Genomic DNA, 72,089 nt, shown 5'->3' with positions numbered 1-72,089 from the left:
TCCCCCTCTCTCTGCCCCCTCTCTCTCTCTGTCCCAACCTCTCTCTCCCCCACACTCTGTCCCCTCTCTCTGTCCTCCTCTCTCTCTCCTCCTCTCTCTCTGTCCCACTCTCTCTGTCCCCCTCTCTCTGTTCACCTCATTCTGACCCCCTCTATCTCATCTACTCTCTGTCCCGGCTCTCTGTTCCCCACTCTCTGTCCTTGTCAATCTGTTCCCCTCGCTTTCCCCCCGCCCCCTCTGTCCACACTCTCTGTCCATCTCTCTGTCCCCCCCTCTCTCTGTCCCCACTCTCTGCCACCCCCCTCTGTCCCCATCTCTCTCGGTCCCCCTCTCTCTGTCCCCATCTCTCTGTCCCCCTCTCTCTGATCACCCTCCCTCTGTCCCCCTCTATATTCCCCTCTCTCTCTGTCCCTCTCTCTCTGACCCCCTCTATCTCTCCCACTCTCTGTCCCCTCTCTTTGTCTCCCTCTCTCTCTGTCCCCCTCAATCACTGTTCCGCCTGTCACTGTCATCCTCTCTCTGTCCTCTCTCTCTGTCTCCCTCCCTCTGTCCCCCTCTCTCTGTCCCCACTCACTGCCACCCCCCTCTGTTTCCATCTCTCTCGGTCCCCCACTCTCTGTCCCCCTCTGTCTGTTCACCATCCGTCTGACCCCTTCTATATCCGCGTCTCTCTTTGTCCCTCTCTTTCTGACCCCCTCTATCTCTCCCACTCTCTCTCTGGCCCCTCTCGATCTGTCCCCCCTCTCTGTCCTGCCTCTATCTGTCCACCCTCCCTGTCCCACTCTCTCTGTCGCCCTCTCTCTGCCCCCTTCTCTGTCCCCTCCGTCTTTCCCCCTCTCTCTGACTCCCTCTATCTCCACCACTCTCTGTCACCCTCTCTCTGTCCCTCTCTCTGACCCCCTCTATCTACCTCACTCTCTGCCCCTCCCTCTGTCCCCCTCGCTCTTTGTCCCCCTCTCTCTGTCCCCCCTCTCTCTGTCCCATCTCTGTCTCCCCCACTCTCTGTCCCCTCTGGATAGAGGGTGTCAGAGAGAGAGGGACAGAGAGAGGAGGACAGAGAGAGAGGGGGGCAGAGAGAGAGGGGAGCAGAGACCCCCTCTCTGCCCCCCGCTCTCTGTTCCCCCTTTCGGACGCCCTCTATCTCACACACTCTCTGTCCCCGCTCCCTGTCCTCCACTCTCTGTCCATCTCTCTCTGTCCCCCTCTCTCTGTCCGCCCCACTCACTGTCCCCACTCTCTGTTCCCCCCTCGCTGACACAGTCTCTCTCCCCCACTCTGTACCACTCTCTCTGCCCCCCACTCTCCGTTAAACCTGCCTCTTACCCCATCTATATCCCCCTCTCTCTGTCCCCCTCTCTCTGTCCCTCTCTCTCTGACCCCCTCTATCTCTCCCACTCTCTGTCCCCTCTCTCTGTCTCCCTCTCTATGCCCCCCCTTCCTCCTCTCTCTGTCCCCCTTTCGCTATGTCCCCCTCTCGCTCTGTCCCCCCCTCTGTCCCCCTCTCTTTCCGTCCCCCTCACTCTCTGCCCCTCTCTCTCTGTCCACGTCTCTCTCTGTCCCCCCTCTCTGTCCCCCGCTCTCTCTGTCACCCTCTCTCTGCTCTCCTTTCCCTGTCCCCCTCTCTCTCCTGCCACTATCTGTCCACCATCTCTGTCCCGCTCGCTCTGTCGCCCTCTCTCTATCCCCTCTCTCTCTGTCCCAACCTCTCTCACCCCCACTCTCTGTCCCCTCTCTCTGTCCTCCTCTCTCTGTCCTCCTCTCTCTCTGTCCCACTCTCTCTGTCCCCCTCTCTCTGTTCCCATCATTCTGACCCCCTCTATCTCACCCACTCTCTGTCCTGGCTCTCTGTTCCCACTCTCTGTCCTTGTCTATCTGTTCCCCTCGCTTCCCCCTCCCCTCTCTGTCCACACTCTCTGTCATTCTCTCTGTCCTCCCCTCTCTCTGTCCCCACTCTCTGCCACCCCCCTCTGTCCCCATCTCTCTCGGTCCCCCTCTCTCTGTCCCCATCTCTCTGACCCCCTCTCTCTCCCCAACTCTGTACCCCTCTCTCTGTGCCCCTCTCTCTGTTCACCCTCCCTCTGACCCCCTCTATATGCCCCTCTCTCTCCGTCCCTCTCTCTCTGACCCCCTCTATCTCTCCCACTCTCTGTCCCCTCTCTTTGTCTCCCTCTCTCTCTGTCCCCCTCAATCACTGTTCTGCCTGTCACTGTCCCCATCTCTCTGTCCTCTCTCTCTCTCTCTGTCTTCCTCCCTCTGTCCCCCTCTCTCTGTCCCCACTCTCTGCCACCCCCTCTGTCCCCAGTCTCTCGGTCCCCCTCTCTCTGTCCCCATCTCTCTGACCCCCTCGCTCTCCTCAACTCTGTACCCCTCTCTCTGTCCCTCTCTCTCTGATCCCCTCTATCTCTCCCACTCTCTGTCCCCTCTCCCTGTCTCCCTCTCTTTGCACCCCCGTCCTCCTCTCTTTCTGTCCCCCTCTCTCTCTGTCCCCCTCTCTCTGACCCCATCTCTCTCCCCCACTCTTTACCCCCCTCACTGTCCCCCACTCTCTGTTCACCCTCTCTCCTACCCCCTCTATATCCCCCTCACTCTCTCTGTCGCCCTCTCGCTGACCCTCTCTCTCTGACCCCCTATCTCTGCCCCCCCTCTCTCTGTCCCGGTCTTTCTCTCCCTCTCTCTGTCCCGCTCTCTCTGACCTCCTCTATCTCCCCCACCCTCTGCCTCCCTCTCTCTGCCACACTCTCCCTGTGCCCTCTTTCTCTGCCACCATCTATCTGCCCCACTGTCTCTGTCCACCCCCTCTCTCTGTCCCCCTGTCTCTGTGCCCCCCCTCCCTCTGACCCCTCTAGCTCCCCCGCTCTCTGCCCCCTCTCTCTGTCCCCTTATCTCTCTGCCCACTTTCCCTGTCCCCCTCTCTCTGTCGCCCTCTATCTGCCCACGCTCTCTCTGTCCGACTCTCTCTCTGTCCCCGTCTCTCTGTTCCCCTCGCTCTGATCCCCTCTATCTCGCCCATGCTCTTTTCCCCACTCTCTGTCCTTCTCTCTCTGTCCCCCACTCTCTGTCCATCTCTCTCTGCTCCCTCTCTCTGACCCCGTCTCTCGGACCCCACACTCTCAATGCACCCTCTCTCTCCAATTCTGTACCACTCTCTCTGTCCCCCACTCTCTGTCCCCCCTCCCTCTGATCCCCACTATCTCCCCCTCTGTCTGTCCTGCTCTCTCTGATCTTCTCTCTCTCCCTCACTCTCTGTGCCCCTCTCTCTGTCGCCCTCTCTCTGTCCCCGCTATTCCTCCCACCCGATTCTCTATGTCCCCTTTCTCTCTCTGTCCCCCTCTATCTCTGTCCCCCCCCTGTCCCTCTCTCTCTGTCCCCCTCTCTTTGTCCCCCTCACTCTGACCCCCTCTGACTGACCCCCTCTGTCTTCCCCCCTCTCTGTCACCCTCTCTCTTCCTTCCTCACTCTTTCCCCCCTCTCTGTCCTGCCTGTATCTGTTCACCCTCTCTGTCCCCCTCTTTCTGTCCCCCTCTCTGTGTAACCCTCTCTCTGTCCCGCTCTCCCTGTCCCCCACTCTCTGTCCATCTCTCTGTGTCCTCCTTTCTCTGTCCCCTCTCTCTCTCCCCACTCTGTACCCCTCTCTCTGTCCCCCACTCTCTGTTAACCCTCCCTCTGACCCCTTCTATATCCCCCTCTCTCTCTGTCCCTCTCACTCAGACCCCCTCTATCTCTCCCACTCTCTGTCCCCCTCTCTGTTTCCCTCTCTCTCTGTTCATCCTGTCTCTGTCCCCCCTCTCTCTGTCCCTCCCTCTCTGTCCCCCACTATCTCCCCCTCTCTCTGTCCCGCTCTCTCTGACCACCTCTACCTCCCCCTCTTTCCGTCCCCCTCTCACTGACACCCTCTATCTCCCTCACTCTCTGTGCCCCTCTCTCTGTCACCCTCTCTCGGTCTCCCGTCTCCCTCCCACCCGCCTCTCTCTGTCCCCCTCTCTCTCTCTTTCCCCCTCTCTCTATGTCCCTCTATCTCTGACCCCCTTTATCTCCCCCACTCCCTGTCACCCTCTCTCTGCCCTCCTCTCTCTGTCCCCCTCTCTCTCTCATTCCCCCTCTCTCTCTGTCCCTCTATCTCTGACCCCCTCTATCTCCCCCACACTCTGTCACCCTCTCTCTGCACTCCTCTCTCTGTCCCCCACCTCTGTCCTGCCTCTATCTTTCCACCCTCTATGTACCATCTCTATCTGTCTCCCCTCTCTGTCCTGCCTCTATCTGTCCCCCCTCTCTGTCCCCCTCTCTCTGTCCCCTCTCTTTCTGTCCACTTCTCTCTGTCGCCCTCTCTCTGACCCCCTCTACCTTCCCCACTCTCTGTCACCCTCACTCTGCCGTCCTCTGTGTACTGCCTCTATCTGTCCCCCTCTCTCTGACCCCCTCTCTCTGACCCACTCTATCTCCCCCACTCTCTGCCCCTCTCTCTGTCCCCCTCTCACTTTGTCCCCTCTCTCTCCCCCACTCTATGTCCCCTCTCTCTGTCCCCGCCCCTCTGTCCCCCACATTCTGACCGCCTCTATCGCTCCCACTCTCTATCCCCTCTCTCTGTCCACCTCACTCTCTGTCCCCTTCTCTCTCTGTTCCCCCTGTCTCAGTCCCCCTCTCTCAGTCCCCCTCTCTCTGTCCCTCTCGCTCTGTCCCCCTTCCTCTGTCCCCCCTCTCTCTCCCCTGCTCGCTGCCCACTCTCTCTGACCACCTCTATCTGACCCCCTACATCTCCCCCCTGACCCCTCTCTCTGACCCCCTCCATCTCCCCCACTCTCTGTCCCCGTCTCTCTGTCACCCTCTTTCTGCCCCACTCTCTCTCCCACCCGCCTCTATCTCTCCCCCACTCTCTGCCCCCCTCTCTCTGTCATTCTCTCCCTGTCCCCCTCTCACTGTCTCCTCTCTCTCTGTAGCACCTCTCTCTGTCCCCCTCTCTCTGTCCCCCCCTCTCTCTCTCTGACCCTCTATCTCCCCCTCTCTCTCTTTGGTCTCTCTGAAACCTCTATCCCCGCTCTCTCTGTCCCCCTCTCTCTGCCACCCTCTGTCTGCCACTCTCTCTATCCCCCTCTCTCTGACCCCCTCTACCTCCCCCTCTAAACATCCACCTCTCTCTGACCCTCTGTATCTGCCTCACTCGAGTGCCCCTCTCTCTGTCCCCCCCTCTCCGTCCCACCCGCCTCTCTCTGTCCCCCCTCTCTCTCTGTCCCCCTCTCTCTCAGTCCCCCTCTCTCTCTGTCCCCCCTCTCTCTAGGGCCCCCTCTCTCTCTGCCCCCGTCTCTCTCAGTCACCCTCTCTCTCTGCCGCCCTCTCCTCAGTCCCCCTTTATCTCTGTGCCCCTCTCTCTGTCCCCCCTCTCTGACCCCCTCTATCTTCCCCAATCTCTGCCACCCTCTCTCTGCCCTCCTCTCTCTGTCCCCCCTCTCTGTCCTGCCTCTATCTGTCTACCCTCTCTGTCCCCTCTCTGTCTATACCCCCTCTCTGTCCTGCCTCTATCTGTCCACCCTCTCTGTCCCACTCTCTCTGTCGCCTCTCTCTGTCCCCTTCTCTGTCCCCTCCCTCTTTCCCCATCTCTCTGACACCCTCTATCACCCCCACTCTCTGTCACCCTCTCTCTGTCCCTCTCTCTGACCCCCTCTATCAAACTCACTCTCTGCCCCTCTCTCTGTCCCCCTCTCTCTCTGTCCCACTCTCTCTGACCGCCCGACTCTCTGTCCCCACTCTCTGGCTCCCCCTCTCTGACACACTCTGTCTCCCCCACTCTGTACCACTCTCTCTGTCCCCCACTCTCCGTTAAACCTCCCTCTTACCCCATCTATATCCCCCTCTCTCTCTGTCCCTCTCTCTCTGACCCCCTCTATCTCTCCCACTCTCTGTTCCCTCTCTCTGTCTCTCTCTCTCTGCCCCCCCCGTCGTCCTCTCTCTCTGTCCCCCTCTCTCTATGTCCCCCTCTCTCTCTGTCCACCCCTCTGATCCCCCTCTCTTTCTGTCCCCCTCACTCTCTGCCCCTCTCTCTCTGTCCCCGTCTCTCTCTGTTCCACCCCCTGCTCCCCGCTCTCTCTGTCCCCCTCTCTCTGTCACCCTCTCTCTGTCACCCTCTCTCTGCTCTCCTTTCCCTGTCCCCTCTCTCTCCTGCCACTATCTGTCCACCATCTCTGCCCCCCTCTCTCTGTCGCCCGCTCTCTGTGCCCCTCTCTCTGTCCCCTCTCTCTGCCCTCCTCTCTCTGTCCTCCTCTCTCTCTGTCCCACTCTCTCTGTCCCCCTCTCTCTGTTCCCCTCATTCTGACCCCCTCTATCTCATCCACTCTCTGCCCGGGCTCTCTGTTCCCCACTCTCTGTCCTTGTCAATCTGTTCTCCTCGCTTTCCCCCCCCCCCCCCCTCTCTGTCCACACACTCTGTCCATCTCTCTGTCCCCCCCTCTCTCTGTCCCCACTCTCTGCCACCCCCCTCTGTCCCCATCTCTCTCGGTCCCCCTCTCTCTGTCCCCATCTCTCTGTCCCACTCTCTCTGTTCACCCTCCCTCTGACCCCCTCTATATCCCCCTCTCTCTCTGTCCGCCTCTCTCTGACCCCCTCTATCTCTCCCACTCTCTGTCCCCCTGTCCCCTCTCTTTGTCTCCCTCTCTCTCTGTCCCCCTAAATCACTGTTCCGCCTGTCACTGTCATCCTCTCTCTGTCCTTTTCTCTCTATCTCCCTCCCTCTGTCCCCCTCTCTCTGTCCCCACTCTCTGCCACCCCCCTCTGTTTCCATCTCTCTCGGTCCCCCCTCTCTCTGTCCCCATCTCTCTGACTCCCTCTCTGTCCCCAACTCTGTACCCCTCTCTCTGTCCCCCTCTCTCTGTTCACCCTCCCTCTGACCCCTTCTATATCCGCCTCTCTCTTTGTCCCTCTCTCTCTGACCCCCTCTATCTCTCCCACTTTCTACCACCCTCTCTCTGTCCCCTCTCGATCTGTCCCCCCTCTCTGTCCTGCCTCTATCTGTCCACCCTCTCTGTCCCACTCTCTCTGTCGCCCTCTTTCTGCCCCTTCTCTGCCCCCTCCGTCTTTCCCCCTCTCTCTTACTCCCTCTATCTCCACGACTCTCTGTCACCCTCTCTCTGTCCCTCTCTCTGACCCCCTCTATCTACCTCACTCTCTGCCCCTCTCTCTGTCCCCCTCTCTCTTTGTCCCCCCTCTCTCTGTCCCCCCTCTCTCTGTCCCACCTCTCTCTCCCCCCACTCTCTGTCCCCTCTGGATAGAGGGTGTCAAAGAGAGAGGGACAGAGAGAGGAGGACAGAGAGAGAGGGGGGGCAGAGAGAGAGGGGGGCAGAGACCCCCTCTCTGCCCCCCGCTCTCTGTTCCCCCTTTCGGACGCCCTCTATCTCACCCACTCTCTGTCCCCGCTCCCTGTCCTCCACTCTCTCTGTCCCACTCTCTCTGTCCCCCTCTCTCTGTCCGCCCACTCTCTGTCCCCACTCTCTGTACCCCCCTCGCTGTCACAGTCTCTCTCCCCCCACTCTGTACCACTCTCTCTGTCCCCCACTCTCCGTTAAACCTCCCTCTTACCCATTCTATATCCCCCTGTCTCTGTCCCTCTCTCTCAGACCCCCTCTATCTCTCCCACTCTCTGTCCTCTCTATCTTTCTTCCTCTCTATGCCCCCCGTCCTCCTCTCTCTCTGTCCCCCTTTCTCTATGTCCCCCTCTCTCTCTGTCCCCCCCTCTGTCCCCCTCTCTTTCTGTCCCCCTCACTCTCTGCCCCTCTCTCTCTGTCCCCGTCTCTCTCTGTCCCCCCCCCTCAGTCCCCCGCTCTCTCTGTGCCTCTCTCTCTGTCACCCTTTCTCTGCTCTCCTTTCCCTGTCCCCCCTCTCTCTCCTGCCACTACCTGTCCACCATCTCTGTCCCCCTCGCTCTGTCGCCCTCTCTCTGTCCCCCTCCCTCTCTGTCCCCCCTCAATGTCCCCCTCTCTCTCTGTCCCCCTCTCTTTGTCCCCCTCTCTCTGACCCCCTCTATCTTCCCCACTCTCTGTCACCCTCTCTCTTCCTTCCTCTCTCTGTCCCCCCTCTCTGTCCTGCCTCTATCTGTTCACCCTGTCTGTCCCCCCCTCTCTCTGTCCCCTCTCTCTGTCCTCCTCTCTCTCTGTCCCTCTCTCCTCTGTCCCCCTCTCTCTGTTCCATCATTCTGACCCCCTCTATCTCACCCACTCTCTGTCCCGGCTCTCTGTTCCCCACTTTCTGTCCTTGTCTCTCTGTTCCCCTTGCTTTCCACCCCCCCTCTCTGACCACACTCTCTGTCCCTCTCTCTGTCCCGCACTCTCTGTCCCCTGTCCCTCTGATCCCCACTATCTCCCCCTCTGTCTGTCCCATCTCTCGGACCCCCTCTAATTCCCCCACTCTCTGTGCCCCTCTCTCTGTCGCCCTCTCTCTGTCCCCGCTCTCCCTCCCCACCCGCCTCTCTCTGTCCCCCTCTCTCTCACTGTCCCCCCTCTCTCTGTACCCCCTCCCTGTCCCCCTCTCTCTCTGTCCCCCTCTCTTTGTCCCCTCTCTCTCTGACCCCCTCTATCTCTCCCACTCTCTGTTCCCTCTCTCTGTCTCTCTCTCTCTGCCCCCCCGTCGTCCTCTCTCTCTGTCCCCCTCTCTCTATGTCCCCCTCTCTCTCTGTCCACCCCTCTGATCCCCCTCTCTTTCTGTCCCCCCTCACTCTCTGCCCCTCTCTCTCTGTCCCCGTCTCTCTCTGTTCCACCCCCTGCTCCCCCGCTCTCTCTGTCCCCCTCTCTCTGTCACCCTCTCTCTGTCACCCTCTCTCTGCTCTCCTTTCCCTGTCCCCTCTCTCTCCTGCCACTATCTGTCCACCATCTCTGCCCCCCTCTCTCTGTCGCCCGCTCTCCTGTGCCCCTCTCTCTGTCCCCTCTCTCTGCCCTCCTCTCTCTGTCCTCCTCTCTCTCTGTCCCACTCTCTCTGTCCCCCTCTCTCTGTTCCCCTCATTCTGACCCCCTCTATCTCATCCACTCTCTGCCCGGGCTCTCTGTTCCCCACTCTCTGTCCTTGTCAATCTGTTCTCCTCGCTTTCCCCCCCCCCCCCTCTCTGTCCACACACTCTGTCCATCTCTCTGTCCCCCCTCTCTCTGTCCCCACTCTCTGCCACCCCCCTCTGTCCCCATCTCTCTCGGTCCCCCTCTCTCTGTCCCCATCTCTCTGTCCCACTCTCTCTGTTCACCCTCCCTCTGACCCCCTCTATATCCCCCTCTCTCTCTGTCCGCCTCTCTCTGACCCCCTCTATCTCTCCCACTCTCTGTCCCCCTGTCCCCTCTCTTTGTCTCCCTCTCTCTGTCCCCCTAAATCACTGTTCCGCCTGTCACTGTCATCCTCTCTCTGTCCTTTTCTCTCTATCTCCCTCCCTCTGTCCCCCTCTCTCTGTCCCCACTCTCTGCCACCCCCCTCTGTTTCCATCTCTCTCGGTCCCCCTCTCTCTGTCCCCATCTCTCTGACTCCCTCTCTGTCCCCAACTCTGTACCCCTCTCTCTGTCCCCCTCTCTCTGTTCACCCTCCCTCTGACCCCTTCTATATCCGCCTCTCTCTTTGTCCCTCTCTCTCTGACCCCCTCTATCTCTCCCACTTTCTACCACCCTCTCTCTGTCCCCTCTCGATCTGTCCCCCCTCTCTGTCCTGCCTCTATCTGTCCACCCTCTCTGTCCCACTCTCTCTGTCGCCCTCTTTCTGCCCCCTTCTCTGCCCCCTCCGTCTTTCCCCCTCTCTCTGACTCCCTCTATCTCCACGACTCTCTGTCACCCTCTCTCTGTCCCTCTCTCTGACCCCCTCTATCTACCTCACTCTCTGCCCCTCTCTCTGTCCCCCTCTCTCTTTGTCCCCCTCTCTCTGTCCCCCCTCTCTCTGTCCCACCTCTCTCTCCCCCACTCTCTGTCCCCTCTGGATAGAGGGTGTCAAAGAGAGAGGGACAGAGAGAGGAGGACAGAGAGAGAGGGGGGGCAGAGAGAGAGGGGGGCAGAGACCCCCTCTCTGCCCCCCGCTCTCTGTTCCCCCTTTCGGACGCCCTCTATCTCACCCACTCTCTGTCCCCGCTCCCTGTCCTCCACTCTCTCTGTCCCACTCTCTCTGTCCCCCTCTCTCTGTCCGCCCCACTCTCTGTCCCCACTCTCTGTACCCCCCTCGCTGTCACAGTCTCTCTCCCCCACTCTGTACCACTCTCTCTGTCCCCCACTCTCCGTTAAACCTCCCTCTTACCCATTCTATATCCCCCTGTCTCTGTCCCTCTCTCTCAGACCCCCTCTATCTCTCCCACTCTCTGTCCTCTCTATCTTTCTTCCTCTCTATGCCCCCCGTCCTCCTCTCTCTCTGTCCCCCTTTCTCTATGTCCCCCTCTCTCTCTGTCCCCCCCTCTGTCCCCCTCTCTTTCTGTCCCCCTCACTCTCTGCCCCTCTCTCTCTGTCCCCGTCTCTCTCTGTCCCCCCCCCCTCAGTCCCCCGCTCTCTCTGTGCCTCTCTCTCTGTCACCCTTTCTCTGCTCTCCTTTCCCTGTCCCCCCTCTCTCTCCTGCCACTACCTGTCCACCATCTCTGTCCCCCTCGCTCTGTCGCCCTCTCTCTGTCCCCCTCCCTCTCTGTCCCCCCTCAATGTCCCCCTCTCTCTCTGTCCCCCTCTCTTTGTCCCCCTCTCTCTGACCCCCTCTATCTTCCCCACTCTCTGTCACCCTCTCTCTTCCTTCCTCTCTCTGTCCCCCCTCTCTGTCCTGCCTCTATCTGTTCACCCTGTCTGTCCCCCTCTCTCTGTCCCCTCTCTCTGTCCTCCTCTCTCTCTGTCCCTCTCTCTCTGTCCCCCTCTCTCTGTTCCCATCATTCTGACCCCCTCTATCTCACCCACTCTCTGTCCCGGCTCTCTGTTCCCCACTTTCTGTCCTTGTCTCTCTGTTCCCCTTGCTTTCCACCCCCCCTCTCTGACCACACTCTCTGTCCCTCTCTCTGTCCCGCACTCTCTGTCCCCTGTCCCTCTGATCCCCACTATCTCCCCCTCTGTCTGTCCCCATCTCTCGGACCCCCTCTAATTCCCCCACTCTCTGTGCCCCTCTCTCTGTCGCCCTCTCTCTGTCCCCGCTCTCCCTCCCACCCGCCTCTCTCTGTCCCCCTCTCTCTCACTGTCCCCCCTCTCTCTGTACCCCCTCCCTGTCCCCCTCTCTCTCTGTCCCCCTCTCTTTGTCCCGCTCTCTCTGACCCCCTCTGTCTTCCCCACTCTCTGTCACCCTCTCTCTTCCTTCCTCTCTCTGTCCCCCCTCTCTGTCCTGCCTCTATCTGTTCACCCTGTCTTTCCCACTCTCACTGTCCCCTCTCTCTGTCCTCCTCTCTCTCTGTCCCCCTTTCTCTGTCCCCCTCTCTCTGTTCCCATCATTCTGACCCCCTCTATCTCACCCACTCTCTGTCCCGTTCTCTGTTCCCCACTCTCTGTCCTTGTCTCTCTGTTCCCCTCGCTTTTTCCCCACCTCTCTGTCCACACTCTCTGTCCCTCTCTCTGTCCCCCCTCTCTCTGTCCCCAATCTCTGCCACCCCCCTCTGTCCCCATCTCTCTCGGTCCCCCTCTCTCTGTCCCCATCTTTCTGACCCCCTCTCTCTCCCCAACTCTGTACCCCTATCTCTGTCCCCCTCTCTCTTACGTCCTCTATATCCCCCTCTCTCTCTGTCCCTCTCTCTCTGACCCACTCTATCTCACCCACTCTCTGTCCCCTCTCTCTGTACCCCTCAATCACTGTTGCGCCTGTCACTGTCCCCCTCTCTCTGTCCTCTCTCTCTGTCTCCCTCCCTCTGTCCCCCACTCTCTGTCCCCTCTCTCTCTGTCCCCCCACTCTCTGACCCCCTCTCTCTGCCGCTATCTCTGTATCCCCTCTGTCTGTCCCCCACCCTGTGTACCGCTCTCTCTGTCCCCCTTTCACTCTGTACCCCTCTATCTTCCCCCTCTCTGTCCCACTCTCTCTGAGCACCTCTATCTCCCCCACTCTCTGTCCCCCTCTCTCTGTCACCCTCTTTCTGCCCCCCTCTCTCTCCCTCCCGCCTCTCTCTCTCCCCAACTCTGCCCCCTCTCTGTTTCACCCTCTCTCTGTCCCTCTCTCTCTGTCCCCTCTCTCTCTTTCCCCCCTCTCTCTGCACCCCTCTATCTGACCCCCTCTGTCTCACCCACTGTCTGTCACCGCTCTCATCCCCCACTCTCTGTCCATCTCTCACTGTACCCTCTCTCTGTCCCCACTCTCTGTCCCCCACTCTCTGACCCCATCTCTCTCCCCCACTCTTTACCCCTCTTACTGTCCCCCACTCTCTGTTCACCCTCTCTCCTACCCCCTCTATATCCCCCTCACTCTCTCTGTCGCCCTCTCGCTGACCCTCTCTCTCTGACCCCCTATCTCTGTCCCCCTCTCTCTCTGTCCCGGTCTTTCTCTCCCTCTCTCTTTCCCGCTCTCTCTGACCCCCTCTATCTCCCCCACCCTCTGCCTCCCTCTCTCTGCCACACTCTCCCTGTGCCCTCTCTCTCTGCCCCCATCTATCTGCCCCACTCTCTCTGTCCACCCCTCTCTGTAAACCCTCTCTCTGTCCCCCTCTCTCTTTCCCCCCCTCCCTCTGCCCCCCTCTCTCTCCCCCGCTCTCTGCCCCCCTCTTTCTGTTCCCCTATCTCTCTGCCCCCTCTCCCTGTCCCCCTCTCTCTGTCGCCCTCACCTGCCCACACTCTCTCCGTCCGACTCTCTCTCTGTCCCCCTCTCTCTGTTCCCCTCGCTCTGACCCCCTCTATCTCCCCACGCTCTGTCCCCACTCTCTGTCCTTCTCTCTCTGTCCCTCACTCTCTGTCCATCTCTCTCTGCCCCCTCTCTCTGTTCTTCTCTCTCTGACCCCCTCTCTCTGACCCCACACTCTCAATGCACACTCTCTCCCCAATTCTGTAACACTCTCTCTGTCCCCCACTCACTGTACCCCCTCCCTCTGATCCCCACTATCTCCCCCTCTGTCTGTCCCCATCTCTCGGACCCCCTCTATCTCCCCCACTCTCTGTGCCCCTCTCTCTGTCGCCCTCTCGCTATCCCCGCTCTCCCTCCCACCCGCCTCTCTCTGTCCCCCTCTCTCTCTCTGTCCCCCTCTCTCTCTTTCCCCCCTCTCTGTCCCCCTCTCTCTCTGTCCCCCTCTCTTTGTCCCCCTCTCTCTCTCTGTCCCCTCTCTCTCTTTCCCCCCTCTCTGTCCCCCTCTCTCTCTGTCCCCCTCTCTTTGTCCCACTCTCTCTGACCCGCTCTATCTTCCCCACTCTCTGTCACCCTCTCTCTTCCTTCCTCTCTCTGCCCCCCCTCTCTGTCCTGCCTCTATCTGTTCACCCTGTCTGTCCCCCTCTCTCTGTCCCCCTCTCTGTGTCAGCCAGTCTCTGTCCCCCTCTCTCTGTACCCCCTCCATCTGTCCCCTCTCTCTCGCACACTCTCTGTCCCCTCTCTCTGTTCCCCCTCTCTCTCTGTCCCCCTCTCACTGTCCCCCTCTCACTGTCCCCCTCTCTCTATCCCCCTCTTTTTGACCCCCTCTATCTCACCCACTCTCTGTCCCCGCTCCCTGTCCCCCACTCTCTGTCCATCTCTCTCTGTCCCGCTCTCTCTGTCCCCCCTCCCTCTGTCCCCACTCTCTGCCCCCTCTCTTGTCGCCCTCTCTGCCCCCACGCTGTTGCTTTCGCTCTGTCCCCACTTTCTCTCTCTCCCCCTCTCTCTGTACCCCCTCTCTCTGTCCCCTCTCTCTGTGTCCCCCCTTTCTCTGTCGCCCCTCTTGTCGCCGTCTGTCTGCCCCCCTCTGTCGCCCTCTCTCTGCCCTCTCTCTGTCACCGTCTCTCTGTGCCCTCCCTCTCTGTCCCCCTCTCTCTGTGCACCACACACCTACCTCTCTCTGCCCCTCTCTCTGTCCCCCTCTCTCTGTCCCCCTCTCTCTGTACCCTCTCTCTGACCCCCTATATCTCCCCCACTCGCCATCCTCTGTCTCTGTCCTCCCTCTCTCTGACCGCCCTTTTTCTGTGGCCCCTTTTTCTGTCCCCCTCTCTCTGTCGCCCTCTCTCTCCCCCTCTCTGTCACCGTCTCTCTGTACCCCCTCCCAATGTTCCCCCTCTCTGTCCCCCCTCTCTCTTTCCCCCTCTCTCGGACCCCTCTCTCTCTTTCCCCCTCTCTCTGACCCCACTATCTCCCCCACTCTCTGCCTCCTCTCTCTCTGGCCCCTCTCTCTCTGTCGCTCTCTCTCTGTCCCCCTCTCCCTGACCCCCCTCTCTCTGCCCCCACTCAATCTGCCCCCTCTCTCTCTGTCCCCCTCTCTCTGTACCCCTCTCTCTCTGCCCCCCCCTATCTCACCTACTCTCTGTCCCCACTCTCTGTCCCGTCTCTATCTGTCCACCCTCTCTGTCCCCTCTCTCTGTCCACCCTCTCACTGTCCCCCTCTCTGTCCCCTCTCTCTCTCTCTCTCTCCCCTCCCTCTCTGTCCTTCTCTCTCTGCCCCGTCACTCTAACCGCCTCTCTCTGTCTCCCCTTTTCTCTGTCCTCCCTTTCTCTGTTCCACCTCTCTCTGTCGCCCTGTCTCTGCCCCCTCTTTGTCACCGTCTCTCTGCCCCCTCCCTCTGACCCCCTCTCTCTGTCCCCTCTCACTGTCGCTATATCTCTCCCTCTCTCTGTCACCATCTCTCTGTCCCACCTCCCTCTGTGTCCCTCTCTCTGACCCCCTCTCTGTCACCCCCATCTCTTTCCCCCCTCTTTTTCCCCCCTCCCTCTGTGCCCCCTTTCTCTATTCCCCTCTCTCGGTTCTCCTCTCTCTCCCCCTCTCTGTCACCGTCTCTCTGTCCCACCTCCCTCTGTGCTTCTCTCTCTGTCCCCCCTCTCTGACCCCCCCTCTCTGTCCCTCCTCTCTCTGCCCCCCTCTCTCAGTCCCCCTCTCTCTCTGTCCCTCTCTCTCTGTCCCCCTCTATCTGCCCCACTCTCTGTCCCCTCTCTCTGTCCCGCCTCTCTCTGTCCACCCTCCCTGTCCCCTCTCTGCCCACTTTCTCTGCCCCTTCTCTCTGTCCCCCCACTCTCTGCCCCTCTCTCTCTGCCCCTTCGCTCTCTGTCGCCCACTCTCTGACCCCCTCTACCTCTCCCTCTTTCCGTACCCCTCTCTCTGACCCCTCAATCTCCCTCACTCTCTCTGCCCCTCTCTCTGTCGCCCTCTCTCTGTCGCCCCTCTCCCTCCCACCTGCTTCTCTCTGTCCCCCTCTCTCTCTGTCCCCCCTTTCTGTCCCCCTCTCTCTCTGCCGCCATCTCTCTGTCCCCCGCTCTCTGACCCCCTCTATCTCCCCCACTCTCTGCCACCCTCTCTCTGCCCTCCTCTCTCTGCCCCCCCCGTGTCCTGCATCTATCTGTCCACCCTCTCTGTCCCCCACTCTCTGTCCCCCTCTCTCTGTCCCCACTCTCTCTGACCCCCTTTCCCTGTCCCACCTCTCTCTGCCGCCAGTCTGTCTGCCCCCTCTCTGTCCCCCCTCGTTGTCCCCCCTTTGTCTCTCTGTCCCGCTCTCTCTGTCCCCCTCTATCTCCCCCACTCTCTGTCCCCACTCTCTGTCCCGTCTCTGTCTGTCCACCCTCTCTGTCCCCTCTCTCTGTCCCCCCTCACTCTGTCCCCCTCTCTCTGTCCCCCTCTCTTTGTCCCCCCTCTCTCTGCCCCCCCCGCTCTCTGTCGCCCACTCTCTCTCCGCTCCTCTTTCTGCCCACTCTCTCTGTGCCCCATCTCTCTGTCCCCCCTTCCCTCTCTCTGTCCTCTCTCTCTCTCCCCTGTCTCTCTGTCCCCCTCTCTATGTCCCTCCTTTCTCTGCCCCACTCTCTGTCGCCCTCTCTCTGCCCACTCTCTGTCACCGTCTGTCTGTCCTCCCTCCCTCTGTCCACTTCTATCTGTCCCCCCTCTCTGTCCATACTCTCTCTGCCCCCCCACGCCTCCCTCTCTCTGCCTCTCTCTGTCGCCCTCTCTCTGCCCCCCCTTGTCCCCCTCTCTGTGTACCCCCCCTCTCTCTCTCCCCCCTCTGTCGCTATCTCTCTGCCCCCTTTCTGTCACCGTCTCTCTGTCCCCCTATCCCCCCTCACTCTGTTCCTCCCAATCCTCCCTCTCTCTGCCCCTCTCTCTGCCCCTCTCTCAGTCGCCCTCTCTCTGCCCCCCTTCCCTTTGTCCCCCTCTCTCAGTCCCCTCTCTCTGACCACCTATAACTCCCCCACTCGCTGTTCCCTGTCTCTGTTCCCCCACACTCTGCCCCCTCCACTCTCTGTCCCTCTCTCTCTGCCCCCTCTCTGTCACCGTCTCTCTGCCCCCCCGTCCCCGTCACTCTGTTCCCCCCACTCCTCCCTCTCTCTGCCCCTTTCTCTGTCACCCTCTCTCTGCCCCCTTACCTTAGTCCCCCTCTCTCAGGCCCCTCTCTCTGACGCCCTATATCTCCCCCACTCGCTGTTCCCTGTCTCTGTTCCCCCACACTCTGCCCCCTCCACTTTCTGTCCCCCCCTCTCTCTGCCCCCTCTATGTCCCCTCTCTCTGACACCCATATCTCCCCCACTCGCTGTCCCCTGTCTCTGGCTCCCCCTCTCTGCCCCCTCCACCCTCTGACCCCTCTCTGTTGAGACCCTCTCTCTGTCCCCCCTCCCTTTTCCCCACCATCTCTGTCCCCCCTCTCTCTGTCACCCCTATCTATCTGCCCCACTCTATGTACCCCTCTCTCTCTGTCCCCCCTGTCTCTGCCCTCCTCTCTCCGTCCCCCTCTCTGTCGCCGTCTGTCTCTCCCCAGCTCTGTCAACGTCTCCCTGTTCTTCCCTTTCTCTGTTCCCACTCTCTCCGCCCCCGCTCTCTCTGTCCCCCTCTATCTCCCCCACTCTCTGTCCCCACTCTCTCTCCCGTCTCTATCTGTCCACCCTCTCTGTCCCCTCTCTCTGTCCCCCCTCACTCTGTCCCCCTCTCTCTGTCCCCCTCTCTTTGTCCCCCTCTCTCTGCCCCCACCGCTCTCTGTCGCCCACTCTCTCTCCGCTCCTCTTTCTGCCCACTCTCTCTGTGCCCCATCTCTCTGTCCCCCCGCCCCTCTCTCTGTACTCTCTCTCTCTCCCCTGTCTCTCTGTCCCCCTCTCTATGTCCCTCCTTTCTCTGCCCCACTCTCTGTCGCCCTCTCTCTGCCCACTCTCTGTCACCATCTGTCTGTCCTCCCTCCCTCTGTCCACTTCTATCTGTCCCCCCTCTCTGTCCATACTCTCTCTGCCCCCCACGCCTCCCTCTCTCTGCCTCTCTCTGTCGCCCTCTCTCTGCACCCCCCTTTGTCCCCCTCTCTGTGTACCCCCTCTCTCTCTCTCCCCCCTCTGTCGCCATCTCTCTGCCCCCTTTCTGTCACCCTCTCTCTGCCCCCCCATCCCCGCTCACTCTGTTCCTCCCAATCCTCCCTCTCTCTGCCCCTCTCTCTGTCGCCCTCTCTCTGCCCCCCTTACCTTAGTCCCCCCTCTCTGTCCCCTCTCTCTGACCCCCATATCTCCCCCACTCGCTGTCACCTGTCTCTGTCTCCCCCTCTCTGCCCCCTCCACTCTCTGTCCCCCCTTTCTCTGTCCCCCTCTCTGTTGCCGTCTCTCTGTCCCCCCCTCCCTTTTACCCCGATCTCTGTCCCCCCTCTCTCTGTCACTCCTATCTATCTGCCCCACTCTATGTACCCCTCTCTCTCTGTCTCCCCCTCTCTCTCTGTCTCCCCCTCTCTCTGTCCCTCTCTCTCTGTCCCCCCTGTCTCTGCCCTCCTCTCTCCATCCCCCCTCTCTGTCGCCGTCTGTCTCTCCCCAGCTCTGTCAACGTCTCTCTGTTCTTCCCTCTCTCTGTTCCCACTCTCTCAGCCCCCTCACTCTCTGTCCCCCTCTCTCTGGCAAGCTCTCTCTGACTCCCTCTGTCTCCCCCACTCTCTGTGCCCATCTCTCTGTCGCCCTCTCTCTGTCCCACCTCTCCCTCCCGCCCGCCTCTCTCTGTCCCCCTCTCACTCTCTGTCCCCTCTCTCTCTGTCCCCCTCTCTCTCTGTTCCCCTCTCTCTCTTCCCCCCCCTCTGTCCCCCTCTCTCTCTGTCCCCTCTCTCTGTCCCCTTCGCTCTGACCCTATCTATCTCCCCCACTCTCTGTCACCCTCTCTCTGCCCTCCTCTCTCTGTCCTCCCTCTCTGTCCTGCCTCTATTTGACCACCCTCTCTGTCCTCTCTCTATCTGTCCCCCCTCTCTGTCCTGCCTCTATCTGTCCCCCCTCTCTGTCCCCCACTCTCTGTCGGCCTCTCTGTCCACCTCTCTCTGTTCCCTCTCTCTCTGTCCCCCTCTCTCTGACCCTCTCTATCTCCGCCACTCTCTGTCCTCTCTCTCTGTCCCCACTCTCTGAACCCGTCCATCTACCCACTCACTGAACCTCTCTCTGTACCCCTCTGTCTTTGTCCCCCTCTCTCTGCTCCCCTCTCTGCCCCCGCTCTCTGTCCATCTCTCTCTGTCCTTCTCTCTCTGTCCCCATCAATCTCCCCGTCTCTGTACCCCTCTCTCTGTCCCCCACTCTCTGTTTACCCTCCCTCTGACCCCCACTATATCCCCGCCTGTCTCTGCCCCTCTCTCTCTGACCCCCTCTATCTCTCCCACTCTCTGTATTCTCTCTCTGTCCCCCTCTCTCTCTGCCACCCTCTGTCTCCCCCACTATCCGTCCTCTCTCTCTGTCCCACTCTATCTGACCCGCTGTCTCTGCCCCTCTCTGTCCCCCTCTCTCTGTCCCCCACTCCCTGTTTACCCTCCCTCTGACCCCCTCTGTCTCTGACCCTCTCTCTCGGACCCCCTCTATCACTCCCACTCCCTGTCTTCTCTCTCTGTCCCCCTCTCTCTGTGTTCCCCCTGTCTCTGTCCCCCTCTCTCTGTCCCTCTCTCTCGGCCCTCTCTCTCTCTGTCACCCTGTCCCTGTCCCCCTCTCACTGTCCCGTCTCTTTCTGTACCCTCTCTCTCTGTTCCCCTCTTTTGACCCCCTCTGTCTCAACCACTGCCTGTCCCCACTCTCTATCACGCTCTTTCTGTCCCGCCTCTCTCTCTCTGTCCCCATCTCTGTCTGTCCCCTCTGTCTCTGTCCCCCTCTCTCTGACCCCCTCTCTCTCCCCAACTCTGTACCCTTCTCTCTGTCCCCCACTCTCTGTTCACCATCCATCTGTGCCCCTCTGTTTACCCGTCTCTCTCTGTCCCCCTCTCTCTGACACCCTCTATATCTCCCACTCTCTCTCCCCCGCTGTCTGTCCCTCTCTCTCTGTCCACCTCCCTCTATCCCCCTCTTTCTGGCCCCCCCTTTTTCTGTCCCCCCTCTCTTTCCCACTCTCTCTGTCCTCCCCTCCCTCTGTACCCACTCTCTCTCCCCCGCTCGCTGTCCTCTCTCTCTCTCTGGCCCCCTTATCTCTCTGTCCTCCCCTCTCTCTGTCCCCCTCTCTCTGTCCCCCTCTCACTGTCCCCTCTCTCTCTGTACCCCCTCTCTCTGTGCCCCTCTTGCTGCGCCCCCCTGTCTCACCCACTGTCTGCCCCCGCTCTCTGTCCCGCTCTCTCTCTGTCCCCCTCTCTCTCTGTCCCCACTCTCTCTCCCCCATCTCTGTCCCCATCTCTCTCTGTCCCCCTCTCTGTCGCCCTCTCTCTGACCCACTTTCTCTCCCCCACTCTTTACCCCTTTCTCTGTCCCCTACTCTCTGTTCACCCTCCCTCTGACCCACCTCTATATCCCCCACTCTCTCTGTCCCCCTCTTTCTCTGACAGATCTATCTCTGTCCTCCTCTCTCTGTGCCCCCTCTCTCTGACCCCCTCTCTCTCTGCCCCCTCTCACTATCCCCTCTCTCTGTCACTCTCTCCCTGTCCCCCTCTCACTGTCCCCTCTCTTTCTGTACCCCCTCTCTCTGTTCCCCTCTTTTTGACCCCCTCTGTCTCACCCACTGTCTGTCCACGCTCTGTATCCCCCTCTTTCTGTCCCCCTTTCTCACTCTGTCCCCCTCTCTTTCTGTCTCCCTCTCTCTCCCCCACTCTGTACCCCTCTCCCTGTCCCCCTCTCTCTGACCCCCTCTATCTCTCCCACTCTCTCTCCCCTGCTGTCTGTCTCACTCTCTCTGTCCCCCTCCCTCTGACCCCTGTATCTCCCCCACTCTCTGTCCCCCTCTCTCTGTCCCCAAATTCTGATCCCGTCCATCTACCCACTCTTTGCCCCTCTCTCTGTCCCCCCCTCTTTGTCCTCCTCTCTCTGCCCCCTCTCTCGGCCCCCGCTATCTCTCTCCCACTCTCTGTCCCCTCTCTCTGTCCCCCTCTCTCTCTGTCCCCCACTTTCTGTTCCCCCTGTCTGTCCCCCACATTCTGACCCCCTCTATCTCTCCCACTCTCTGTCCCCCTCTCTCTCAGTTCCCCTCTCTCTCAGTTCCCCCGGTCTCTGCTCCCCCTCGCTGTCCCCCTCTCTCTGTCCCCCTCCCTCTGTCCCACTCTCTCTGTCCCCCTTTCCCTGTCCCCCCTCCCTCTGTTCCCCCTGTCTATCTCCACCACTCTCTCTGACACCCTCACTACGTCCCTCTCTCTCTGGCCCCCTCCCTCTCTCCCGCGCTCTCTGGACCCGCTCTCTCTGTCCTTACTCTCTCTGTCCCCCTCTCTCTGTTCCCCCCGTCCTCTGTACCCCCTGTCTCTCCCCCTCTCCCTGCCCCCTCTCTCTGACCCCCTCCCTCTGTCCCCTCTCTTTATCGCCTCTCTCTGCCCCCTCACTCTCTGTAGGCCTCTCTCTCTGTCCCCCTCTCTCTGACCCCTTCTATCTCGCCCACTCTCTGTCCCCTCTCTCTATCTCCCACTCTCTCTGACCCCCTCTCTCTCTGCCCCCTCTCTCTCTCCAACTCTGTACCCCTCTCTCTGTTCCCCACTCTCTGTCCACCCTCCCTCTGACCCCCACTATCTCCCCCTCTTTCTGTCCCGCTCTCTCTGTCCCCCTCCCTCTGACCCCTGTATCTCCCCCACTCTCTGTCCCCCTCTCTCTGTCCCCAAATTCTGACCCCGTCCATCTACCCACTCTTTGCCCCTCTCTCTGACCCCCACTATCTCCCTCTCTTTCTGTCCCGCTCTCTCTGACCCCCCTCTACGCCCACCTCTTTCCGTACCCCTCTCTCTGACCCCCTCTATCTCCCTCACTCTCTGTGCCCCCTGTCTGTCTCCCTCTCTCTGTCCCCCCTCTCTCTGTACCCGTCTCTCTCTCTGACCCCCCCTCTGTCCCCCTCTCTCTCTGTCCACCTCTCTGCCTGCCCCACTCTCTCTCTGTCCCCCACTCTCTCTGTCCCCCACTCTGTCCCCCGCTCTCTGTCACCCTCTCTTTGTCTCTCTCTCTGACCCCCTCTACCTTCCCCACTCTCTGTCACCCTCTCTCTGCCCTCCTCTATCTGTCCCCCCTCTTTGTCCTGCCTCTCTCTGTCCACCCTCTCTGTCCCCTCTCTATCTGTCCCCCCCCTCTCTGTCCTGTTTCCATAGGCCCACCCTCTCTGTCCCACTATCTCCGTCGCCCTCTCTCTGCCCCCTCTCTCTGTCCCCTCTCTCTCTGTCTCTCTCTATCTCCCCCTCTGTCTGTCCGCCTTTCTCTGATGCCCTCTATCTTCCCCACTCTCTGTCCCCCTCTCTCTGTCACCCTCTCCCAGTCCCCTCTCTCTCTGTACCCATCTGTCTGCCCCACTTTCTCTGTACCACCCTCGCTCTGTCCCCTCCGTCCCCCCATCTCTCTCCCCCGCTCACTGCCCCATCTCTCTATCCTCCTCTCTCTCTGCCCCCTCTCTCTGTACCTCTCTCTCTGACCCTTCTCTCTGAACCCCACTCTCTCTGCCCCCATGTCTCTCAATCCTTGTACCCCTCTCTCTGACCCCCACTCTCTGTCCCCCCCCCGACCCCCACTATCTCCCCCTCTCTCTGTCCCGCTCTCTGTGACCCTGTCTACCTCCACCTCTTTCTGTCCGTCTCTAGCTGGCCCCATCCATCTCACTCACTCTCTGAGCCCCTCTCTCTCTGTCGCTCTCTCTCTCTGTCTCCCCTCTCCCTCCAACCCGCCTCTCTCTGCTCCCCCTCCCTCTCTCTCTCTCTCTCTCTCCCCCTCTCTCTGTCCCCCCTCTCTGTCCCCCCTCTCTCTGTCCACCTCTCTCTCTGCCCCCTCTCTCTCTGTCCCCCTCTCTCTCTGTCCCCCACCTCTGTCCCCCTCTCTCTCTGTCCCCATCTCGCTGTCCCCTCTCTCTGAACCACTCTATCTCCCCACTCTCTGCCCCTCTATCTCTTTGTCCCCCTCTCTCTGTCCCCCCTCTCTCTGTCCCCCCTTTCTCTTCCCCCTCTCTCTGTCCCCTCTCTCTCTGTAACCCTCTCTCTGACCCCCTCTGTCTCCCCCACTCTCTGTCCCTCTCTCTCCGTCCCCACTCTCTGACACCGTCCATCTGTCCACCATCTCTGTCCCCTTCTCTATTTGTCCCCCTCTCTCGGCACCCTCTCTCGGCCCCCGCTATCTCTCCCCACTCTCTGTCCCCTCTCTCTGTCCCCCTCTCTCTCTGTTCCCCTACTCTCTGTTCCCCCCTGTCCGTCCCCCTCATTCTGACCCCCTCTATCTCACCCACTCTCTGTCCCCGCTCTCTGTCTCCCACTGTCTGTCCATCTCTCTCTGTACCCCTCTATCTGACCCCCTCTCTCTCCCCCTCTCTGTACCCCTCTCTCTCTGTCCCCCACTCTCTGTTTACCCTCCCTCTGACCCCCTCTATATCCCCGTCTGTCTCTGTCCCTCTCTTTCTGACCCCCTCTATCTCTCCCACTCTCTGTCGCCCTCTCTGTCTCCCTCTCTCTCTGTCCCCCTCTCTCTGTGTTGCTCCTTTCTCTGTCCCCCCTGTCTCTGTCCCCCTCTCTCTGTCCCCCTCTTTCTTTGCCAGGTCTATCTCTGTCCCCCTCTCTCTGTGCCCCCTCTCTCTGACCCCTCTCTCTCTGCCCCCTCTCACTATCCCCTCTCTCTCTGTCACTCTCCCGCTGTCCCCCTCTCACTGTCCCCTCTCTTTCTGTACCCCCTCTCTCTGTTCCCCTCTTTTTGACCCCCTCTGTCTCACCCACTGTCTGTCCACGCTCTGTATCCCCCTCTTTCTATCCCCCTTTCTCTCTCTGTCCCCCCCTCTTTCTGTCTCCCTCACTCTCCCCCACACTGTACCCCTCTCCCTGTCCCCCTCTCTCTGACCCCCTCTATCTCTCCCACTCTCTCTCCCCCGCTGTCTGTCCCACTCTCTCTGTCCCCCTCCCTCTGACCCCTGTATCTCCCCCACTCTCTGTCCCCCTCTCTCTGTCCCCACTCTCTGACCCCGTCCATCTACCCACTCTTTGCCCCTCTCTCTGTCTCCCCCTCTTTGTCCTCTGCCCCCTCTCTCGGCCCCCGCTATCTCTCCCCCACTCTCTGTCCCCTCTCTCTGTCCCCCTCTCTCTCTGTCCCCCACTTTCTGTTCCCCCCTGTCTGTCCCCATCATTCTGACCCCCTCTATCTCTCCCACTCTCTGTCCTCTCTCTCTGCCCCCCCCCCCGTCCCCCTCTCTCTCAGTTCCCCTCTCTCTCAGTTCCCCCGGTCTCTGTTCCCCCTCACTGTCCCTCTCTCTCTGTCCCCCTCCCTCTGTCCCCCCCTCTCTGGCCCCGCCTCTCTCTGCCCCCCTCTCTCTGTCCCCCTCTCTCTCTGCCCCATCTCTCTCTGTCCCCCTCTCTCTCAGTTCCCCTCTCTCTCAGTTCCCCCGGTCTCTGCCCCCCTCACTGTCGTCCTCTCTCTGTCCCCCTCCCTCTGTCCCCCTGTCTCTGGCACCGCCTCTCTCTGCCACCCTCTCTCTGTCCCCCTCCCTCTGTCACCCCCGCTCGCTGCCCCCTCTCTCTGTCCCCCTCTCTCTCTCTGCCCCATCTCTCTCTTTCCCCCTCTCGTTGACCTCCTCTCTCTGTCCCCCTCTCTCTGTGGCCCTCTCTGTGCCCCTCTCTCGCTGTCCGCCTCTCTATCTGTCCCACTCTCTCTGTCCCGCCTCTATCTGTCCTGCCTCTGTGTCCCCTCTCTCTGTCCCCCCTCACTCTGTCCCCCTCTCACTCTCCCCCTCTCTCTGTCCCACCTCTCTCTGACCCTTCCCTCATTATGTCCTCCCCTATTTCTCTCTCTCCCCCCTCACCTTATCTCTCCCTTCCCTCTCTCTCTCTCCCTCTGTCTATCCCTGCTCCTTCACTCTTTCTCCAACTTCTCTCACTCTCGATCCCCCTACCTTGGTCTCTCTCTCTCCGTTTCTTTCTTACTGAATCTCTCTCCCTCTTGTCCTGCCCTTCCTCTCTCTCTGACACACTCTGTCTCCCTGGTCCTTCCCTCTCCCTCTGACCCAAAGACTGGGGGTTGGTGGTGAGGCTGCGTGTGGCGGGGTGGGGGTGAGATGATCGAGAGATGTGGGAAGTGGGAGTTGGGGAAAATGGGGTTGAGACGGAATTGCGGGGGGGGGGAGATAGAGACGGCAGGAGAGAGAGAGAGAGGGTGAGGGGCAGAGAGAAGAATGGAGGCAGGTGGATAAACTCATGTTGGGGGTGCGAGAGAGAGAGAGGGGGAGAGTGAGGCAGAAAGAATAGTGGAGGCAGGTGGAGAAACCGGGGTTGGGGGCTGTCTGAGAGGGGACCAGAGAGAGTGAAAGGGAGAGGTGGTGAGAAAGAGACAGTGTGCAGAAAGAGAGAGAGAGGGAGAGAATTGAGGAGGAAAAGGGGGGAGAGGAAATGGGGAGGCCAGGTTGGAGTGGGGGGGTGTGGTCAGAGGGAGTTAAACCCAACTCCTGAGCTCAGGGCGCGGTGCCCTCCCCTTCCCTGAGGACCAGGATTTAGGGCTGAGTCTGTCTCTCTCCAGCTCAGTTTCTCCAACACAAAGACACACAACAACATCAGTCACTCTGCTGCTCGGCATGCTTTAATCAACATTTTTATTAGTTACAAATGGAGTTGATGGATATAGTCAGTGGGATGGTGCCTTTTCTCACTGGCCCCTGAGTTGTGAGAAACATTGAAATGTTTTCCTGTAACCCCCCTGTGGGATAAGGATGGAAAAACCAGCGCTACCCTCAGTCTGTTACCATAGCGACAGGCTGCTCCACCGTGGAAACACTGAACTGAAATGAGAAAATCCCGGATGGTGTGATTAATGAGGGAATTTGATGGATGGATGGATTTGGGTGAAGGGATATTTCAGTACATTCTTCAGCTGCTGCCTGAACTTAGTCTGGGTCACGGCATAAATCGCGGTGTTTGTGCAGCAACTGAGGAGCTGCAGCATGACGCCCAATTCCTGCACAAAGTTATGGAGAAACAGTGGGGTAAACGCAATCCACCACATCCGTTTCCATATAGAATACAGCATTAACGTTGACCATAACAGGATGAAATTGGCCGAGATCACAAACAGTAAAATGATGGATTTTTTTCGGTTTCTCATTTCAGTGTCAGATTGAGCGTCCCCATTGGTGTGAGCGCGGAGTCTCCTGCGGGCTCTGCTGGTCACTAAAATGTGTCTGACGGTGAGAACATTGAGCAGCAGAATCAGGAGAAATGGGACACACGGGGTTAGAATGTGGTGGAGGAACTCGATTGTGACCCAGACACGGGAGGATAGAACTGCGATTGTTACATCACAAAACCAGGGGCGGTTCATCAGCCCATACCGGGCCTCGAGCATAAAATACCAGAAAATGTTCTTTAAACAGCTCAGCACAGTCACTGCTCCCAGAACCACAGCCGCCGTTTTCTCACTGCAATATTTACTTTTCAGCTTCTGGCAACAAATGGCCACAAACCGATCAAAGGTGAAAGTGACGGTGAACCAGACAGAGCAGTCAGTGGCTGCATAAAGCAGGACGGCGTGGATATTACACACGGGGACGGAGTACACCAGGAAATAAAAATGTTCCCGATAAACAATGGGAATGTGTCTCAGGATCAGGTCGAGGATAATGACCAGGAGATCCGCCGCTGCCATGGCCCCCAGGTAACGTCTGACACATGGAGACAATTCACAATCTTTATAAAGCAGGATGTAGATGGTCACTACGTTAACTGTGAGGAAGGAAAACAAACCCATTATCCATCAGCCTGGAGGCAAAGGGACCCGTTTGATCGGGGACCCAGTGAGATTTTCAAATGTGTCCCTGTATTCAGGGATTTATTAAAATAATTGGAGCTGGAATAACAAATGGGAAGATCTGAATTACTGATAAAAATGTGACATAAACCACAAGGAACCCTTCCTCCCCAAACACAAAGAGACACATCCATAAGGACAGATGGTTTCTCGAACATTCACACACACTCGATCACTCGAGAGCAGACACCGGTCACTCCTTCCCAGTTCCTAATACGGAGGGTGGAAACGTTGCTGTCCTGAAGGATTCTCTCCCAGTTACCTGAAGACAAACGGAGTTTGGGAATTTCTGTATTTTGGTCTAATTTGTGGTCGATCCTGTGTCATGGAGAAATGTAAACATAGGGAAAACGTATTCACCCCTTTAACTGGCTGAGGGGCCTTCGGAACAGTGTCTCCTTCTCCCTCGAACGGGATCTCTTCCCTCAGGATCTTATCATTTGTTCAATTCACTGACGTCCGGCCGTTCACAAACAATGTCAGGGACAGAATGTTCCGGGGAATGTCAGTTATAGAATGTCGGGGACAGAACGTTCCGGGGAATGTCAGTTATAGAATGTCAGGGACAGAACGTTCCGGGGAATGTCATTTATAGAATGTCGGGGACAGAACGTTCCGGGGAATGTCAGTTATAGAATGTCAGGGACAGAACGTTCCGGGGAATGTCATTTATAGAATGTCGGGGACAGAACGTTCCGGGGAATGTCAGTTACAGAATGTTGGGGACAGAATGTTTCGGGGAACTCCTTGACCTGTCCGTCACCTTTCCCACCATGTCCACACCACACTCCTCTCTGACCAATCACCTTTCCCCACCTCCATCTAACGATCGCATTCCCAGCTTCCATCCCCCAGCCCCAGCCCTAGCCCTAGCACCCTCCCATTTATCTCAACTCCCTGGTCCACATGCCTCTTTCCGAACTAAAGGATTATGCCCGAAACGTTGATTCCCCTGCTCATCGGATGCTGCCTGATTGCTGTGCTTTTCCAGCACCACACTCCCAATCAGGAAACAGTCTGACACAGTCATACTCACGGGACCAGGCCTGATGGGTCATGTTTCATGAAGCCCCATCACAATCCCTGGATATATGCTGTCCCACCGGCAAGACAGACCCACCAGCGGTGGGGACTCCCTGGGATGCAGTCAGGGAAGGAGTTACCCTGCAATTCACCAACATTGATTCCACAACCGGGGAAGGCTCATGGTAACAGGTTACAAATGGTCAAGGAAATCGCCTGAGGACAGTAATTCCTGCCCCTCCACCCCACCCCTTCCGTGATAACTCGGTTCCCTCGAGGTTGGAAACAAATCAGTGGAAGCACTGAGGGTGACAAGGACACTGACCGTCCTCTGGGTGTTGGACTTCAATGTCCATCACCAAGAGTGTCTCCATAGGTCCACCGCTGCCTTAGCAGGGAGAGACCTCACATACACAGCAGCCAGACTTGGCAAATGATGGGGGAACCAACAAGAGGGAAACATTCTCACCCAATCCCTTGTCCCAGAGGGATCTGTCCCTAACAGTATCTGTAGAAGCAGCCAGCACACAGGTGGAGGGAAAGTCTTAGCCTCAAATGTGAAGACCCTGCCCACTGTGTTATGTGCATGGGTACACTGTAATGTTAATGGGGTGAGAGATGGAGGATCCAATCACAGGAATGGGAACTAAAGGCATCGCCAGATCAGCTGAAATGGTTAGATATAGCACATTCTCAAACCACCTCACAGAACCAGCCCAGAAACCATACACCCAGAGGAGATATCTGTTCACCGTGGAACACTGTTTTAGAGCAGGCCAGTGGACTGCTCAGTACAACCCAGCAATCTGTCCAGAGTGGAACACTGCGCAGATCATGTCAGAGCATTTAGCTTTAAACCATCTGTCGAGTATGGGAAGCTGGGATAGAGTCGAAAATACTGCAGATGCTGGAATCCAAAGTCGACAGGCAGGAATCTGGGAGAACACAGCAAACCAGGCAGCATCAGAAGGTAGAAAGTCGACGTTTCGGGAGGAACCGTTCTGCAGGAGCCCTGAAGAAGGTTTACACCGTAAATGTCAAACTTCACACCTCCTGATGCTGCCTGGCTTGCTGTGTTCCACCGGCCTCCCGCCTGTTCGTTGTGGGAAGCAGTGGAGAGCACACCCATGCATTGATCGATAAACCCGGATTAGATATCTGTCCAGCACCAGGAGATGCGCAGTGATCACCAATTTGTAACCTGGAGAAGTTACATTCCCAGCATGTAGGACTGTGTACCTCAACCCAGTACATTGATCTGTATACCAGGAGCAGTTACCTTCCCAGCATGTAGGACTGTGTACACCACCCCAGTACATTGATCTGTATACCAGGAGCAGTTACCTTCCCAGCATGTAGGACTGTGTACCCCACCCCAGTGCATTAATCTGTAACCCAGGAGCAGTTATCCTCCCAGCATGTAGGACTGTGTACACCAACCCAGTGCATTGATCTGTAAACCAGGAGCAGTTACCCTCCCAGCATGTAGGACAGTGTACACCACCCCAGTGCATTGATCTGTAAACCAGGAGCAGTTATCCTCCCAGCATGTAGGACTGTGTACACCAACCCAGTGCATTGATCTGTAAACCAGGAGCAGTTACCATCCCAGCATGTAGACTGTGTACACCACTCAGTGCATTGATCTGTAAACCAGGAGCAGTTACCCTCCCAACATGTAGGACTGTGTACCCCACCCCAGTGCATTGATCTGTAAACCAGGAGCAGTTACCCTCTCAGCATATAGGACTGTGTACGCCACCCTTGTGTGTTTGCTCAGTAACACTGTGTTAGATCACTGCCCAGTGTGGGGAAACTTGCAGCCCATGCTGGAAGTGACAGGATGTGCAGCTCCCGTCCATTTACAGCTCCAAATCTCCATTGTGCCATGACAAGGGGGTGCCGTGGGTGTGAAGATCACTGCCAGAGAGACAGAGATGGAAGGGCAATCAGTTTGAACAATGACAAATGGGAGGGGTATGGGAAATAGACAGAGAGGTGGAGACTGAGAGACAGTGTAATGGAATGATGTGTTGCCAAGTTTCAGAATGCTGAAATGAAAATATTTTAACAGCATCCAGTAACATAAGCTAGCGTTTCTAGGAATGATAGGTGAACAGGCTGTTGGTGGGAGTTTAGATGGTGCAGAGTATTGGATGAGTATTTGTTCTGCAGCTTTGTATCTGGGTATAGCGTCAGCAGAGTCTTTGACTCATTGAGCTAAATCTAACAATAATTTGTCTCATTGCCATTTTCATTGACTGTGACAGAGGGATCATCCACACGAGGCCGAGCTGGTTTCCTGGTGCTATCTTATCGAACTCATGTCATTAACTACCCACCCCACTCCATGGTGTCCCTCTCATTCAATGGCAGTCCTAATCTCCCACCCATCATTGTTGTCCCATCATCGCCCGGATGCCCTTGGATATTCGGGAAACATGGGCACTGGCGCCATCTTTAAAAGGCCAAGGGGGACACGGTTGAGCTTTCTCAGTTAAGAGCTGCCCTGAACAGTTTACCCGGAGCATGGCAGATAAGGGGCAATTACGCCACGGTTTGTCGACAGTGGCACGGAGGTCCTGGTGGATGGGCTACTACAGAGGGGGGACCATTCTCTTCCCAGAGGGGGAAACAGCACCAGACCCACCGAGCATGGTCTGAGCTTCCCACCCAGCTCAGTGCAGTATCTGCGGTCAGAAGAAATGTCCAGCAATACAGGACAAGCATCAATAAGCTTCCCCACTCTGTCAGGATAAGGGTCACTGTATTCTCTCTCCTCCCTCACACTCACTGTATATCTGTTATAGCACGGACCCCCGAACAAGGCTCATGCTCCACCACTCTCAACACTGCATGCAGCCCCTTCCCTTTCTGTCCCCGTCTCTGTCTCTCTCTCTCTCTCTCTGTCACCCCGTCCACCTTACCCCCCACATCAATTACACTGCATGTATAAAACGCTGTCGACAGACTCCCTCTGAAAACCTCACCATTTGCCATAATCCCCACCTACACCCGCACTAAGAGCAGGGCCACCCACACCCACTCCCACCCTCCTACCCTCCCTGTCTCCCATTCCAGAAGAAACAGCCTGGAATAGGATAGAAAGGGCCAAGCCGGATGGTGGAGTGCCCGATATCCGTTCCCTCACCTCCTCCCCCCCCCCCCCCCGCCATGTGGAGAGGACCCTGGTATGAGCCGGAGAGGAATAGGACGCCAAGTGTTGAGATTCTGAAACATCCACGTCCCACCGACCGAGTAAGGAGCAATATTCAGTGAAGGGCAATTCTCACTTTAAACCTCATGGCAGCTCCGTTTCCCCCCGGCACAACTTAGAAGCCGTGGCCCTGATGTCATCTCCCTTTTGTGTCGAGCTGGTACAAATGCAATCCCCAAGGTCTCGGTGGGCAGGAGGGTGGGCTTACAACACATCGTCACCACCACCTCCCAGGAAGGGAGCACGGACACTCCCTAACACACCTCCTACTGTAAACAGCTCTGATACTGAATTTAATCTGTGATAGTTACTGCTCTCCCCACTTGTCCTGACACCTTCAACAATCTGTGCTCATATACACCCAGCGCTCTCTGATCCAGCACACCCTTTATAACGGTACGGCCTGTTTTAAATTGTCTTTCATTGTCCTTCCTACCAAAGTGTATCACCTCGCATTGCTCTGCATTGATCCCCATCTGCCATAAACCTGAACACTACACCAACGTGTCACTGTCCTGTTAGAGTTCCACACTGTCCTCCATAGACTTCACAGTTCTTCCAGTTTGGTCTTATCTACAAACATTGAGATTGTCATAGCATCACAGTCCCCATGAAACAACTGAAATTCTGTCCCACTCAGGAGTGTGAGCTAGTGAAATACTGCTATGTTTATTTAAATTACCAGATGAGCTCAATGCCATGTCCTAACAATTCCTTTCAGTGTATTTGTGTATCTCTGTGTGGGGCAGGTCTGGCAGTCTCTGTGTTGCTTAAAGTGATGCAATGCCACCCTCTGCTGGCCTCCACACGCCACTGCACAGGCATTTTCAGAGGGTGAAAACCAACAGGGACACATTCAGAGATGGGGAGGCAGAGGGCAGCTGCTCACAGCACCATCCAAACTGATGTCTTATCCATGGACTGATCTAAATGTCCCTTAAACATTGTAGCTGTCCCTGCTTTCACCACTTCCTCTGGAAGTTCATTCCACACCCAAGCCAGCTTCTGTCTAACATATTTACCTCTCATGACCTTTGTAAATCTTTTTCCTCGCACCTTAAAATAACCCTCAGTTTTGAATCCCCAACTCTAGGGAAAAGATATCAGCCCTTCAGCTTATCTGTACCCCTCATTATCTTGTAAACCTCTGTAAAGTTACCCCTTAATCTCATCCTCTCCAGTGTAAAAAGTCCCAGCCTACCCAGCCTCTCCTTATCAATCACTCTCTCCATTCCCAGCAACATCCAGATTAATCTCTTCTGAACCCTCACCAGCTTAATAATATCAAGGTCAATAACATCAAAGTGAAAAGATAATGTATTTTATAAGTTTAGAGGAGACCAAAACTATAGGGCATAGTTTTAAGGTGAGAGGGAAACATTTAAAAGTGACCGAAGGGGCAGCTCCTTCACACAGAGGGTGGTGTGCCTATGGAAAGAGCAGGCAGGGTGACCGGAATGGATACAGTATTCCAGAAGAGGTCTCACCAATGTCCTGTATAACCTCAACATGACGTCCCAATTCCGATACTCAAAAGTCTGACCAATGAAGACAAGTGTGCTAAACACCTTCTTAATCGCACTATCTATCTGAGATGCAAATTTTAACGAATTATACCTGACGGACTAGGTCTCTGTTCTACAACACTGCCAAAGGCCCTGCTTTTAACTGTATAGGTCCTACTCTTGTTTGATTTACCAAACACAATACCTCGCATTAATCCAAACTAAACTCCACTTGCCACTCTTCAACTCAGTGAGTGATATTACCACCTACTCACCTTCCCCGTTTAATTTTAAAATTCCTTCCCCTCTGTAGGATGCCTTGATTCCGGCCTTGATTTTCACAAAGACCCTGAGCTTGGGTTGCCTTGTGTTGTTAGGGGGATGAGGGACTGATTGTAGGCACAGTCAGTGGGGAGGAGAGGCTGGACAGTAATCAGTTGCCTTGTATCATTTCATGGTTTGAGGAAGAGGGCGGTCACACATGAGAGGTGGGTAATACTGATCCGTATTTTGGGGCCAAAAATTATGGTCTTTCTCTGTCTCTGTCTATTCGAGACCCTTTATTGGGCAGAGTGTGTCTGCAGGATTTCTTTCCCTAATATTGCAGACGACAGATAATAGCGATTCAAGATGGTCATAGTTAATTTCAATGGCATAGCACGTGTACTCAACATCCTACAGTTTAGACAAATACCTTGCATTTGTTTAACAACACAAAGTGTTTTGTGTTGTTCAATAATGGGAACCTGATGATAATAAATCCATACAAAGCTGAACGCTGTTACTTAAAATATGACCGAAAATTTGGGTATGGTAGTGTAGTGGGTAGTGTCTCTGCCTCTGAGCCAGAGCTCTGCATTTTATTCCAGTACCTGAACTTGCGTGGTAGTGTACGTCACTCTGAACTAGAAGGTCTGGATTCAAGTCCTGCCTGTTGCAAAGGTATGTCACATCATATCAGAACAGACTGATGAACAAACACACAGGAGAAGAATGTTACAGCCTTATGGGTTTTGCTGAGTGATGCTAGTGTCCTTACCTCCGAGCACAAAGGTCAAGGTGTAAATCCCACAGAAGTGTCTCAGGATACATCTGAACAAACTGATTAAAATGGATTTTGAATTGTGACCTGATGGAGAAGGAAGAGGTGTCAGTATTGAATTTCAGAATTTAGGCCCAGAATGACAGAAAGTACAGCCATTCGTGTTGATTGGAGTCACATTTCGCAGCCATAGCGGTTTATAAAATCAGAATGGTCATGGATAGGGTGAGTAGTCAGGGTTTTTCCTCAGGTTAGGGGTGTCCAAAAATAGAGGGCATTGGTTAAAAGTGAGAGGGGCAAGGTTTTGAAGAGGCCTAAGGAGCATCTTTTCACACAGAGGGTGCTGTGCATATGGAATGAGCTGCCAGAGGAAGTGATGGAGGCTGGTAAAACTATAGCATGTAAAAGGCATCTGGGTACTGAAAGACCTGCTGAGCTTTTCCAGCAATTACTGCATTTGTTACAAAGTGTATTCATTTTAACACAGGTATACTGAACACATTAACTACTTTAGTTTTTAATGACGCAGCAACATATAAACATACCTTCAAAGTGACCGAGACCATTTTCTGCTAAGGTTATGGCTCTGTGTATGACAGCAGCATGATGCTTCGACATGGAACAGGGAATGTGACGGAGACATAGTTTGGACAATGTACAAGGAGACCTCACATGGTCCAGTTTGGGAGAGGATGACATTACTGTGTGATTCAACTCAGAGAGGCAGAAAATGTAATCTGCCTGAGAAGGAATGGCCGATTGCACTCTCTCTCCTTCATTGTTCCTCATCACAGCAATGTGTGCGAGCTAAAAAAAACTCTACAGTCATCGTTGCCATTCTTATTTTTATAGAATCCCTGCAGTGTGGAAACAGACCCTACGGCCCAATAACTCCATACCAACCTTCCAAAGAGTAACCTTCCCAACCCGTTGCCCTATATTTACCCCTGACGAATGCACCTAACCTAGAAATCCCTGAACACTATGGACCATTTAGCATGGCCAATCCACCTAACCTGCACAGCTTTAGACTGTGGGAGGAAACTTGAACACCCATTAGAAGTTCACACAGACAAGGGGAGAATGTACAAACTCCACACAGACAGTCACCCAAGTTCAGAATCAAACCCAGGTCCCTGATGCTATGAGGCAGCGGTGTTAACCATTGAGCCACCGTGCTACTCTTTGGGCGATCTCTGACCAGAATCCATTGGAATCTCCTCACTGCCTAATGCTCAGGGAATTCAGCCAAATCCAACTATTCCAGGATGAAATCGTATTGCTAGCAGTCGTGTGAGTAGAATATCTTCAGAAGCAGAATAACATTTTGGGCAATCTCTCAGTTTTTACTGTTGTGGTGAGTTACACTAAGATTTAGACAAAGTTCTTTCAAGTTAAAATTGCAGAGATTTTGTTAATCTGTGTGTGTAAGTGTGTGTGTATGTTTGTGTGTATGTGTGTGTGTGTGAGAGAGTGTGTGTGTCTTTGTGTGTGTGTGTTTGTGTGTGTTTGAGAGAGAGAGAGTGTGTGTGTGTAGATGTGTGTGTGTGTTTGTATGTGTTTGTGTGTGTGTGTTTTTGTCTGTGTGTGAGAGAGAGAGGGAGTGTGTGTGTGTGTGTGTGTGTGTGTGTGTGTGTGTGTGTGTGTGTGTGTGTGTGTGTGTGTGTGTGTGTGCCTCAGTGTTTTAAACAGAGATATATTGATTATATAATTGCAATACCCAAACAGTTTGCCATTCATCTTTCCATCATAGTTTGAGTAACATTGCTCTGGATCATAATCATGTTGTTTTAGCAGATTAAAGAAACTAGCCTGACTTGTTCCTAAAACTGACCCAGACCCAGTCTGAGACCGATATCATCAGCCACATCACCAACCTGTTTATATATAACATTTGTTGTGAGCAGTGGAGGAGTGGGACTAGCAAAGGAAACAGTGACCCAAAAAGCTGGGGAACGATAGACCGCTGAGCCTGATGTCAGTGGTGGGTAAGTTTTTAGAGGTGATTCTGAGGGAAAGGATTTACATACATTTGGGAAGACAAGGGCTGATCGGGGTAGACAACGTGTCTTTCTGTATGGGAAATCATGTCTCATGAACTTGATTGAGTTTTATGAAGAGGTGACAAAGAAGATTGATGAAGGCAGTTTGGTAGACATTGTCCACATGGATCTCAGCAAGGTGTTCATAACATTCCGATTGGTAGGCAGATGAGTAAGGTTCGGTCACATGGGATACTGAGGAAGTTCTTCATAATTGGCTTGAAGGAAGAGGCATATTTTTCAGACTGGAGGCTTGTGAGCAGCAGTGTGCTGTAAGAATCAGAATTGAGTTCACTGCATTTCATCATTTATGTCAGGGATCTGGATGTGAATATCAGGGCAATAGTTCATAAGGTTACTGATGACATCAGAAAGGTGTTGGAGTAGATTATTTCAGAGTACAACTAGACCACAATTATATGTGAAAATGTTGCAAGGAGTGACAGATGACATTTAATTTAGATAAACACAAGGTTTTGCATTTTGAGAAGACAAATCAGGGCAGAAATTATACACTTAATGGTAAGGTCCTGGGGAGTATTGTAGAAAAAGGGACCGAGGTCTGCAGGTACATTGTTCCTTGAAGGTGGAGTCGCAGGTAGACAGTGTGGTGCTGAACACATTTGGCACATTTGCCTTAATCAGTCAGAGCATTGAATATAGAGGTTGTGGTGGCATGTTGCATCTGTATAGGATGTTGCTGCAGCCACTTTAAGAATACTGCGTACAACTTGTTGGTCTGCAGAAAAGATTGACACGGATGTTCCAGGACTGGAGGGTTTGAGCTTTAGGGAGAAGTTGATTAGGTTGAGGTGTTTCTCCCTGGAGTGTCAGAGGCAGAAGGGTTACATTATAGTGGTATATAAAACCATCAGGGGCATGTACATTCCAACAGGCACTTTCTGTTTCCCAGGGTAAGAGAGCCCAGAACAAGACAGCATAGGTTGAAGGCGAGAGGGCGAATGATTTAGAAGGGACTTTAGGGTAAATGTTTCACACATAGAGTGGTGTGTGTACAGAAAGTGCTGTCAGAGGAAGTGGTGAAGTTGGTTACAATCGCACATTTTAAAAGTATCTGAAAGAGGAGGGATATTGGCCAAATGCTGGCAAATGGGACTAGATCAGATTTGATATCTGATCGGAGTGAACAGATTGGACTAACGGGTCTGTTTCTGTTCCGCATGACTCTCTGATTCTATAAGAGGCATGACGAATAATTCTGAAAGGAAATTTCAAGTCAGAATTCTCTTCACTGAAAGTTTATTGTGCCTCTATGTTCACATTGATTGAAAGCTGCTTTAGTTAAATATTTGACAGGGAAGTGAGTCACGGATAATGGGATACAGACAGGAAAGTGGGGCTGAGTCCACACCTGATCAACCACAATCTTTGTGCCTGGTGGAGAAGGCTCAAAGTATCTAATGGCCCACTCCTGCTCCTCAGTCCCATGTTCCTGTGTTCCATTCTGCCCACCAAACCTGTTAGACAGGAGCAGTGGGAGGCTACTTACTGCTATAACCTGGTGCACAGAAATAGAGGTGATCAGTCAGCCCATCAAGACTATCACACACGCTTTGAGATGATTTGGGAAATGTAATTGGAAAGCCCAGGCTGGGTATGAAAGAGGCCCCTCAACTCTCTTTACAGAGCTTCCCTTATCTGCAACTTGTGCTTCATTTGTTGGTCATGTTGTAGACCCAAATTCACTGTAAATACAGCCCACATACCTCACCAATCAATAGCTCACAAAATCCTCTGGTCTCCCTGACTGCAACATTCAATAACAGAAACCCTCATGAAAATAACACCCACTAATTTTCCAATAAGAGAATGTGTGAATATCAGAAACAGGGGCAGGTAATTCACTCCCCAAGCCTGCCTTGCCCTTCACTAAGATCATGACTGATCTGTTCTTGGTCTCAAATCCTCTTTTATACCCAATTCTTCAACTCTGTGACAGGTCAATATCCATCGACCTCGTCTTCAAATACTTTCAGTCATCTAGCTCCCCGAACACCCTTGAGAACAGAAATCCTGACATTCAATACCACCTGTTTTAAGAAAACACTTGCTGCTCCTATACCATGGCTTATTGATGTGACCAAAAGAGGTTGCCTCAAGGTTTCTGGTAAAAAATGACCGACCCTGATATCAAGGCAGTGGTTGCCTTCTGTTGACATCAAGGAGCTGAACAAAACTGGACTTAATGGGAATCAGAGTAACCTCTCCAGTGTTTGGAGTCAAACATGGCACAAAGGAAGATGGTCATCATCTCAGTCCTGGGTCACCTCTGTGGGACATCCTCAGGGTAGCTTCATCTTCACAAACATCTTCAGCTGTTTTATCGATTTCTACCCGCCCCCACCCTCCACAACATAAGATCAGAAGTGGAGATGGTCACTGAAGATTCCACAATGTTCAGAATGTTTTGACCCCGTCAGCTCCTGAACTGGTCTGTGTCCATGTGCAGCAAGATCCAGGCTCCATTGAGGCTTGTGCTGTTAAAGTGTTAGTAACATTCATGTAACAGCACTGCCTGGCACTGCACATTGCCACAGTAAAATAAGAGTTCATTCAGCACCTCACGCTGGTTTCACAGGAATATGAGGAAGCCATTCAGCCCATTGACATTGTTGGAGATGAACTGGGATAGCCCATTCAGTGCCTCCAGCCTATTACTCAGGAAGAGAAGGAGTCTAGTGTGATGGACCACACCAGAGCCCCTCGAAAATATGTAAAGGCAATAGCCTAGACTTTTATGCTTTCTTATTTTAAATGAAATGTAAAGTGTCTGTCCCAGATGCAATGTGACTTGTCAGACTACGCGATGTGAAGCAAAACACCATCTATTTAAACATGAAAGATACGATGAAACCAAAGAAAGAGGAATCTAGAATAACTTAAATCTATTGGACAAGTTAACAGAATAATCGATCTTCGAACTATTACTAATGACCAGTTCCTAGATATGAAAATCACATAAGCACAGCCCCTGGCAAAAAAAGAATATTCAGACACAGCTTGTCACAAACATTTCTCCAATCCAGGAATTAAAAACAGCATCAAGAGAAAATTCAGGAAGAGTACCAGCCAGGAAACATTCACTGAAGCTTCCAACTCTGTGGAGACCCCAATAGTTTCTGACGTTACTGAGAAACCAAAACCCAGTAATCCTAACATGTGAGAATTGGCCACACCCGTTCAGGCTGCATTAAAATAAACCTAAGGACTCCCTCGCTGTTACTCAAGTGGTCTGAACTAGCCAGCTTGGTAACGATCGTTCAATCTCTCTCTGAAAAGAAACCAGGACAAAATAACCTCTTGAAGCAACAGCATCATCGCACTTTCAGCACATCGAGCTGTCAACAGGAAGCAGGGATAAACCAAACAGGCCCTTGGCCCTGTCCAATCGGACGAGGAAGAAGTCAGTCAGTCCCTTGAGTCACTTAAACAGCAATAGAATGAGGCCATTCAGCCCCTTGAGTCACTTCCACAGCAACAAGGGGAGTCCATTCAGCCCCTCGAGCCACTTATACAGGAACAGCAGGAGGCCATGCCCGCCTCAACGCACGTACACAGGAATAGAATGAGGTAATTGATGCTAATTCCTGATAAATGGCTCATGCCCGTAACATCGATTCTCCTGCTCCTCGGATGCTCCCTGACCTGCTGTGCTTTTCCAGCAATCTACTCTACTCTGATCTCTAGCATGTGCAGTCCTCACTGTCTCCTAATTGATGCTCGAACATGATGAACAAGTGGAGCAGAGGCTGCACAGACAGACTGTTCCGCGTTGTTCCTCCTGGCTCCATTGCTTATGATATACATGTGGGACTTCAATGTGGTTTCCTCACTGTGAGGAATGAAGCCATATGTCTTGTGTGAAGTCTCAATAAGGCATCTTCCATCTCCGAGAAGCCAGCCTGGCGTTCTCTATGTAGGGCGGAAGCTGGTGGGAATGGCTACCTGTTTCAGAAGGAAGGTATTGTGGCTACTGAACATGGCATTCAGTTCGGGAAAGTTAATTAAGGCACATAAACAATTAGCAAAGCTACGTAAGACTGATGAATGGACTCTCTAAGTTCAAATCATGCTGATCTTGTTCATGTTGATCTTGTCTAGTGCATGTCCTGTTCAGTGTATCCTGAATGCCTTACTCTGTCCAAGTCTATTTCCACCCTATGATCTATCTGGCCATGCTTACTATGATCTGCCTCCACTGCTCATAAATAAAGTGTTTCCCTGTACTGAGGTACACGTGACAATAAATCAAACCAATCAATCCTGGGTAAAGTATGGAATATCCCTCCCTGTCAATGTCTGTTTTGGAAATAAGAGATCGCTGCCACTCCTCATGTTTTAGCATTGCCATTTCCTTATCTCACACAGTTCCACAGACTATACCAAAACGTCTTCACTCTATCCTCATGTTACCATCACCTCTGTCTGGGGTAAGGAGATCGTTCCTTACAAGGGAGATCAAATCTGTACAGAGTGCCCCAATGCTTTCTCAGCCAGGCTCTACAACAGCAGGAAAATGGCTTTACTTATGTACTTGAATCATCTTATAATGAAGGACAGCATACCATTGACTGCATACATTATGTACACAGGTTTTGATTCGGAGCAGTCAGCATAGACTTGTGAGTGGGAGATTATGCTTCCCAAATTTGTTAGAGTTCTTTGATGTAGTGACCAAGAAGGTTGACGAGGGCAGAGTGGTAGATGTAGTCTCAATGGATTTCAAAAGGCCTTTGATAAGATTCCACACGGCAGGCTGCTCTGGAAGGTTACATCATGTGGAATGCTGGGGGAACTGGCAAATTAGATACACAGTTGGTTTGATGGTGGGAAGCAGAGGATTGAGTGGAAGGATGCTTGTCAGACCGGAGGCTGGGTCCATAGCTGTTTGTTATCTATGATTGGGTTGAGAATGTACAGGGCATGATTAGTAAGTTTTCAGATGACACTAAAGTAAGTGGTAGCGCGATCAGTGAGGACGTTTATCAGAAATTACAGCATAACCTTAATCAGGTGGGGAAGTGGGCCATAAAATGGCAAATGGAAATTAATGTAGATGTGTGAGGTCTTGCATTTTGGAAACTCAAATTAAGGTAGGCGTTTCATAGTGAATGGGAGAGCCTTAAGGGGTGTAGTGGGCAGAGAGACCTTGGCGTTCAGATGCATGGTTCTCTGAGAGTGGAGTCACATGTAGACAGGGTAGTGAAGAAGGCTTTTGACGCACTGGCCTTCATCAGGCAGAACATTGAGTATAAATGTTGGGAATTTATTTTGCAGATACACAGGACTTTGGTAAGGCCGCACTTGGAGTATTGTGTTCAGCTTTGTCAACTTGTTATAGGCAGGATATAATGAAATTAGAAAGATTGCAGAAGAAATTTACAAGGACATTTCCAGGACCCAATGGTCTGAGTTATAGGGAGAGGTTGGACAAGCTCGGACCTTTTATTTAGAATGTAGGAGTTTGAGGGGCGACCTTATAGAGCTGTATACGATCGTGAGGGTTTATGGATAGGGTGAATGATCTCAGTCTTTTTCCAAGGTTTAGATAATCGAGGACGAGAGGGGATCAGTTCAAGGTTAGAGGGGAAGAAATAAAAGGGAACCTGAGGTGCCACTTCTTTACACAGAGGGTTGGTACGTAGAAGTGCTGCCAGCTGATGTGGTTGAGGGGGGTACATTAACAACATTTCAAAAGCAATTGGATAAATATGTGGATAGGAAAGGTCTAGGAGGATATGGGCCAACTGCAGGGAAATGGGGTTAGCGTGGATGGACATTTACAAGGTGGACTCGAACCTCTTTGTTAATTAAACCCAACACCCAGAAAAGCTCGCCTCACTTCGTAATCTGTTAAAATATGAGCCACACAGATCTCCTACATTCCACTCTTTAAAAAAAAGGACAAGTTAGTTTCTTAACTTTAATAGTGAACACTAAACAACAACTATTCATTAACACAAGCCCCTCTTGTCTTAGCTACTTATTATCTGACTCCAACTCTGAAAAAATATGCTGTTCCAACAACCCACACATTAAACATTACAATCTCAAGACCACACAGTCTCTATCTTCCCCGCTGTGCTCACTCTTTCAGCTGCTGATCTCCCTGGGTCATGTTTTTTCAACTGCAAGTATGTTTTACATGAACATGTGTCTTTGATAGAGAGTGTTTAAGATGGTCAGTTAGCACTCCTGCTCTACAGCAGTTACTCTGCTGTTGGATGGCAGTGGCTCTCCCTGTTCAAAATGCTGGGATTATATACTTCCCATGATACAATAATTCTCATAATTTGATTGCTTTCCAGGTGTTCAAACAGTAATATTCAAATTCCCTTGGCTTCTGGTATTCTGAGCTTTATTTAAAATCCTTGGTTATATTTGAATTGGTGTCAAAACAGCCATTTCTTACCTAATTGTTACATGTTGAACAGCCTGACCTTTAGCTGGCATCTATGGCTGTACTTTCTATTCAGCAAAACCCGTTCTGTCTTCAAGTGACCAGACATGCTTTCAGCTTCATAACACCTCCCCGCTTCAGAAAAAAAAATGCACAATCAGAACGTAAAGATAACTTCATTTATTTTCCTCTAATTCTTAATTCCATTATTATGAAATACAAAAGTATTAATCTCTGTTATGCCATTCATACTAATTCTGCACAGATATATAACACTGGAGTAAGTCAACTCTTATCTACGCTTAGTCCTTTAAATCCTCGATAACACATCTGCTATCACCTATTTAGGATCCACAGCATATACATTTTGTAAGTTTAAAGTCGGTAAGATAAGACTCCAACGAAATAGTCTCATATTCTGGTCTTTAAATATTCCAGAAAATGCGAGAGGATTGTTGTTGTCCACAACCATCTCCGACAATTTGTTTGTCATATACACATTAAAATATTGCCAGGCCATTACGAATCGTTCTTTTTCAATAATGGAGAATTTGTAATTTTTTTTCTGGTGAATATTGAGTTTTTTTCGACAAGTAGCCAATTGGCCATTCAATTCCATCATCATCTTACTGTATCAATACATCGCCGACGCCTATACCCCTAACATCAAACACAATTTTCAAAGTGTTTCAAAAATATTTGGTGCAGATAAAACTGGTGCGGTGATTAATCCGACTTTAAAATTCTCAAATGCCTCCTGGCATTGTTCTGTCCACCACAATTCTGTTTCCTTCTTTAATAAATCCATCAGTGGTGCCAATACAGTGCTAAAGTTTGGAACAAACTTCCCATAGAATCCACTCAGTCCCAAAAATCGAAGCACCTCTTTCTTCGAGAATGGTCGTGGAAATTCCTCAAAGTCTTTGTGTTCCATGGGATCAACCTTCCATGTCCAATGTAATGTCCCAATAACGTCACCTCTGCCTTCGCGAATTCTGTTTTCTTTATGTTTATTACCAAGTTTGCTTCTTGTAATCGTTCAACATCCTCTGCCAACTGTAACATGTGAGCTTTCAATCACTTGCTAAAGATCACTACATCATACAGATAAACTGCACAATTTGTTCACCTGGCCCCAACTCTGTTCCTGAGTCTTAAATGTGGTGGTGCATTATTCCTTTAATTTAAATACTTGGGAATGTTTTTGTTATACCAAGAATCTTTAAAAGATAGTTTAACTGACTCAACATTTTTTTAATTAGAAAGAGACCACTAAAACTGGCTTTACCGAGATTTCCTACCACTGGTAGCAATATTAATTCGTCATTCCCGTGTCAAGATTGGGAAAGTAACGGTGAGAGTGAGTGACAGAGTGTCAGTTCCAGGAATGCAGTTTGTTCTTGAGAACGATTTAACAGAATACAAGGTGGGAGAGATACCCTCCTGTGGTAGAGAAGTCAAAGGAAGACTAGGGAACTGAGGAATTGAAAGAAAAATAATCAGGAATTTTTCCAGACTGTGTAGTAACATGATCCCATAAGTTACAGCAGGAAGGAAAATTAAAAGAAAAAGACAAAGGAATTGATGTTCAGTTACCTGACACCCTGTTTGATGTAACGGTGCAGGAAAACACCTGAACAGGCAGAGGGTCAGGCAGAGGTGGGAAATCGTCAAAGTTTCAGAGTTTTTATCTGCCACCTGATTCACTCTATGTTGTGCCCTTTTCAGGTGCTGTTTAGATAACTCACCTACTCCATATAATCTCTCCCTCAACTCACATTCATAATCCAAGTGTGAGATCTCTGACCTCGGTCCTGTCAATTTATATTTAAGTTATTTCAAGGACCTCTCACTTCAGGTACGAATATTAACGCAAAGGAAGTAAACTGAGTAGATTTATTTGGGGCATCTCCGATGGCAAGCAATTCAATGGGACACCTTTATCCCAATCATTCAGGCTGTTTACATGGTCTTCAGCATCTGATGCTAACTTTCCAAGGCTCTCTGGGATTCAGGATGGGACGCACTTGATTTGAAGTGCTGTCTGCCTTAACTACCCATGACTTTTTACCTTCCTAAAACAGCTGAGCGGTAAAATGAGACCCTTGGTCTGACTGAATCTCTCTGCGTAACCCACAGTGAGTAAAGCAAGTTAACAACTCCTCCACCTCCCTTTTTGCCTTAGCACTCCATAATGGAATTTCCTCTGGAGAATCTGGGAGACACATCCATTATCATCAGCAAATATTGGTTTCCACTTTTATTTTAGAAAGGGGAGCTACACAATTAATCATAACCCACATGAAAGGTTCTTTGAATACAGGAATTGGCAACAACGGTGCTGGTTTTATTACTGTCTGTGACGTACCTACCATTTGGCATGTATGACATGAACAACAAAAAATAACCACGTCCTTATGTATTCTAGGCCAATAGAAATGCTTATGTACCTTAGCCTGAGTCTTCCGTACACCTAGGTGACCTGCAGTTAGTTCATGTGCTAACCATAAAACTGTATGCTACTGGTAACACAATGTGTTGCACTTCGGCCCATTTCCCTTCTGCACTAATCTGTCGTGGTCTCCATTTCAATTTTAGGATTTTATCTTTAAATTAATAACGTTTGACAATATATTCTGATTCTTTTTCTGTGTGCGTGTGTATGTAAAAGTGCGTGTACGTATCTGTTGTAAGTCCATTAGCATTTCAGGACTAAACCCCTCTGCCTGACCATCTGCCTGTTCAGGTGTTTTCCTGCACCGTGACATCAAACAGGGGGTCAGTTCACTGAACATCAACTCCTTTGCCTTTTTTTCTTTTGTTTTTCCTTCCTGCTGTAACATATGACAGTGGGATCTTGTTACTACACAGCTTGGAAAAAATCTTGGGTATTTTTCTTTTAACTCCCCAGTTCCCTAGTCTTCCTTTGACTTCTCCACCATAGGGGTGCCTCTCCCACCTTGGATTCTGTTAAATCATTCCCAAGAATAACTTGCATTCCTGGAACTGACAATCTGTTACTCAGTCTCACCGTTACTTCCCCAGTCTTGATTTGGCACTCCAACCTGATGTTACACAAGGGCATGCTTAATTTCTGTCCCCATTCAACGGATTATCACGCTCTTGTGTACCATGTCAGGAAGAGTGAAAATACTTCTATCACTTTACTATTAGAGGCTAAGAGAAAGTGTGGACTGCAGATGCTGGAGATCAGAGATGAAAAGTTTGGGGCTGGAAAAACACGGCAAGTTAGGCAGTATCCGAGGGGCAGGAGAACCGACATTTCAGGCACAAGCCCTTCATCAGGAAAGTAGGGGTAAGGGAGGGGGAAGTGGTTGTCAAATAAATAGAAGGGTGGGAATGGAGCTGGGTGGAAGGGAGCGTGGAAGGCAATAGGTAGGTGTAGGTGGGGTGGGATGATGATATGTCAGAGAGGAGGGTGAAGTGGACAGGTGGTAGGACAGTTGAAACCGTCAAACTATACAACATCAACGTTGACTTCACCAATTTCCAAATCGCCTCGCCCCCAACCTCATCACATTTCCAAACGTTGAACTTAGCACCGCCCTCTTGCACTGCCCTAACTGTCCATCTTACTTCCCATCTATCCCCTCCGACATATCACTATCACTCCCACCTACATTTCCTATCACCTCCCAATGACCCTCCCACCAGCCCAGCTCCTAACCTCCTATTTATCTGTTAGCCCCCTTGTCCCCTCGCCACATTATGCCTGATATGTCGATTGTCCTGCTCTTCGGATGCTGCCTGATCTATTGTGCTTTTCCAGTGCCCCAACTTCTCAACTATTAGAGACTGAGCAGATCCCGTATCTTATAAAGTTATATCTTCTTGTCCTTCTCCCCCTGTTCTTTCTGAGTAAACTTCAACCACAGAGGCGAATTCTTTATAGAGATCAGGCAATGCCTCCATACTCAGCCCCTGCCTCGGTTGTGCACTCTCCTGCAGCTTCTCGGCTCCACTTGGGGTCTCCTTTTCCAGTTTCACTCATGTCACTGGTTTAACCTCTTCCACACACCTTTTCCCAAAGTGCCTTCCTTCAACCCCCAGTACTGTGTGTGCCAGCTTACTGCAGTGAAAACACCTTTTCCCAGTGCCCTCCTTAAACTATCGGCACTGGAATTGTTTGTGTTCCACTCCCTGTGAGAACACCGGAGGCCTTTCTCCACCTTTCAACCCCCTTGGGATTTTTCTTTCAACTGTGGTAAACTATTGCTCGTGTGTTTTACTCGTTTTGTAGTGTAGGATCTCCCCTTCTCCCAATTTCTATCCCTCACAGGATGAAAATCCTCCCAGAAGCTAAATTTCTTCTCATGCACCAATGCATATTTACCTGCCATTTCTGCCGCGATTCTAATTTCTTGAACTTTCTATTCATTGACATGAATTCTTACCATCTCAGGAAGTGAGTTTTAAACTCCTCCAGCAGAATAATCTCCCTTCGGGCCTCACAGGTCTTGTCCATTTTTAAGGCCTGCACTCATTTCTCAAAATGTCTGTGGTTACTTCTTTCAAACTCAATATCAGACTGACCAGGTTCCGTCTCTATATTTCTGAACAGCTGTCTATATGCTTCTAGTACCAATTCATAGCTTGTCTGTCATCTGCATAATCTCTTGCTCCCTCGTGTGACAGCACTACATATATCTTTCAAGCTGTGCACACCAGCCTAATCTGAACTGCAATTACCCACAAGTTCACTGGACACGTTATCTGTCAAGCCATTTTTGCAAAAAAGTTTTCGACACTTTCCTCACCGAAATATTGCAATATATTAACATTGTAGTATAGATCTCCATGTTCTCCCTTCATCTTCATCCTGCTAATTAAACTTTCTTATCTAATTCCAAACATCTGAATTTCAAACTCCCCCTCTCTTTTTCCTCTCTTTCTCTTTTTTCTCTCTCTCTTTCTGTCTCTTTCTTTATCTTCTAACTCATTTTGCCACATGTGCAAATTAAGTTTTTCTAACTCGCCTGCAGTTGTCTGTTTCTGTGATACACCAAAGTGCTTGACCCACTCCATTACAATTACAGCTTTCCTTTTGTCCCTGGTGAAACCCAATTCTAATCTACTTGTTAATTCTAAAATATGCCCTTCCTATGTCTTTTCACGCCTTCTTGGTCAATTTGGGAATCACCTTGAAACCACAGAACCTCTTTAGTAATGTTAAAAGCAATTTATTTTAATTTTACCAACCACAAGGAAGCAAAATTAAATGAAATTTCTCACCCGCATTATTTGAAGGTCAAGGTCACTAACTGCCAAGTGATGGAACCTGCTGGGTCATTTTGTACCCCAAATCTGTTCAAATCTCTCCAAATCCCATACAACGAGCCCTCAAACCTTTATGATGTGAATGTCAAACCCCTCTGTTAATTAAAAGCACACACCCAGAAAAGCTCACCCCGCCTCATAGTCTGTTAAAACATGATTGACAAAGTCGTCCCAAATTCCACTATTATAAGTATGTAAGTCAACGCTGAGCTGGGATGTTTGTTTTCAGATGTTTCATAACCATGACTAGGCAACATCATCAGTAAGAGTCTCCGGTGATACACTGGTGGTATGTCCCAGCTCTCTCTTTATAGGTTTTGGTTTCTTAAACTGGCTGATGTCATTTCCAGTTCTTTCTTTCAAGGCAAGGTAGATAGGTTCTAAATTGATGTGTTTATTAATGTACTTCTGGTTAGAAGACCATGCCTCTCAGAACTTACGTGCATGTCTTTGTTTCGCCTATCCTAGGATGTGTGTATAGTCCCAGTCAAAGTGGTGTTCTTCCTTGTCTGTATGTATGGAAACTAGTGATAGTGGGTCATGTCTTTTGGTGGCCAGTTGGTGTTCATGTATCCTGGTAGCAGGACCACAGGAGAGTTTGAAATGGAGGAAGAATGATTTTATATACACTGTTTAATCAGTTTGTGTCCAGATAAGGAAGATTGTTCATATGTGTACAACACATTTGAATGAAGAACACAGTTAACAAAAAATGATGCACATGACATATAACATTTATAAAGCATTAAAACATTTTTATCCTCATCTAAGTGATATGTTCCCCTTCTCTCAACGTTCCCCCTTTTCTGGGATTCCCTACTCTTTTCTCCCATTCATTTCAGAATGTCTGTTATAAATCTTGGTTATGGTGTCCCAACTCACTTCAGTTAATTCTCTTTCTACCAGGAATTAAATTCTTTCCAACGCTCGTGTCTGTCATATTATTGGAGAGAAAAATTCTGGCATCAGACACAGCAGTTCAACATATTACTCTGTTGTACATGCACTGTTTAAAGGACCACAGCACACAGGAATTGTCAAAACATTGAAGGATGTTCTCGTTAATCTCGTTTTCTCATTTTTCTTATCTCCACATCAACATTCTGTCTTTCGTTGTCTCTTTTTATCTATTTAAGAAATCCCCCAATTATTCTTTGTGTCCCATCTCTCAAAATTCCTTCTTTCGGTTTATATCTATTGCTCTCATCTCGATGTAATGTGATTATAAATGAGTAACGTAAGTACAAAGATATGCGGGAGGAGTTGGCCAGAGTTAATTGGAAGGGAAGCTGAACAGGGAAGACCATGGAACAGCAATGGTAGGGGTTTCTGGGGATAATTCGGAGGATATCAGAAATTCATCCCAAATGAGATGAAACATACTCATGGGAGGACAAGGCAGCCATGTGTGATAGGGCATCAAACCAAAAGAGGAAACATAGAACGTGGTGAAGATGATTGGGAATCCAGAGAATTCATTGGTTCTGAAACTACATAAGACTGGCATCACTGACACTAATCATGGTCAGGGAGAGAAACTGGGAAACACATTCACCTCAAACACAGAAGATGGCATTACTGAAGGAAAACTACAGATGAATTAAATAATTGAATTAAAATCAGTTAAGTGCTTTTGCGGAATGGTAGGCTGCCGTTCTATTTTTCCCATCAAAGAGCACAACGTCTAATCTAGCCACATTGTTCTTCATTGCCTCACATTTACACAGACACTTCACTTGCCTCAGTCACCTTGGAGCTTTTTTTACATCCTCCTCACCCACTCACATTCCGAACTCAATTAATGCCATCAGCAGGATTGGAAATATTGTATTTGATTCCCTCTGACAAACTTTTGGTGTGTATTTGAAATAGCTAGGGCCCAAGCACTGCATCCTGCTACACCCCCGAGTCCTCTGCTTTATAAAAAAACATTGATTTATTCCTACTCACTGTTTCCCGTTAGCTCTCCCATTGTAAAACTATGCCCTTCTGTTAGCCCCAGTCCCATACAATTCAAATTTGCATAGTAGGCTTGGGGCTTGATCAAAACTCTTTCTGAATATCCAATCGTATTGCATTGATTGCTTCTCCATAGTTTTAGTGAAAGTCAGTTTCTCAAATATGATTCCCATTTGATAAATCTCTGTTGTTTTTTTTTCTCCGCCCACTGCTTTCAGTTAAAGTACTTTCTCCACAACGTCTATTTCGTAATTGTATTCTATTCCCTTTTTCTCTCTCACCAGATTCAACTTTCCTCGTATTACGAGGAAGATTGTTTTATGTTTTGTTTTCTTCTGTAGGGACATTACTGAAATATTTGCTGCATAGTTCTGCCATTTCCCACTTCTCCATTCTCCATTCTCTCGATATAGACTGTATCGAACCTGCACGTATTTTCCCCTTAATTTTGCCATTGACGTACTTTATGAAGCTATTACAAATTCACACTTATTACCGTTGTGCATATAGAGTGCTCTGAAACCCATCAATTTCTGTCTTAAGCTTTTCAATGATTGACCTTGCACAACCATGTACTCTAGAAGCATAGATTCTGCACCGTCAGAAATACAGCACGGTCTACATTGGTCCCACGAGCTGGGAATGTGTTGACACTTCAAGAGGTCGTCCAAGTACTTTGTAACAGCTCTGAGATTACCCGTGACAACTCCCTCTCCGGTTGTACATACCAGACCCCAAAACCTTCTCGGTAAAAACCAATCCTCAAGTCCTCTCTAAATCTCAAACACTTCACTTTAAGAATATGTTCCCCCTTGTTCTGCCTCTGACTAAAATGAACAGCTGCTGTCTATCCACCCTGTCGATGTCCCTCATAATCGTTTCCTTCTGAATCACATCCCCTTCAGCCTTCTCTGCTCCAAACTAAACAACCTGATCTTATCCAGCCTCTCTCCATAGCTGATATGCTCCATCACAGGGAAAATCCTGGTGAATCTCCTCGGCACACCCTCCAGTGCAATCACACCCTTCCTGTAATGTGGTCCCAGAAATACACACAGTATTCTATCTTGGCCTAACCAAAGTTCCACATAGCACTTATGCATCGAAGAATAAAGGCTAAGCTTACACTATCTTTGTTTTTTGAACTTGTGGATTAACCTGTCCATCACATTCAGGTTCCTTCTGAGCTCCCTAGTGTGCTACCATTCACTGAGTACTCACCTGTCTGCTTCCTTCTTCCAAAGTGCATCACCTCGTATTTATCAGGGTTGCATTCCATCTGCGACTGATCTGTCCATCTGTATCTTCCTGCAACATAAGACCTTCGTCCTCACTGCTAACCACCCGGTCAATCATTGTATCAAACACAAACTTAGTTATCACACTCTCCCCACCTCTCGTCTATTTTCGCAGATCACCATTCATGAATATCACAAATAATAAGGTTATAGATCAAACAACGCCAGGTTATAGCCCAACAGGTTTAATCAGAGGCACTAGCTTTCGAAGCGCTGCTTCTTTATCAGGTAGTTGTGAGGTTTGAAAGCTCGTGCCTCGGAATACACATGGTGTTGTGTGATTTTTAACTTTGTCCACCCCAGTCCAATACTGACATCTCCGAATCACAAATAATAAGGGACACAACATTGATCCCGATGGTGCCCCATTAGACACCGGCCTCCAGTCACACCAACAGGCTTCTACCACCATCCTCTGATTCCTACCACTAAAGTTGATTTAGATGCAACTCGGCAATTCACTCATGACCCCTACCTATTCCCTGTTTATTCTGTTCCACTTGACACACTTGTTGAATACCTGGGGGTTCTCCCTAAACTTGCCTTCCAGCAGATTTCCATGCACCTGTATTAGTCAGTCCTCTCCGAGTGAAGAATTTCCTCCTTATTGCAGTCTTAAATGGCCTGTCCCTTAGCCTGCCAATTTTTTTGCCTTAAATGTAGAGTAGGCAGCCAGAGAAACATTCTGTTTATTTCCACCTTTCCTATGTTTTCTAAACTTCCAAAGTTTCACTGCGATCACCTCTCATTCTTTGAAACCTTAGAGTACACAGGCCGAGTTACTGCATCAATCAACCTCACTATCTGAGGAATGTATCAGGAGAATGTCCATTGCTCTACCTCTATGGTCAGTATATTCCTTCTCAGATTAAGTCACCAAAACTGTATACAATACTTTAGGTACAGTCTCACCAACCCTGTACACAATACTCCAGGTACAGTCTCACCAACCCTGTACACAATACTCCAGGTACAGTCTCACCAACCCTGTACACAATAGTCCAGGTACAGTCTCAACAACCCTGAACACAATACGCCAGGTACAGTTTCACCAAGCCTGTACACAATACTCAGGTACAGTCTCACCAACCCTGTACACAATACTCCAGGTACAGTCTCACCAACCCTGTACACAATAGTCCAGGTACAGTCTCACCAACCCTGTACACAATACTCCAGGTACAGTTTCACCAACCCTGCACACGATACTCCAGGTACAGTCTCACCAACCCTGTACACAATACTCCAGGTAAGGTCTCACGAACGCTGTACACAATACTCCAGGTACAGTCTCACCAGCTCTGTACACAATAATCCAGGTACAGTCTCACCAACCATGTACACAATAGTCCAGGTACAGTCTCACCAACCCTGTACACAATACTCCAAGTACAGTCTCACCAACCCTGTACACAATACTCCAGGTACAGTCTCACCAACCCTGTACACAATAGTCCAGGTACAGTCTCACCAACCCTGTACACAATACTCCAAGTACAGTCTCACCAACCCTGTACACAATACACCAGGTACAGTCTCAACAACCATGTACACAATAGTCCAGGTACAGTCTCACCAACATACTTTGAAACTACATCAACATTTCATTGCATCGATATTCTGACGCCTTTAATTGAAGGTGAACCCAACTTTAACTTTCTACTTACATAATTCCGAAGTTATTGTGTATGATTTCCTTTCAAAATGCACTCTGATTCTCTCCAATGTTGCTGTTAATTTCTAAATATCCAATAACACATCCTGTCTCATAGATTCCAAAAGTGTCTCTACAGTTGTCAAGTAAATTTGTCTGCATTTCTTTACACTACCACTTTTTCTCTGGATGCCTGGATCCCTTCCATTCATCTACCCACCATGCTTGGATCACGTTTATTACCTTCCATTTATCTACAATAGCTTTCCAGCCTCTTTGGAATGTACAGGAAAATAAAACAGTCATCGCCAGTGCAATTAATACTTCTATTGCTGATTTATTTCCGACATTTTGAGTGAATCTGTTTCATCAGACTTAGCAATGCTCAATCCAGCTCCATGTTCAAGTACTACCTTGTTACTGATATGAATTGACTTGATGCCTTTATCTCCCGAAGGCCGATCTGATCACTTGGTATTTCTGGGTGATTTTCTGGCTCTTCCTCCATGAAGACAGATGCAAAGTAATTGGTTATTTCTCGGTCATTTCCCTGTTTTCCACAGTAACAACTCATCTACCAATTACAAATTTCCACATTTGACCATGTTTTTATTTTGTTTCCTTTGAAAGACAGATCGTATATTTATGCAGTCCTTGAGTTCCTGTTTGTTAGCATGCATGTTTGCTTTTTGATTTCCTTATCAGTTTCATGTCCGTCCTTTACTGGATTCTAAATTTCTGACATTTCTCAGGTTTCCACAATGTCTGGATTTCCTCTGAAGTCACTTCTTATGATTAATATAATCTCTAATATGTTATATTAACCATCATTAAGTCACTTTCTCACTCTTGGGTGTTTGTACGTTAAAGAAATTGGCTTTTGTTTCAGACTTTGCAGTATTTGTATAAACTAGATAGATCCAAGAACGTTGTAAGAGGATAAAGACGAAATTGTGGGGGCCTGGCAGATATTTTCCCATCATTGCTGGCCATGGGTGAGGTCCCAAATGACTGAAGGACAGGAATTGTTGTGCCCTTATTCAAGAAGGGCGACAAAGAAAAACCTGGGAACTATAGACCAGTAAACCGGACATCTGTAGTGGGTAAGGTACTTGAGAAGATTCTGAGACGTAAGATAAACGCATATTTGGAAAGGCAGTGATTAGAAGCAGTCAGCATCACTTTGTGCATGGGAGATCATGGCTGACAAATTTATTAGCGTTTTTTGATGAAGTGACCAGCAACGTTGACGAAGGCAGGGTTGTAGACGTAGTCCAATTGATTTCAGTAAGGCCTTCAATAAGGGTTCACATGGTACGCTGCTCTGGAAAGGTAGATTGCATGGAATGGAATGGGAACATGGCAAATTAGATACAAAATTGTCTTGATGTTAGGGAGCAGAGAGTAATAGTGGAAAGGATTCTTGTCGGACTGGAGGCCTGTCACTAGTGGTGTGCCTCAGTGGTCGGTGCTGGGACCATTACTGCTTGTTATATGTATAATTATTTAGTTCAGAATGTACAAGGGATGATTAGTAAGATTGCAGATGAACTAAATAATGTCGTCTCGTGGATATTGAGGAAGGTTATCAGAAATTGCAGCAGGACCTTGATCAGTTAGGATGTGCGCCAAGAAATGGCAAATTGAGTTGAATATGTCTAAATGTGAGATCTTGCATTTTGCAAAGTCAATTCAAGGTCGGAGTTTCATCATGAATGGTTGGGCCTTTAGGGTGTAGTGGAACAGATGGACCTGGAATTCAGGTGCACGGTTCGCTGAAAGTTGTTTCAGAGATAGATAGAGCAGTGAAGAAAGATTTTGTCACACTGACCTTCATCAGTATGGGTATTGAATACCGAAGTTGGGAGTTCTGTTGCAGTTATAAAGGATGGTGGTGAGGCTATACCTGAAGCGTGATGTATAGATTTGTTCACTTTGCTCTTAGAAGGATGTTATTAAACTGGAAAGAGTGCACAAGAAATTTGCACGGATGTTGCCAAGGACTCTATTGTCTGGATTTTAAGGAGAGGTTGGGCAAGCTAGAAATTTTTAAACTGAGGTTGTGTGAGACTGATGGCGATCTGACAGAGTGTATAAGATCATGGGAGGCATGAACAGAGTGAACGCACTCAGTCTTCTTTCCCTAAGGTTGAGCAATCCCGCACTAGAGGGCATCAGCAGAAGGTCAGAGGAGAAAGAATAAAAGGGAAGCTGAGGAGCAATTCTTTTACACACAGGGTAGTACGCATATGGAATGAGCTGCCAGTGGAAGTGGTTGAGGTGCGTACATTAACAACATTTAACAGGCATTTGGAGAAATATTTGTTTTAGGAAGGGATTAGAAGTATACCGGGCAATAGCAGGGAAATAGGATTAGGGTAAATGAACATTTTGTTTGGAATGGACCAATTTGGGCCGAATGGAATATTTTTGTGCTGTAGGACTCTATGCCTCAAACAACCATTACTTGTCTCTCACTGAATGTTATATTTTTTTTTCCAATTCACTGGAACTAACTTAACCCTGTAGCCTCCAGACTTCCCCGATGTTTGAGTATAATGTTCAAAATTTCTATATTGCGTCACAATTCCTCAAAGCTGCTTCAGCGCACGGTTAGTAATTAGTTCTCCAGACCACACAACACCAAATCCGAAATAACCTGCCCTCTAGTTTGGTTCACAACCTCCTCTCCAACTACCTGATATACACTTATGGAATTTATTTTTCACAACATGAGTAGTCACTTAGGTATCGCAGTTTCGACGCAAATTGACATCATCCAGTATTACTGCCTCACCCACCATTATTTGTTACTCATTCACAGGATGAGGGCGTCGCATTTATAACCAGCATTAATTGCCCATGCCAGAGGGCAGTTAACAGTCAACAGCGTTGCCTTGGGTCTGGAGTCACATGCAGGCAAGACCAGGTAAGGACAGCAGTTTCCTTCCCTAAAGGACAACAGTGAACCAGATGAGTTTTTCCAACCATCGACAATGGATTCATGGTCTTCATAAACCATTCATTCCAGATACTTATTGAATTCACATTCCGTCATCTGCCATGGCAGGGTTCGAACTCGGGTACTCAGAACATTACCTGGATCTCTGGGCAAAGATACCAGCAATAATATCACTATGTCATTGCTTCACCTTACATATACTTGCATATCCAATTTCCAGTTTGTATGACAGTTTTGGTCACGATATATAACACACCAATGTTTGCTTCTCCTTGCTATTTGTAAGATCCACCTAAACTGATTCTGTGTGATCTGAGGGACAGCGTCTGAAAAGTTATTAGTGATAGACTTGGACAAGACGTTTGGGGAGGCCCTCCTGAACGCTTAGATGATCTAAAGAATTGGTCAGCAATACAGGACAAGCATCAATATCCTCACTGCTCTGCCGGGATAAGAGTCATCGTATTCACTCTGCTCCCTCACACTCACTGTATATCTGGTTTAACACATATCCCCGAACCAGGCTCACACTCTATCTCCAAATAAGGTTCAAGCACAACCACTCTCACTATTGCATTCAGCACATTCCCTCCCCACTTTTTTCTGTCACTGGCCCAGTAGCCCCGCACACTGATAACACTGCATGGATACAACACTGTGGTCAGACTCCCTCTGAAAACCTCACCCTTACCCCCTCCAGCACTAACGGCAGGGACACCTATTCCTACCCTCATTGCTTCCCTCCTCTTCTCCCATTCCAGGAGAAAGAGCTTGGAATTGGACAGAAAGGGCCAAGCCGGTGGTGGAGTGCCCGGTATCCGTTCCCTCAGCCCCATACCCTGACATGTGTGGAGCATCCTAGAAAGAGCTAGAGAGGACCAGGAGGCCTTGTGTGGAGATTCTGAAACGCCAACGTCCCACCAACTGAGTAAGGTGCAATATTTAGTAAAGAACAAGTCTCAATTTAAACCCACTTTCAGTTTCAAACTCATCTCTCTCACTCGCAAAAGAACAGATATCCCATTGCACAGAGATGCAGGCATTGAAATGCACAGAAGTATTGGTAAACACCACAATATACTAACATGCACAATGCATACAAGGAGATAGGCATACACACACAGAGAAGCACACAGAGACATATACAGTCACACACAAATAGACAGAAACAAAGATAGAAACACACAGGCTGATACACAGACAGACAGATGTATCACAAACACACACACACACATACATACACACAAAGACACAGACACTAGTGTCATTAAGACACAAATAAATAAGTTTTTGATTTATGAGAAGATCAAGGATTCTAGGGAGAAGGTAGGGGAGTGAATTTGAGGAACTTTTAAGAAATGATTGAATGGCATGTCAGACTTGATGGGCCAAATGGCCCAATTCTGTTCCTTTCTTTAATGCTTGTGTGGTGTTATGCTATAAGGTACTCTCTTCCTGAGACAGCAGCAGATGCTGGGTTTGATACATATTTGACTGGAAAGAGTCAGTGGTAATGTGGGACAGACTTGGAGGGCGGAATGGTTTATGTCTATTCCTAGTTATTGTATCCTTATATCCGAAAAGGAGCAGTGAGTTGATGTGAGGTTAATACAATTTTAAAACAATGGGTCCCATAATGAAATAAGGATGTGTGCTACCTGTGATGTCTTCATCCTTAGGGAGCAATGAAGACTTTGTTATTGAAGATATTCAAGGCTGAGCTCGACTGATCTTTGCTGGACAAAAGAGTCAATGTTTATTGGGAGCAGACAGGAGTCGGATGGTCAGACACAATCGGATCAGCCATGAGGATTCTGAATGGTGCAGCCGAATTGCCAACTGCCGCCCCTATCCAATGTGTTGTTCCTTCAATCCAGCCCTCGATGCTGTTATGGAGATATACTGTTGCCTCTACCCTAAGTGCTGTTTCCTCAAACCACCACCCGAGTCTGTTACAGGGTAGGGGACCACCCCATTCAGCCACATAGGATCTTTACAATGATTTGGGAGGAGACCATTCTGGCCCTCGAAGGAGTTACACAGGAACACAGAAAGAAGCAATTCAGCTCATTGAGTACATTACGCAGCCCAGGAGGAGGCCATTCAACCCGCCTGACCTGCTGCAGAGGAACTGGGTTGCTGTCACAGTAGAGATAAATGCATATTTTTACAAAACTGGAACTAGTTCTGCCTCAGAGATCACTGTAGGGTCATCAATGATCAATATTCTATGTCAAATATCTGGATGAAGGGACTAAATGGATCAAAGCTGAATTACCTTGTACACCAAGATGACCATTCAACATATCTTCAAATGGAGGTACTGAATCTGCATTGTGATATAGACAGGGAAGGTTCGTGAGCAAACCTTTAGCATAAATAATATAACGTGAGTTGTCTATGGTGGTAGGAATGATAGAACAGTAGGAAACAATTTAAAGGGAGAGAGATCGTAGAACTCTGTGATGCAGACGTTTCTTATGTTCCTGGTACATGAATCATATGAAGCCTGTCTGCAGATGTAGCAAGTGATATGGAAGGTAAGTGGAATGATGCTGTTTGTGGCAACGGATATTAGGTTTAATCAGGAATGTTTTACTACATTTGTGCAGGGCATTGCTGAGACTACATCAGATACACTGGGTGCAGTTTTGATCCTCTACACTAAAAAAACCGGATATAATTACTTTCGAAGGTGTTCAAAGATGCTTCCCTTTATTCATTCCTGAAATGACGGCCTTTTGTTATCGGGGATTATCTGCTAAGGACTTAGACGGGAAATCTTATTGAAGCACGATTTTCAGAAAAGTGTTTCAGCTGGATACATATTTTCTCTTCTTAAGGAGACTAAAGTTAGAGAATTTTTAATGAATGTGATTTGTTGATATAAACGCAAATATTATGAAGATATCAACCCATTTATAAAAATTACGCAGACACATATAAAGATGTCATCAAATTATAAGGTGGCCACTTTTATTTGCTAATGAAAGGCACTGTGCACAACAACAATGATGCACCTGCATACAGCATACAGTCTATAATAATCTATTCCAGAGAATGTTCATGTAGATCGCACATGGTCCAGTTTGGTGTTCAGTTGACATTACATTATTTTTCCACACAGAGAGGGAGAAAAATATTGCCTGCCTCAGAAGCAGCAGCCAATTAGTCTCTCTCTCTTTCTCTCTCTCTCTCTTACTTTGTTCTGCCTGAAAACAAGGTGTAAGAGCAGAAAATCCCTGAGTCATCTTTACCATTTGTGGAGGATTCCTGATGAGGATTCATAGGAATCTCTCCACTGCCCGAAGCAAAGGGAGTTCAGCCAAATTCAACTGTTCAAGGAAGAAATGCGCATTCCCACACAATTGTGTGGGCAGAACAACGTCAAAGGCAGAGAAACATTTGGGACACTCGACCATTTTAACATTCGTTCAGAGTTCAACCTTCTGTGTGTCACGTTTTTCTAGAAAATTACTCAGTCTGATACCTATTTCATTGGCCACAGCACTCAACTGGTTGCATTAAAAATTTGCTTTGACCAGTACAGGCGTGGGAAAAGACATCAGTGACCCTGAAAATTGGTCACAATACGATCAAGAGATTCTCAAAGGGCTGTTAAAGTTTGTGATGACTGGATATTTCCATTTATTCAAAATTGTGCACAGTAAACATTTGACAGATAAATGAGTGCAGGAAAATGGTACACAGAGAAGTGCTGCTGAGACCATCATCAGATCATAGTGCGTGGTGAAGCAGTGACACAGTTTCTGATGACCCACTCTTGCTCCACAGTCCCATGTTACTATGTTGCATTCAGTCCCTCACAGCTCCTGCACAGGAGCAGATGGAGGTCACTTGCTCCAAATACCTGGTCCACATTAACACAGGATCTCATTCACTCCCTAGAGACTGTCACACACGGTTTGGTGAGTGTTGTAAAATGTTACTTGGAAATCCAGTCTGGCTTCGAAAGATGCCTCTGGTCTCCTCACAAAGTGCCTCCTCTCTGCATCTTGTACTTCATTTGTTGGTCATGGTCTAGACCAAGATCCATTATGAATAAAGCCCCATACCTCACCCAGAGTTTAATCAAAAGTGCTTTGCTCTCTCTGATTGCAACATTCCATAACAGAACGTCGAGGAACATTACAACCATTAACTTTGTAATGACAGAAAATATGAGCATAAGGAACAAGATCAGGCAATTCGGACGGCCAAGCCATTGTATATGATCATGGCTCACCTACTGTTTGCATTAACTCTTCTTCTATACCCAATCCATCACACCCGCGAGTTCTCTGACAGGTCAAAGATATATCTACCTCCTCTTTAAATACTTTCAGTGATTAAGGTCCCTTAACTCACCAGCCCAGATAATTTCAGACATTGATTTCCCTCTATGAGAGGAAAAAAACTCCCCACACAGACACCGTCACCTATTGATATGAAGAAGAAATGAACACGGGGGCTCACGAAAGAGTGAATGGCCTTGATATCAAGGCAGTATTTGACAGAGGGTGTCATCGGGACCATCTACTGATTTAAGTTTAATGGGAATCAGATGTTCCCTCCCTACTGTTTGGGCTCTTTCAGAGCACAAAGGAAGGTGTTTGTGGGCGGTGGCTGACAATCTTCTCAGTCCCAGGACATCTGTTCAGGAGATCCTCAAGTTCACTTCCTCAGCAGAAACATCTTCAGCTCCTTCATCAACGTCCACACCCCTGGCGACCACATCCCTGGCACCACTCTCCCCCCATCCATCATAAGATCAGAAGCGGGGTGATCACTGAAAATCACTCAATGTTCAGAACATTTTTTCCCTCCCCTGCTCCTGAACCAGTCTCTGTGCCCATGTGCTGCAAGACCTGGACAGCAGTCAGGTTTGTGCTGTTAAAGTGTCGGTAACATTCATGTAACAGCACGAAGGAGAAAGTGAGGACAGCAGATGCTGGAGATCAGAGCATAAAAATGTGTTGCTAGAAAAGCGCAGCAGGTCAGGCAGCATCAAAGGAGAAGGAGAATCGACGTTTTGGGCATAAGCCCTTCTTCAGGAAATGTAACAGCACGGCCAGACACTGCACATTTCCACAGTTAAAAGAGGAGCTTATTCAGCACCTCAAGCTGGTTACAGGGATATATGGTAGCCATTCAGCCCATTGAAACGACTGAAGAAGAAGAGAGACAACCATTCAATCGTGCTGCCTGGTCCCCAGAAAGAGGAAGGCTCTAGTCAGTACATTGAGCTGTTGAACAGGAACAGGCAGAGCCCGATCAGACCCTTGATACTGTTCTATGGAAGCAGGAGGAGGCCATTCAGTCCCTTAAGACATTTATTCAGGAACATGTGGGTTACATTGATGCTCCAACCTGAAAAACGAATGGAGCGGAGATTGCACACATAGACGGTTCACGATGTTCCTCGTGGCTCCATTGCCTGTGGACCACATGACACTTTAACATGTTTCGCCAGCAGTGAGGAAGGAAGCCAAATGTTTTGTACCAAGTGTCAAAGAGGCATCTTCTATCTCTGAAGACAGAGCCATGCTCTCCATGGAGGTCAGAAGCTGATGGGAATTGTTAACTGTTTTAGCAATAAGGTATTGAGGCTCCTGTCGGGATTGTGGATTACATGACGTTCATAATGTGGGGAGAGGTTTGTCAAAGACTGACCCTCTCTCTCTCAATCGAAATGGGGAGTGGCGTGGGGTGAGACAGACGTTCCCAGAGGCTTTTAAACTATCAATAATCATGTAAACCTAGTAATAAACAAGCCATTTAATTTATCACCATATCACTGTCTGTTTGGAATATATTGAGTGACTGTCTATCCCCCTAAGGTTCAATGCAATCACCTCTTATTCCCTCAAAGCTCTGCAGATTAATCCTCATGCACTCCCGATGGTACAATCATCCCAACAATGAGTCTGGTAAAACTCTTTTATACACTTTCTGCCAAGAAGATTATTCCTTATAAAAGAGAGAAACTCTCCCCACAATACTCCAAATACTGTCTCAGCAACACTCTCAGGGTTGATCGCAATAATTCTGTTGCCTTACTTCGCTGTCTCAGCTTGTTTCCTGTGCTGTAAAAAGCCATTCCTTCTCTCTACACTGTGATTGATGTGGAATTTAGAACTTCTGTCCGTCTGTACTTCAGCATCAATAAAGTCATCAGCAGAGGGGCCAATGGAGATGAATATCACTCTCAGAGAGAGACTCAATGAGAAAGAATTCACTCGAAACAGGGAATGATCACCTACCCGAAAGATTATGATTTGCAGGAACATGGAAATCAGGCAGAGGAAGGGAGCGATCTTTTCTTTTATTCTGCTCTCACGGGATGTGTGCAGCCCTGGTCAGACCAATATGATATGCTGATCCTGAACTGAGTACCTAGTTCAGCGTTCCACAGGACAATACAGAGTAAAACACACCACAGTGGGTTTGCAGTCACACAGAGACCTGACCTGGGAAGGATGACCCATTGATTTCTCTACAGAGCATGAGGCAAACAGATAGGCTTTGTTAAAACAAGTTGTGATGAATTAATTTGCATTCCATCAACTTCCTTCCGGAGACACCAAAAGATTATTATTCTGTGCCACTTGATTATGAGTCAATGACTTGACCACCATGCACTGTCTGTCCATCTGACAGATTCTGTGGAGAGGACAAATTAAGTGCAAATATTTTGTGATGTAAGCAAAATCCGAAGAGTCTTGAAACGTTTATATCTGGATTTACCAAAGACACAAATGATGAATTATTCAGCAGTTGCACTGAGGCTGAGAAGGAGACTGAGATATCCTGATAGTGGCCTTGGTCAGGATTGGTGAGTGGGGAGAATATGTAGGAATGCAAACCTGAATGGGGGAAAAAGATCTTTGAGTTTAAGAACAGTCTGGTTTCTCCTCGCATATTGTTGAGTAAGTTGTGAATAGTAATTTGATAGTTATAATTTGTAAGGAATAAAACTTTTGACTGTATCTGAAAATGATGACTTGCAAATTCTAAAATTTTAACGTGAACAGCAATGTAGTTCAACTCAGCTTAATGGTCAGATGGAATGACTTACCAGGAGCACCAACTGTTGCGAGGATAGGATAATAACCACCTTGAATAATCCAAAGGATATCTTCGACCCGTGATGCTAATGATATCCAAGCATGAGAAAGGTAGTAAAGACCCAACGATAAACTCCTGTCTGTTATTGTAATATTCCAGTCTAATGTTCTCAGATTCTGATCCATTATTGGAACATTCCAGTCTAATGTTGTCAGATTCTGATCTCTCCTCCCCCTGTCTCTCGAGAGGCTGATCCCTGTTAGTCCAGTCATTGATACTCCCACCCATACTGGGATAACATATTGAACCGAGTCTTTAATTAATAGAAGAGGCAAACCCTCCAGTGACACATTTACGATCCACGGAGACTGACATCAAAAAGTCACTGAATAAATAGCTCCAGCCAACGCCTGTCAATTCAATATTGTTTAATTAAAAATTCAAAACAATGATTCAAACTTTCCCATTCTGGATGGGATATGTGAGTGTGACTGATGGAACAAATCTTGAGGCTGATAGATCAATTGAGTTCAACCATTCAATCTGACTTGTATGCAGGAGAAATGTCATAAGTTTCTCAGTACGTAAACATGCTTCTCTGTTTATAAATGGAAACATACATCCTGGAACGACTGACCAAGCATTATAAATTCAATAAAACATTGAGACAATTTTTATAGTTCATGATCTGAGGGGAATGTTTGTCTGAGAAACATGAGACAAATTGCATGGCTATGTTAACAGGGAATTGAACGTGACAAATGTAATTCAGATTGTTATTCCAGTTTCGGAGAGAGGCAGATGAGGCCTGTGCTATTGATGTTATCGATGTTAGTGAACTGTGATGAAATGTCATTTACTGGACTTCAATTCCAGTGTGATTACGGTATTGTGGAAGAGACGGAAAACAGAGAGAATTGGGAGACATGGCAGTTCAGACTGGAGGGAGGGACAACAATATTCTCCAGTCATCAGTATTGGAATGTTACCCTTTATAACTCATATGAAGTTCAGATTCAAGAATACATTTAAAGTGAGGAATGAGGAGAAAAATCTGTTTATTGAATACAAAATACAGGGAAAAAATGATTTTCTGTTCATATTAAACTATGGAAAGTACACAGAGATAAGATACACTCATGATATTGAGCTACATAAATTGACAGGTGCATTTAAAAACCACGGAAGTGGTGTGAAATCTTCCTCAATCGTTATCTGGCCCACAGCTGAGATGCTGATTTACCCTCTATCAGTGATCCACCTCACTGAGATTCTCTGGCGCAGTACCTCAGTATTGAGCAGAATTCTCAGTCCCTGCTGCTGTTCAGCCATTCTGTTTAAATTTAACCACCTTCTCACTGTAAAAATAAAATCACTTGGCCTTTCGGACTCTGTTTAACTGTCAGCAACTCAGCTCTGTGACATTATTGAAGATAAATGCTCTGGGACCACAGCCAGTATCCTCACAGTGCTCAAACGGTATGGCACTAGATAAGGGCCTTGCAGTCGGTGAGAAGTTCTAAATAAAACTTCCATTTTCTGTCTGTTCCTGTCTATCTCCCCTCATGCTGTCTTCTAATCTATCCAACTCACCCTCGTTTTGACATCTCTGCAATCTCTCCCTGTTTCAAAATTGTGCAGTTGCACATCTTGATATTCGACTGGGACAACACAACTGTTATAGGACAAGCCAAACTCAGAACAGCCAGGGAATTCCTTGAGGCATGGCACTCATCCACAGATTCTATCAACAAACACATCGACCTGGACCCAATATACCGACCACTGAAATAGTCAGCTGGAACTGACAACCGGAAGCGGCAGAGACAAACCACTATAAATGCCAGAGGAAAGATTACAGAAGTGCTTCACAGGAGACTCCCAAGCACTGAGGATGTCACCTAGACATGGGACGAAACGTCTGCAACACAAATTCCCTGCTCGGCAAACAGAACCACAACAACGAGCACCCGAGCTACAAATCTTTTCACAAACGTTGTGCTTTGTGGACATTTTGGAGAAATGGATAGAGCAGGGACAGGACTGATCGTTGGAGGGTTCGGGGTTTATATGCTTCATTAATAACAAGGAAGGTACAAAAGGGGCGTGGGGTGGCATTGTTAATCAAAGACAATATTACGGTGGCAGAAAGGATGTTTGATCAGGACTCGTCCACTGAGTTAGTATGGGAAGAGTTTAGAAACAAAAACTAAGAGGTCACCCTGTTGACAGTTCTATATTGCCCGCTGAAAAGTTCCAGAGGTGTAGAGTAAGGATTATAAAGATGACACAGTATAGCAGCGAAAATAACAGAGTAGTTGTTATGGAGGACTTTACCTTTCCAAATATTGACTGGAAATGCTTCAGTTCAATTAACTTATATGGGTCAGTTTTTGTCCAATGTGTGCAGAATGGTTTCCTGACAGAGTATGTACATAGGTCAACAAGGTACAAGGCCAAAGTAGATTTGGTACTGATAATGAACCAGACCAGGTGTTAGATTTGGAGGTAGGTGAACACTTTGCTGATAGTGACCACAATTCAGTTATGTTTACTTTAGCGATGGAAAGGGACAGGTGAATACCGCAGGACAAGAGTTATAGCTGGGGGAAAGGCAATTATGATGCGATTAGGAAAGGTTTTAGAATACATAGGATGGGGAAGGAAACAGCAGAGGATGGGTATAATTTAAATGTGGAGCTTTTTCAAACAACGGCTACTGTGTGTCCTTGATAAGTTTATTCCTGTCAGGAAAGAAGGAAGTGGTCGAGCGAAGCTGCTGTGGTTTACTGAAGAAGTTGAACCTCTTGTCAAGAGAAAGAAGGAGGTTTATGTAAAGATGAAACTTGAAGGCTCATTTCGGATGCTTGAGAATTGCAAGTTATCCTGGAAGGACTTACAGAAAGAGATAAGAATAGCCAAGAGAGAGCATGAGAAGTCTTTGGCAAGTCGGATCCAGGAAAACCCTCAAGCTTTGTATCAGTATGTCAGGAATAAAAGAATGACCAAATTAAGATTAGGGCCAATCAAGGACAGTAGTGTGAAGTTGTGTGTGTAGTCCAAGGAGATAGGACAGGCACTAAATAAATATTTGAATCAGTATTCACAATGGAAAGAAAATGCTGTTGAGGCCTATATGTAGTAAAGGCTATTAGACTAGATGGGATTGAGCTTCGTAAGGTGGAGATGTTAGCAATTCTAGAGAGTGTGCAAATAGATAATTCCCGTTGGCCATTTGGGGTTAATCCTAGGATTCTCTGAGAAGTTAGGAAGAAGGTTACACAACCATTGGTTCAAATCTTTACATCGCTATTGTCTACAGGAATAGTGCCAGAAGACTGGACGGTAGCAAATGTTGTTCGTTTTTTCAAGAAATGGAGAAGAAACAACCCTGGTAACTATATACCAGGCTTACTTTGTTTCTGGGTAAAGTGTTGGAAAAGATTATAAGAGATAGGATTTATTATCATCTAGAACGGCATCATTTCATTAGGGATAGTCAAGATTTTGAAAAGGGTATATCATGCTTCACAAATCTTATTGAGTTCATTGAAAAGGTGACCAGAAGGTGGATGAGGGTAAAGTGGGGTATAAGGATTTCAGTGAAACATTTGATAAGTCCCCCATGTTAGGCTATTGCATAAAATATGGCGAGTGTGGTGTTAGAAAAGCAGAACAGACGAGGCAGCGTCCAAGGAGTAGGAGAGTCGATGTTTTATTTGTTAGCCATTCATCAGGAATCAGTGTTGTGGTCTCCAGCAGCTGCAGTCTTCACTTTCTCCTAGCTCCTCGGATGCTGCCTGACCTGCTGTGCTTTTCCAGCAACACACTTTCGACTCTGATCTCAAACATCTGTAGTCCTTACTTTCTCACAGAAAATACGGAGACGTGGAATTGAGGGTGATTTAGCGGTTTGGACCAGAAATTGGATAGCTGAAAGTTGATGGGGAATGTTCATCCTGGAGTTCAGTCGTTAGTGGTATACTGTAAAAGTGTTTTGGGGCAACTGTTGCTTGTCTTTTTGAAAATGACCTTAATAAGGGAATGGAAGGATGAGTTATTAATCTACGGTTGACAGTAAGGTCGGTGGAGCTATGGGCAGTGCTGAAGAATTTTACAGGTACTGAGCTGTAATGTTCTATGTTTATGGACCTACAATGGGCTAAATAGCTTCCTTCTGTGATGTAACAATTCTGAGGTACTCTGACCCACAATAAAAGCTTTAGGTGCCTGGAGAGACAAGCTGCTCCAGTAAAGGACACACACTGCACAGTCATACATCATCTCTTCCTGCTTTCTAATATACACCGGCCTCAAAATATCAGTCCAAACAAAATAGATTGATTCAAATTCACGCAGTCAGCAGGAGGTTCACCTGAGGGGATTACCGTCAGAGGATTCAATGAATAATAGGATTTCAGAATAACACAAAAAAAAAATATCACAGCAGCATAATAATTGGCAGCAGAGTAAAAACTTAAAGTTGCAAATAGTTCCAAGTTCAACATTGTGTTCAGTTTTGGTCACCTTGCTATAGGAAGGATGGTATTAAACTGGAACTTTACAAGGATGTTGCCAGGACTCAAGGGTCTGAGTCAGAGGGAGACGTTGGATAAACTGGGACATTTCTCTTTAGAGCGCAGGAGACTGATGGGTGGCATGAAGTGCTTTGAGTGTCTAGTCATGGCCCACATCAGTTCCAGTCTCCCAGACTGCTTCGATACCCTCCAATTTTCCTACCAGTGGAATGGGTCCATAGCAGCTGCCATATCCCTGGAACATGTGGACAACAAGGACACCCACGTCCGATTCCTGCTCATTGACTATAGGTTCACCTTGAACACAATTATTCCCTTCAGAATAATCACAAAACTCCCTGGCCTTAGTCTCGGCTCCGCCCTCTGAAGTTGGATCCTCAGCTTTCTGACCTACAGTACACAATCAGTGAAAATAGGTAAGTGTGTCTCTTCCATGATAACATTCAACACTGAAATCCCAAAGGATGTGTCCTCAGCCCCCCTACTATACTCTCTGCACACCCACGACTGTATTGCCAAATTTTGAACGAATGCCAGCCACATGTTCACTGATGACACCATCATAATAGGACAGGTATGTAATGATGGCAAGTCAAAATACAGAACGGAAATACAGGACTTGGTGATGTGCTGCACTGAGACCAACCTCTCTTTCAACGTTGGCAGAACTAACCAACTGATCAATGACTTCAGAAAGAAAGGAAGAGAACATGCCCCCATCTGCATCAATGGAACTGAAGTTGAAAGGGTGCAAAGCATTAAGTTGCTTGGAGTGACGATAACCGACCTCCCATGTAGATGTGACAGCCGAGATGGCACAACAACGCCTCTTCTTTCTCTGGCAGCTACGGACATTTGACATGTCCACAAGGACCCTCACCAATGTCTACAAATGCACCACTGAGAGCAAACTATCTGTGTGCATAATGACCTGGTGTGGCCATAGCCCTGTCCAGGACAGTAAGAGAAATGACAGAACTTTGTGTGCATAGCCCATGCCATCACGGAAACCATGATGTCCTATCCATTGTCTCCATTTACACAGCTCACTGCCACGGAAAGGCTGGCAACATTATCAAAGACCCATCGCACCCTGGATCTCTTACAATCTCTTCCATCATGCAGACACTACAGAAGATTGAACACACAAATTAGCGGCTCATGAACAACATCTTCCCAGCCATTTTTAAACTAATGAATGGACTCTCTAACTTCAAATTATGCTGATCTTGCTCACATTGATGTTGCCTATTGCATGCCTTTTCTGGTGTATCCTGTATGCCTCAGTCTAAGTTTTTCCTTTACCCTATGTTCTGCATGTCCTTGCTTATTGTAGGAGCGAGATTCCCCAGCTAGGGTCAAAGACTCTGGAGGCAGACAGGACACAGGTACGGAATGGACTTTAATTCAAGCAAAACCTGGTTAATGCTGGGAGAATACCAAAGGATCTTCCTCGAATCTGGCTTTGACATGAGACGACAATCCTTTCCTTAATATTTAGCTCAGATCAGACGGCAAATCAATGACCTACTTTGATTTTACAGTAAAAATACAGTATTTTTATACGTTCTGAGTTGCAATGATCATACACAACTTTGTCAGTGTACCCTCCACTCCCCGTCTGCAGAACCAATCTTGTAAAACAACTGATCAATGATGGACACTCCCAGGGACAGCTCGAGGTTCTTATTTGTTTCGGATGTTTAACGTTTTTTTTGTTATCTCTAGTCCTTAGGATCTTTTTTCATGAATTCCAAAGTTAGTGGCTGCACTTTTTTGGAGTCATACCCCTCACTGTTTATTCTGAAGGATTGTATGAATTCTATTCTCCAATGGGCAGGCTATCTCTTATCAAATTCCGTTACCACATTTTACATTAAAAAGCTGATTCTGATACAAAATTCGTAGTATCACTATTATTTCTACTGTTAACCTTTTTCTTAGCGAATTAGACAAGACATGCCGGGCATCTCTTTAAGGTTTATAATTAGGTTTAAATCTGTGTCCATGATTATTTACCAAATATTTAACTAAGACTTATTACTATTGTAAACAATTTCAAATTCACAGTTAGCTCTTGAAAGATAAATTGAGTTGCTGTTTGTGTGGACGAAAAGAATCCTTACTGAGATCAGAATAAGTTACATTTTGTAGTGATTCTTCAACGATTTTGTGCTACAATTTCATTATTTCATCTGTGTTCTGTTATAAATCATCATTTTCTTTTAAAAAAAAGAACCTTCTTTATCACTATGTTGGCATGTTTCAGAATTTTGCGAATCAGATTATCCTTTCTTTTGCCTTGGAATTATTTCCTTTTCAAAGGCCCTTTTTTCACTAATGCTGAAGCAACCTATTTTAATTTCTGGCTATTTTGTGGCTTTTCAAAAACAGACAGCTGAAGTAGACTTTTAAATTTCGGCCACTCCATGTCTCTAAAAAAAGGCAGCTCCAACTCTCATTATGATCTGCCAGAACTGTGTATAAACAAAGAGTTTCACTCTACTTAGATACATGCGACAATGAATCCTATCAAATCAAATGAAACCAAATCTAATGATAGAGAGAGAGAAATTGTCACAAGGTCAACACACCCAGATGAAACCTCTGCAACCTGCCACATCCGGCCAAAAATTCTGATAGACGATTAAACAACTAACTGATGGAGAGGGCTCCACAATTATCCCCATTCTATCAATGGATCAGCTCTGCACATCTGTGTAAAAAACAAGGAAATAGTATCTGTACCATCCTAGCCAGGGGTGTTGAGTCGATGATTCAACTCACCATCATCATGATGCCCACAGAATCACAGATCAGTCTTCAACCAATTTGATTCACTGCATGTGACATGAAGAAACAGCTGAACACAGTAGATACGACAAAGGCAATGGGTCCTGACCCCATTCCTGCAATAGGACTGAAGGCTTGTGCTGCACAACAAGCCGTGTCCCTGGGGAAAGCCGTTTTACTCCAGCTCCAACTCTGATATCTCCCTGGCAATGTGGAAAATTACTCAGCTATTCCCAGTTCCCAAACTGGGAATAATTACAATATGACCAATTACAACCCCTCAGTCTCATCACGATAGTCAAATTGGGAGTTCTTTTTGATAGAGTTGTCAAGCAGCGCAGAAATAACCTGCTCAGTGCGGTTTCTGATAGGTCCCAATGTGGAGATGGTGCAGTTGTGGAAATGTCACTGGATTACTAATCCAGACCAGACTAATGCTCTGCCAGCTGGTAGAAATTTAAAAAAAAACATATAAATATCTAAAATCTTCTGTCAGTAATGGTGACCCGAAAGCCATTGTCGATTGTAAGCATCTATTTCTTTCCCCAATGTACTTTCAGGAAGTGAATCTCCCGTGCTTTCCTGATCTGGCCTAAAAGTGACTCCAGACACACAGACATGTGATAAACTCTTCAATGGCCTCTGAAAAGGCCAAGCAAGACACTCTATTGTATCAAACTGCTTCGAGTACTTCAATGGTAAAACCGGACCCAATGCCTAGCACTAGACTCGGTATTGGAAAAGGCAACGGGGGACAGAGTCCTGTCGACCCTGAAGAGATTTCCTTCCGAACATGTAAGAGCTACTGACAACATTTACAGAGCTTTCCCACAGACTGCACAGAAACATCAGGAAAGGAGTAGGCCATTCAACACATTGAGGCTTCCCCATTCTAGCTAATGGAGAAAATGTCCTCAGTGCAGTTTTCCTCACACAATGTTTGTATTCCTTAATATGCTTAAACATCGTGAAATATGTAATAATAATTGCTGTCGTCACTGTTGTCCATCAATTTTGCTACTCCAATCAATATACAGGCCGTTGTGTGATGACACATGCCTATTAATGATGGTTTGGTTGCAATGCCGTTCATGAATTGTGTGCTTTTTTAAAATAAACAAGCTGCTATCAACGTTACGTGATTCCATCCCAACATTGGCTAAACAGCAAAACCATGCTCGTGATGTGCAAAATGCCCACTCAGTGTGTTAAGCTAAAACAGGGATGCAATCCACTCTGCAAGCCTTGAAACTGAGCCTCACATTGGGAATTGTAGTCTACGTTTCGAAGAAACATCATTTCAAACTGGGGGAGAATTTCGGGGAGAACTGGAATTCCACGGCAGCATCACGTCGTCAGTCAGTCACGAAAACATCTGGTGAAGAGCATCGTGAAAGGTACACGGCTGTCGTCAGTGGCTGTAGTGTTAAAGTGTTACATATAAAGTACTATTTCCTTGGAATACATGTTTTAAAGATTAACTTAGACTGTGCTAGTGAGTATGTTAGACCACCTTTCATTTTTGGTTTTTACTGATATTTCAGGGTTCGCCCCTTAGCCCCATAGCCCCCGTTATGTATGTTGCACCATTATCAAACTACTTCAAGATTTGGAACGATAAAACCGAGAGAAAACTCGTTGTCCGAAAAGGGCACGGGAAACACAGTCCTGTTGACACTGCAGAGATCTCCTTCTTAACATCTGAGAGCTTGTGACAGCTGTACTCCAGCTGTCTGCTCATTTCTTTAGTGTCCAGAACTCCTTATTTATATTTAATGTCCTGGTTTCTACAGCCTTATGTGGGAGAGAACTCCCCAGGTTCGCCAGTCTCTGAGTACACACATTTATTCTCATATCAATGCAGATTGACCTGCCTGTATCTAATACTGTGGCCCCTTGTATTAGACATCACAGTCAGGGGAATTACTATACCTGCTTCCAATCTGTCACGCCCTGTCAGTTTTATATAATTCTCTGAGATCTCCACTCATTTTCCTAAAGCCCATTGAATGCAGGCCCCGTCGCCCCAAACTCTGCTCCCACACCAAGCCTGTCATCCCAGAGATCTGTCAGGTCATCCTTCGCTGCTCTTCCTCAATGTCAGGTTCGTCTTTTATTAAGTAAGGAAACCAAACTGCACACAATACTGCACAATGTTCAAGATGGAGTCTCACCATGGGCCTGTACAGCTGCAGTAAGACACCCTTACTCCTGGACTCAAATCCCCCTGAAATGAAGATCAACACATCACTTATCTTCCTAACTGCTTTCTGTTCCTGCAATAATGCTTTCAGTGAATGGTGTGGAGGGAATCCAAACCCTTTTCAATGTTACAGCTCCCCACTTGGTGTCTCTATTTATCACTGGTCAGCGTGGCGAAGCCATTCCCAGTATTGACTTTTTGCTTCAGAACGCACTGCCTTGCATAGACCTCGGAGGTCTGCACAGAACGAAACAAAAATACAGCATAAGTTTCTTTATAAATCAATATTTTTTCAACCAATCCTTTTTCAAATTGTAGGTTGCCGTCCTGTTTTCCCACCAAAGAGCACGACGTCACATCTGCCCTCATTGATCTCCATTTGCTATGTATTTGCCTATTCACTCCACTTGTATCAATCACCTTGGAGCTTTTTTACATCCTGTTCAACGACTCACAATCCGACATCGACATTTAGTGCCATCAGCAGAACTGTGAATGTTGCATTTCATTCCCACAACCAAAGGTTTGGTGTTTATTGGGAATAGCTGGGACCCAAGCTCCGATTCCTGCTATACCCCAAACTTTCCACTCGAAAACACATTGTTTTATTCCTACTTGCTGTGTCATGTCAGCTCTCCCATTCTAAATTATGTCCACATATTAACCCCAGTCCCATAAGATTCGAATTTGTATGGTAGGCTTGGAGCTTTATCACCTATTTTCTTAAAAATCCACTCATATTGTATTGATTGCTTCCCCATAATTTGTACCCCTCAAGTCCAATCACAATCTTCCTGTAATGTGGATCCCAGAACTACGCAAATTATTCCATCTTGGATTAACTAACGTTCTGCATAGCTCTTATAATCTATGCCTCAATAAAAAAAGACC

The sequence above is a fragment of the Chiloscyllium punctatum genome, unplaced genomic scaffold (genome assembly GCF_047496795.1).
Source record: "Chiloscyllium punctatum isolate Juve2018m unplaced genomic scaffold, sChiPun1.3 scaffold_100, whole genome shotgun sequence".
Lineage (NCBI taxonomy): Eukaryota > Metazoa > Chordata > Chondrichthyes > Orectolobiformes > Hemiscylliidae > Chiloscyllium > Chiloscyllium punctatum.
The sequence above is the reverse complement of the archived record's forward strand: the minus strand, read 5'-3'. Positions refer to the sequence as shown.